The sequence below is a fragment of the Natrix helvetica genome, assembly GCF_964273705.1.
Source record: "Natrix helvetica genome assembly, chromosome: 5".
NCBI lineage: Eukaryota > Metazoa > Chordata > Lepidosauria > Squamata > Natricidae > Natrix > Natrix helvetica.
Window position 1 is genome coordinate 147167658 of NC_138551.1, and position 70499 is coordinate 147238156.

The 70499-nt window shown below is 46.7% G+C and overlaps 2 protein-coding genes across 5 annotated transcripts; both read right to left on the reverse strand.

Annotated features, from left to right (window-relative positions):
* Positions 1-3384: 3384 nt before the first annotated feature.
* Positions 3385-30425, reverse strand: SPSB1 (splA/ryanodine receptor domain and SOCS box containing 1). 3 transcript variants are annotated; one of them, XM_081955517.1, is made up of 3 exons: positions 30200-30425; positions 11981-12774; positions 3385-5374 (listed from the first exon to the last, which is right to left on the reverse strand). In XM_081955517.1, the coding sequence occupies exons 2-3, from the start codon at positions 12672-12674 to the stop codon at positions 5247-5249; spliced, it is 822 nt and encodes a 273-aa protein (XP_081811643.1). In that variant the 5' UTR covers positions 12675-12774; positions 30200-30425; the 3' UTR covers positions 3385-5246. The 3 variants fall into 3 exon arrangements, with proteins under 3 accessions (XP_081811643.1, XP_081811645.1, XP_081811644.1); XM_081955519.1 differs by lacking the exon at positions 30200-30425 and adding an exon at positions 29847-29960; XM_081955518.1 differs by lacking the exon at positions 30200-30425 and adding an exon at positions 28681-28832.
* A 4700-nt stretch (positions 30426-35125) lies between these two features.
* Positions 35126-53639, reverse strand: H6PD (hexose-6-phosphate dehydrogenase/glucose 1-dehydrogenase). Of its 2 annotated transcripts, XM_081955506.1 has the most exons (5): positions 53269-53639; positions 45598-46239; positions 42196-42313; positions 38728-38997; positions 35126-36585 (listed from the first exon to the last, which is right to left on the reverse strand). In XM_081955506.1, the coding sequence occupies exons 2-5, from the start codon at positions 46225-46227 to the stop codon at positions 35228-35230; spliced, it is 2376 nt and encodes a 791-aa protein (XP_081811632.1). In that variant the 5' UTR covers positions 46228-46239; positions 53269-53639; the 3' UTR covers positions 35126-35227. The 2 variants fall into 2 exon arrangements, with proteins under 2 accessions (XP_081811632.1, XP_081811631.1); XM_081955505.1 differs by lacking the exon at positions 53269-53639 and having other exon boundaries at positions 45598-46362.
* Positions 53640-70499: the final 16860 nt, after the last annotated feature.

Here is a 70499-nt window from a genome sequence, read left to right on the forward strand (position 1 = left end):
GTATGTTTAGTTGAATGAAAAGAAGGACTAGGGGAGACATGATAGCGGTCTTCCAATATTTAAGGGGCTGCCCCAAAGATGAGGGGGTCAACTTATGAGGGGGTCAACTAGGACTCTTGGAGTCCTAGTGGACAACCATTTAAATAGGAGCCAGCCGTGTACAGCAGCTGCCAAAAAAGCCAACCCAGTTCTAGGCTGCATCAACAGAGGGATAGAATCAAGATCACGTGAAGTGTTGATACCACTTTATAAGGCCTTGGTAAGGCCACACTTTGAATACTGCATTCAGTTTTGGTCTCCATGATGTAAAAAAGATGTGGAGACTCTAGAAAGAGTGCAGAGAAGAGCAACAAAGAGGATTGGGGAACTGGAGACTAAAACATATGAAGAACGGTTGCAGGAACTGGATATGTTTAGCTTAAGAGAAAGAAGGACTAAGGGAGACATGATAGCAGTCTTCCAATATCTCAGGGGTTGCCACAAAGAAGAGGGAGTCAAACTATTCTCCAAGGCACCTGAGGGTAGAACAAGAAGCAATGGGTGGAAACTAATCAAGGAGAGAAGCAACTTAGAACTGAGGAGAAACTTCCTGACAGTTAGAACAATTAATCAGTGGAACAGCTTGCCTCCAGAAGTTGTGAATGCCGCAACACTGGAAGTCTTTAAGATGATGTTGGATAGCCATTTGTCTGAAACGGTATAGGGTTTCCTGCCTAGGCAGGGGGTTGGACTAGAAGACCTCCAAGGTCCCTTCCAACTCTACTATTATATTGCATTATTTTCCAAAGCACCAGAAGGCAGAAGAATGAATGGATGGGAACGAACCAAGGAGACAAGCCACCTAGGAAGGAAGGAAAAAATTCCTGACAATGAGAATTTAAGGTTTTTGCAACTGCAGATCTCTGAATTATTTCTCCAGGAAATAATGTCCCTTTGCAGAAATGCCAAAGGTAAAGGCAAAAGTTCCCCTCGCACATATAGTGCTAGTCGTTCCTGACTCTAGGGGGCGGTGCTCAGCTCCGTTTCAAAGCCGAAGAGCCAGCGCTGTCCGAAGATGTCTCCGTGTAGTCATATGGCCGATACGACTCAACGCCAAAGGCGCACAGAACGCTGTTCCCTTCCCACCAAAGGTGGTTCCTATTTTTCTACTTGCGGTTTTTTTTAACGTAATTTCAAACCGCTAGGTTGGCAGAAGCTGGGACAAGTCACGGGAGCTCACTCCGTTACGCGGCGCTGGGGATTCGAACCGCCAAACCGCCGACCTTTCCAATGGACCAGCTCAGCGTCTTAGCCATCGCGTCCCCTGAGGATTGTCAGAAGCAGCAGATAAATAAAAAGGGGAGAAAATATTGTGGGACTTTAGTTCCTTGGGAGCTGCCGTTGCAATTTTGGGGGGCTGTGGCAACGTTGCAAGCTTGCATAAAAGCATCGCACACTTCCCTATACCCAGGCCAGTTAACACACAAGAGTTGTTGGCAAGCTTAGTGCCTCCCCACATCCCCAGTCCGGTGTGTGTGTGTGTGTGTGTGTGTGTGTGTTGCCATGGTTTTGTAATAAACAGCCCACACGGCAATTCTTCATTTTTGCTGGCTGCCCTGCATATTTGGGTGTCTGGAAGGGAAGACCAATAAAACATTCGCTCTTCTCCACACACACACACACACACACACAACCCGAAATTATTTTTCTCGACTTTGCCCCCAACGCAAAGCACATTCCATCCGCTGTTGGGAACGAAAAGGCCTATTATGGACCGCCAGGCGGCTTCTTTGTAAGCCCCCCCCCACCCTGCAAATTCGCCAAGAATCCCCCTCCCCCTTCTGATGGATACCAACTCTTGCAAATATCGAAGGAGGGGAAAGGGGGGGGGGGGAAGAAAAAAAAGACCCTCCAGGAATTTTATTTTATTTCATTTTAAAAGCCGTTGCATGGAAACCGAGCAAAATATTTCTTCGCAACCTGGGAGTTGGACGGGAAGGACAGAAGCGGGCGCCTCTCGTTTTTCTTGCAAAAAATATAATAATTCTATTTTTTTTAAAAATTCGTTTCTTATCCAGCTCACCCACTTCCTCATTTGGGGGAGCGGAAAACTGGGTTCGCTCGTTGCTCAACACGGATTGCAGAAGAAGCCGAGGTGAACAAGTTCGCTTTAGCCGCCAACGGTTTTCGTTTTGCAAGCCGCGATGAACAAGGTTTCTTTTGCCCGGAATCAGGCAAACCAGGTTAAGAGCTTGGCCAGGTGAAACCCTAGATTCCTTCGCTGGTTGCTCTGAACGTCCTGACTTTGCCCCACAAAGTACAGGTAATCCTCGACTTTACAACTGTGATGGCGCCCAAAATTTCTGCTGTTAAACGAGACCTTTGGTTCAAAGGTCCCGTTTTGCAACTTCCCCCCCCCTTTTTTGCAACTTTTTTTCCCCATTTTGCAACTTTCCCCCCTTTTTTTGAGCCAGTTGTAAAGTGAATCACGGCAGGCGTTAAGTTACTGACACGGTTGTTAAGTGAATCGCGCTTCCCCATTTGACTTTGCGGGTCAGGGGGTCGCAAAAGGGGATCCCAGGGACGTGGCAACTGTCGTAACTATGAATCAGGTGCCAAGAATTCTGATCACCTGAACACGGGGATACTGCAAGGGTCGTAAGTGTGAAAAACGGTCGTAGGTCGTAACTCTGAATGGTCGCTAAATGAACTGTGGTAAGTCGAGGACTACCCGGAGAAACAATCCAATCTCAGCGATGGAACTGTCATCTTTAAACAAACTTCCATCTTTCCTTTCTTTCCTTCCTTCTTTTTCTTTCCTTCCTTCTTTCCTCCCTCCCTCCCTCCTCCCTTCCTTCCTCCCTTTCTTCTTTTTCTTTTTTCTTTCTTTTCTTCCTCCTTCTTTCTTTCTTCCTTCTTTCTTCTCTTTCTTTTTTCTTTTTCTCTCTCTCTCCTTCCTTCCTTCCTGCTTTCTTTCCTTCTTTCCTCCCTCCCTCCCTCCTCCCTTCCTTCTTTTTTCTTCTTTTTCTTTTTTTCTTTCTTTTTTTCTTTCTTCTTCCTTCCTCCTTCTTTCTTTCTTCTCTTTCTTTTTTCTTTTTCTCTCTCTTTCCTTCCTTCCTTCCTGCTTTCTTTCCTTTCCTTCCTTCCTTCTTTCCTTTCCTTTCCTTCCTTCCTTCCTTCTTTCCCTTCCTTCTTTCTTTCTTTCCTTTCCTTCCTTCTTTCTTTCCTTTCTCTCTCTTTCTTTCTCCGAATGCGCAAATCATATTTTCATCATTTAGTCATTGGAAACAACCCCGTCCCTCCCTGTCTCCCAGCAAAATCCAGCTCCAGAGATTTTATTTTGAATGGAAAATGTGTCACTCAAGATTCATAAGCCGGTTGGCGAGATTGACAGCCACAGACGTGTACTATTAATAAATTTTTATTTTCGTTCTCTTTCGCTTTCATCGGGGACCTAATCATCTACAATCCACAAAAGGGAAGAGGGCGGGGGGGAGATAAACCAGTGAGAGGGTTTTTTTTTTAAAAAAGAAAACAATTGAACAAGCCAGTCACACCAACGACGTGAACCAAAATAAAGGAAGGAAGGGGAAATGAAATATTGAAGATAAAAAAAAAAAAAGATAGAAAGAAATCACCTACGTGCCTGAATTCTGGTGTGAGTGGGAAAAAAACGGGGACGAAAGACGATTAAAAATGCTTGGCTCTGCACACATTAAAATCCTTTGATGTGCAATTATTTTTAAAGTGTTCCACTTGAAAACAGTTTTTGGTTTTACTCTTCGCTTTAAAAAATAATAATAATAATAATAACAATAATAATAAAGTAAGAGACACGCACAAAGATCGCCTCCCAAAACTAACTAACTTTGGCACCAAGTTGTGTGCTTAAAACAAAAAACACAAAAAATAACCACCTAGTCTATTTGTCTCTTCTTCGTTTAAAAAAAAACTTAACTACAATTTCTCTACAGCAGCATGACTTAAAAACATCAACAACGAAAAAACAACCACAACAATCCGGCGCTTTTAACATTCAAAACAATGCAAAATGTATATACATATACACACGCACACCGTATCTATATATTAACATTTCCCCCTCCGAATACCAAGCACACATCAAACAAAAAGAACACACCTGTAGACCAAATTGGGTGGGTGGGACAAAAAAAACCAACAACAACACACAAATGCTTTCCCCACCTCCATTTAAGGTTAATAAAATATGTGCAAATCAAATCCCTTGGAAGGCAGTATCGAAAATAAATGTTTTCCCCCCCTGCTGGTTGGATCAAGGATATTTGCTAGTCTAGATTATCACACGGGGGGGGGGGGGGAGGAAGGGGCGCGGGGCGCTCTCCTGAAATGCCCCCACTCCCAAACTGTATTGTGGGTCAGCCACTGAATTTGAGCCTGACTATAAATGGCATTTTAATCCGGTCGCAAACAAGGAATCCATGTTGGGACTTGGCTAGCCGGCTTAACCACCTTCCCCACAATGGAAAGACCCTCCCCCATTGGAGTCTGAGGTTTCTGGCACCCCAAATTCCCAGCCAGCTCTGTAGGTGGAATCCCCACTTGTCCATCCCTCCATCCCTGGCAAGGACGAATGAAGTAAAATGGTTTTTAGCCGGGGGTAGAGGGGATGCTTAGGGCATCCCACCCTCCCAGCCCTCCACCCTTCCAAATGATCTTTACATCCCCCCCACCCAATTTTCATTTCAAGTATTTTCTCCAGCAAGAGATGGGAGGGTGAGCCATGCAGCAGTGAGGCCGGGCGATTTGATGGGGGCACCAAGGCACGGTGGTGAAGGCAGGGTAAAATACGGCCGAAGGCCCGATGTGGAAGGAGAGCTCCAGCAGTGGCTTGCGTCCCCCTCAAGGCCACCAGTCTGATTCTGTGTGCAGGCCTCCTCCCTTTCCCCGCATCCAAAAGTTGAGCCCGTTGTCCGACGCTTGCACCTGCGCCATTCTCCAAGATGGGCGAGCCGTGGAGCCGTCCCCGGCTCCACAAAAATCCACAGGACCGGCCTCCTTTCATGGTTGACGGACGAGCGGGAAATTCAAACGAGAATGCAGAAACGTTTGGCTGGAATGTTTTCTGGAAAAAAATCCCGCTAGGATGTGATTTGGAAAACGAGATTTTCTGCTTGCGGCGTGGCCCAGGGATGGAGCAGATGACGAGGCCCCCAAGATTTTGACTCAACGAATCCAACAGAAATTCGCTCCTGCAAGAGGTCTGTCCTTCCGGTGTTCAAGAGGTGTCATTGGTAAAGAAGGTAATTTTTGAGAGATTTTGGCAAAGGCAGCGTAGAAATCTCACCCAGCCGGTTCTTGCCCAAAGCGAGGCGCACCGAACGCCGGCACAGGTCCATCAGCGGTAAAGGTTCAGCTAAAAGGGAAACAGATCCAAAATTAGCACGTTTACAGACCTGGAACTAAGAACAGTCCAAATTCAACCAGCCGTTTAGCTGCACAGACACATCGAGCACTTTCAGCGAGCCCAGCTGTATGCCGGATGTTACTGAAAACGGACAACATTCGTACAAAATGGCTGTGCTCATTTAAGATTACAATTGACCGCAGAGGCAAAATTCTTCATTTAATTTGCTGGAATGGGACTGGCTTCGATCTAGGCTCGTGTTTCTCAATCTCAGCACCTTTAAGATGTCTGGACTTCAACTCCCAGAATTCCCTAGCCAGCACGCAGAATTCTGGGAGTTGAAGTCCTCACCTCTTGGAAAGGGAATTCTGGGAATTGAAGTCCACATCTTTTTAAAGGTGCTGCGATTGATAAATGCTGACATTCGTTAGCACAACATCAAATTGCCAATTGAGAAGAGTTCCTGTTGAGAAATGCATTTTTTCCCCTCTAAAATTATCCCAAATCCCTCCTCTGCTAGACCCAGAAAACCTCTAGGTTGCCAGGAGGAATCGATCACCTCCCCTCCTCCTTGGGAGTCTCCTCACAAATCTCCGCCTTTCAAAGCGGCAGGTGGATTTGATTTAAATCAAGCCCAAATCAAAATCTCCTGCTTTTCTTCTGTTCAGGGGCTGTCCCAATCTTCTGCACCTTAATGGCTGCTTCTCTTATTGCCGGAAAAAAGAGCTTCTCCTGGATCAATCAGGGACTTTGCGATGTCCCTGAGATCAGTAGGACGTGCCCTTCTCTATCACCATCTCTACGGGACGGTTTAGGTTCAAAAGGACCATCCAGCAGCTGAGATATTGACAGCAATCTTGGAGCTCCAAGACGTCAGCCCCTCCCTCCTCCAGTCCCAATATTGCAGAATATACAGATTAAACAGATTAACAGAGTTGGAAGGGACCTTATAGGTCATCTAGTCCAACCCCCCCCCCGCTCAAGCAGGAGACCCTACACCAGTGATGGCAAACCTTTTTTGGCTCGCGTGCCACAAGTGGGGGGAGCGCAGGGGGGTCGAGTGCGGGCGTGCCGCACCCATAATGCAACGCGCGACCCCCCCAGCGCGCATGCGCGCACAACGCGCAACCCCCCCCATTTTTACATGTTTTTTTGCCCTCCCCAGGCTCCAGGGGCTTTATAGGAGACTGGGGAGGGCGAAATGACCCTCCCCCGACCCCCTCGGACGGTCCCTGAAGCCTTCGGAGCGCTTAAAACCACGCTCCGAGCAAACCGGAAGTGACTTCCGGGTTGCTCGGAGGGTCGTTTTAAGCGCTCCCAAGGCATCAGGGAAGCCTCGGACGGTCCCTGAAGCCTTCGGAGCGCTTAAAACCACCCTCCGAGCAAACCGGAAGTGACTTCCGGGTTGCTCGGAGGGTCGTTTTAAGCGCTCCCAAGGCATCAGGGAAGCCTCGGACGGTCCCTGAAGCCTTCGGAGCGCTTAAAACCACCCTCCGAGCAAACCGGAAGTGACTTCCGGGTTGCTCGGAGGGTGGTTTTAAGTGCTCCGAAGGCATCAGGGAAGCCTCGGACGGTCCCTGAAGCCTTCGGAATGCTTAAAACCACCCTCCGAGCAACCCGGAAGTCCGGTTTGCTCGGAGGGTGGTTTTAAGCGTTCCGAAGGCTTCAGGGACGGTCCCTGAAGCCTCCGGGGGGGCGGGGGAGGCTCTTTTCGCCCTCCCCAGGCTCCTATAAAGCCTCTGGAGCCTGGGAAAGGCGAATAATAGCTTTTAAAAAGGTGAATTCAGCTGGCCAGCGCGCACATGCGTGCTGGCCAGCTGACAGGGCAGCGCCTCGCGTGCCCTGACAAATGGCTCCGCGTGCCACTTGTGGCTCGCGTGCCATAGGTTCGCCATCACAGCCCTACACCATTTCTGACAAATGGCAGTCCAGTCTCTTCTTGAAAGACTCAAGTGATGAAGCTCCCACAACTTCCGAAGGCAACTTCTGTTCCATGGGTTGATTGTTCTCTCTGTCAGATAGTTCCTCCTTATTTCCAGGTTGAATCTTTCCTTGGTCAGTTTCCATCAATTATTCCTTGTCTGGCCTTCAGGTGCTTTGGAAAAATAACTTGACCCCCCTCCTCTCTGTGGCAGCCCCTCAAATATTGGAAGACTGCTCTCCTGCCTCCCCTGGTCCTTCTCTTCACTAGACTAGCCAGGCCCAGTTCCTGCAACCGTCCATCGTATGTTTTAGCCTCCAGTCCACTCGTCATCCTGGTTGCTCTTCTCTGCACTTTTTCTAGAGTCTCAACATCTTTTTTTATAGTGTGGTGACCAAAACTGGATGCAGTACTCTAGGTGTGGCCTTACTAAGGCTTTATCGATATTAGTACTTCACTTGATCTTGCTTGTATCCCTCCGTTAATGCAACTTGGGATTGCATTGGCTTTTTTGGCTGCTGCTGCACACTCCTGGCTCATGTTTAGCTGGTTGTCCACTAAGACTCCAAGATCCCTCTCCCAGTCGCTGCTATTAAGCCTGGTTTCACCCAGTTTATATGTGTCCTTTTGGGTTTTCTTACTTAAGTGTAGGACTTTACTTTTCTCTACATTGAATTTCATGTTGTTAGATAGGGCCCAGGGTTCAGGCCTGTCCAGATCCTTCTAGAACTTGACCCTATCATCTAGCTTAGCATCTTCTGCAAATTTGGTAAGTTTCCCTTCTATTCCTTCATTTTAAAAGTCGTTTATGAAGACATACAGTCTCGTGCTACATAACTAAGCTCCATTTCATGCTGAATAAACAAAATTATGAATGTATCTTAAACAGGAAACGATCCTTAGATAGATTTTTACTCCAAAAGCATTTTATGAAAACGATTTTGATTTTTTTTTAAAAAAATCCAACTTAAATTTAAAAGCAAAAATCCGATTTAACTTTTTTTAAAAAAAAATAATAATCTGATTTTTCATTTTAAAAATCATTGATTTTTATCCACCCTGCAAAGTGAGCTAAGATGATAAGAGGTGGAAGGCAGCTCTATCTGGTAAGTAAAGTTTTGTCTATCAGATCGAGTTGGAGATTTAGCGGAGTCAGGAGGGAAAATTAGCAAGAGGCCAATTTCGACCTTCTCATGCCTGAGAAAAGTCTCATCCTGTTGACTAAAGTTTGCCTTACTCATCCCGCTTAAAAGCAGCACCTGCAAGAAAACGTCAGAAATATTGGCAATTAAGCCTTTTATTTCTGCAGTGACTTATTTCTCCCAGCTGCTGTTTCCTCCTCAGGCAGATTTTTTCCAAAGTTGGCTGCCAATGCCAAAAGCCTCAATCGTGTGCCACAGCTAAGCGGCACGGGAAAACATTGGGTAGGCATTTTTGTGTATGGCAGAATCGGGCACCCACAATGGCCTCCCCCCTACCCCGCCTTGTTCCCCCAGTGGACAACAAGCAGGGCTGAAAAAGTACCGTCAAATCTCCCGGATTCAGTAGTTCTGAATGAAGGATTTGGAAAAGCCCGTGGGAGAATATTTCCCTAACTTTTCTGCCTGAAATTCCATTTAGAAATCATCACTTACGATCACACTGTAGAGAATATTTTAACTTACTGCACCTGTGTATGGTTTGCCAATTGCACAGGGGCGGATAGGGCAGCACTCCAGAGGGTCGACGTCATTGCCCAGAGGATCATGGATTGCCCCTCTCCCCTCTTTAGAAGAGCTTTATAGCTCCCGCTGCCTTAAGAAAGTTCAAAATATCCTTAAAGACCCATCTCATTCTGGGCTCCCCTTTTTTTTTGAACTATAACCAGCTGGCAGCCGGTACAGGGCAATAAAAACAAGGGCAAATAGGCTGAAAAACGGCTTTTACCCCTGGGCAGTAACTATACTGAATTCTACTGTATAGTGCAATATGAATGCAATGCCGGGGGTTTCAATTCAATTGTATAGAATGTGAAGGAGTTGTGTTTTTGTTTTATGTATAAAGTACGCTGAAGATGGGATCTTGGAGTTCTAGTGGACAACCATTTAAATATGAGCCAGCCGTGTGCAGCAGCTGCCAAAAAAGCCAACACAGTTCTAGGCTGCATCAACAGAGGGATAGAATCAAGATCACGTGAAGGGTTAATACTACTTTATAAGGCCTTGGTAAGGCCACACTTGGAATACGGCATTCAGTTTTGGTCGCCACGATGTAGAAAAGATGTGGAGACTCTAGAAAGAGTGCAGAGAAGAGCAACAAAGAGGATTAGGGGACTGGAGACTAAAACATATGAAGAACGGTTGCAGGAACTGGGTATGTCTAGTTTAATGAAAAGAAGGACTAGGGGAGACATGATAGCAGTCTTCCAATATCTCAGGGGTTGCCCCAAAGAAGAGGGTCAAACTATTCTCCAAGGCAGCTGAGGGTAGAACAAGAAGCAATGGGTGGAAACTAATCAAGGAGAGAAGCAACTTAGAACTGAGGAGAAACTTCCTGACAGTTAGAACAATTAATCAGTGGAACAGAAGTTGCCTCCAGAAGTTGTGAATGCCCCAACACTGGAAGTCTTTAAGAAGATGTTGGATAGCCATCTGTCTGAAACGGTATAGGGTTTCCTGCCTAGGCAGGGGGTTGGACTAGAAGGCCTCCAAGGTCCCTTCCAACTCTACTATTGTATTGTATTGTATTGTATTGTATTGTATTGCATTGCATATTATTGTATTGTATTGTATTGTATTGTATTGTATTGTATTGCATTGCATTTAATTTCGTTGTGCAAGGTGCAATGACAATAAACGAGAGAGCTCAAAATCTGCTTAATGGCTAAAGCAAGGCAGCTGTGGGGTTTTGCTGCATTTTATCACCTTTTTTGCCTCGCTTAAGGGAATCCCTACTGTTGTTAAGCGAATCTGGCTACCTCTGTAGACTTCGCTTGAGGATGCAAATCTCAAGCTACAACCCACCCACCCCAAATTCTCCCTGTGCCCCCTTTCTGGGTGTTTCACCCCCTGGGAAGAGAGGAAATCCTTTCCCTACTATCCAGGATTTGGAGAAAACCCAAGGCTGTTCCATTTCCTCTGCCAAAAAAAATATCGCCATTTGCAAAGGATAATAAAACCCACCTGGGGGTTGGCTAAGCCAGCTGATCCAAATTGTGCCACCCACTAGGAATTAGAGGAGAGACAGACAAATGCAAAAAAAACAACAACCCACCCAGACAGATTCTGGAGAATTATGATTCAGCAACCTGTCTTAAAACCCTTTGTCATTAACCGGAATTTAACTGTCTGCTTCCAGATAAGCCAACACCGTCTGCCGTGTCTTCATTAAAACAACAACAACACAAAAGGTGCCAGGATTTTTTTTTAGAAAGCCCATTTCTTTGTGTCCCCTCTTCTCAGAGAAACTGGCTTCAATCCTCCTGTGAAAATGGGGAGCCCCGGTTTGCAAAGAAGCACAGACCGTTCGGGGTTTCCTCAGAAGTTACACCAGAAGCCCATTGCATCCAGTGTGTGTGAAAGGATGAGAGGTGGGCAGAGAACCAGTCAGATAAATAAATAAAAGATTGTTGGAAAGGGGAGTACAGAAAGTGTGGTGGCCTGTCAGTGGAGCTGGCAGCAGATTCGGACAGTGAGGAGGTTGGGGAGGAAGATGGGCCAGTCCTGGAGTCTGGGGAAGGCTCTGATGAGGGCTCTGTGTCGGAGGCAGAGAGGGGGCCAGGGCCATCTGACAGTTATCAGCTGCCTTTGGAGTCAGACATCAGTGAGGCAGAAGAACAGCTGGAGCCTGTTCCCAGTGTGCGCATGCGCAGAGTGGCCAGACAAAGGGAACAGCTAAGGAACAAGGGTCGACTTGGGAGTGAGGCCACAGGTGGACGATGAATGGCCCCTCCCAGAGGGAATAAAAGAGGAGCGAAAGGGGAGTGGAGCTTGCAGGAGACCATTAGTTCGCTTCATTGGTTGGTGACTCTCCGAGGCTCCTTGCCAAGTTCTGGCCTGGCAGCTCTCCAAGCCAGATAAGGTCTGTGACCGTATATCCTCCCTGGAAAGACTTTGCTGGATGTGAATGAGCAGAATTCACAGTCAATTAATAAAAGGGGTTTTTGTTGGGGCAAGGAGTTTGCTTCGGGGCTCTCGGGACGCCTAGATCAGCAAAGAAATTCCTCAACAGTTCATTTAGAGAGGGTTTGAAGTTGAAGTGACTTAGGACCGCTTTGCCACTTAACACTGTTGCAGCATTCCCACAGACACGTGATCAAAATTCAGAGGCGTGGCAACTGGCATGTACTTATGACGGGTGCGTCACGCACTCCCCTTCTACGACCTTTCTGACCAGCCAACGCAAGGGGGAAGCTTAGATTCCTCACTTAACCACCAGGGCGAGAATGGTCGTTGAAATGGAGCCAAGCTCACTTAACCATGGCCTCGCACAGCAACCGAAATTTTGCGCTCAGAGGTGGTCGTTACCTGTAGCAGGGGACAAGACCTCACGCAGAGAAGCAACAGGCAGCCTCCTTTGGGGTGGGAAAAGAGGTTAAAAGGGGTATGTGTGAGAAATAACGAATTGAATTACCCTCAACAACAAGAGGCCAACATTTGAAGGACATTCCTAAGAAGGTTGACCACAGAAGGCCGCGAAAAATAAAAGAGACTTACGGTCGAGGCCGTTCAAGTATCGCATCTGGATTTCACAGTGGCCCCATACGGCGCTCACCACGGGGTAGAGCTTTTTCCCTTTCAGCCCCCGGAAGGCCACTCCCATGTACTGTCCGTCCACGATGAAGCTGAGAGTACCGTCATCCATGTCCAGCACCACCAAGAACGAATCCGGCACGATGAAGGTCTCGTCAGTCTCCAGAAACGGCGGATAGGTCTTGCTGGCTTGGTTCTTCCCGTCGTGGTAGAGCCGGTTGCGCCCCAGGTCCCAGCCCCAGGACTCGAGGTTGTTCCCGATGAGGGTGGTGTAGCCCACTGAGTGCAAGGGGGCCTCGGCCGTGGCCACGCCCACCACGGCGTGGGTCCCCCGCTGCCTCATGGCCCAGGTGATCTGCCAGATGTGGAGCCCACGGGTGTAGCCCACTTTGCCCCGGATGGCGTCGGTACTCTGGGCCACCGGATGCCGGTGAAAAGTCAACTTGTTGTCCTCCTTCACGAAGACGTTGAGCGAGCGGTCGTCGTTGTTCCACGAATGGAGCAGCTGGACGTCATAGGAGACAGCCGGCATGTCCAGCAGGAGGTCCAGCCGAGCCGGCTTGTTGTAATCCAGACCTTGGAGTTCCGGCTTCAACGGCCGGCACACCGCATCCCGCATGTCCACCGTTTTGAAACCCCCTGTCACTTTTTGACCCATGGTTCAAGGCCCGCCGCTCGGCGATGGGCATCCGGGGGGTCAGCCTGCTGCTCCGAGACCTCGCGCAGATGTCGCTGCGGACGGCGGCGGTCAACAGCACCTAATTGGGTGGAAAGAAAAACAAGGGGCAGAGTTAAACCTTCAAATTGACGGCTTGGCGAGGAGAGCGTTTCGGGGCGTGGCGGTACCTCTGGGAAGAGCCGAGAAAGACAGGTGTTTTCCCCACTACCAGCAGCAGCAGCGATCCTGGGATGAAAAGGAGAAGACAACAGGCCTTAACAGAATGGAACATCTGGCTCCGTCATCCATCGGAAGCCTCCAGGTGTTCCAAGGTGAATGCCTTTCAGGCCAGGTTCCAAAGAACCAAGAGCTGCGTTCATCCCCGCTGGGAAGAAGAAGGGGGAAAACAGAGGTGGCTCTGGACTACGAGCCCCATCATCCCCTTCTTCCAGGAGGATGGAGAAGTATGGCTTTCAACTGGGGGTGGTGGTCGAAATACATCTGAATTGAAGGACCTACCCTCGCACGATTCCCACTTCCGCCCGGAGAGGATGGTTCGATCCATGGGGGAAATCCAGTAGGTTCTGACAGGTTCTGGAGAACCGGTAGCAGAAATTTTGAGTAGTTAAGAGAACCAGCAAATAACATCCCAGCTGATTGGGAGGGAACGGAGATTTTGCAGTATCCTTCCCCTGGAGTTGGGAGGGAATGGGGATTTTGCAGTATCTTTTCCCTGGAGTGGGAAGGGAATAGAGATTTCGCAGTATCCCTTCCCTGGAGTGGGGAGGGAATGGAGATTTCGCAGTATCCTTCCCCTGGAGTGGGGAGGGAATGGAGATTTCGCAGTATCCCTCCCCTGGAGTGGGGAGGGAATGGGGATTTTGCAGTATCTTTTCCCTGGAGTGGGAAGGGAATGGAGATTTCGCAGTATCCTTCCCCTGGAGTGGGGAGGGAATGGAGATTTCGCAGTATCCCTCCCCTGGAGTGGGGAGGGAATGGAGATTTTGCAGTATCCTTCCCTTGGAGTGGGGAGGGAATGGAGATTTCGCAGTATCCTTCCCCTGGAGTAGGGAGGGAATGGGGATTTTGCAGTATCCTTCCCCTGGAGTGGGGAGGGAATGGGGATTTTGCAGTATCCTTCCCCTGGAGTGGGGAGGGAATGGAGATTTTGCAATATCTTTCCCCTGGAGTTGGGAGAGAAACTGGGATTTTGCAGTATCCTTCCCCTGGAGTGAGGTGGGAATGGGGATTTTGCAGTATCTTTCCCCTGGAGTGGGCAGGGAATGGGGATTTTGCAGTATCTTTCCCCTGGAGTGGGGAGGGAATGGGGATTTTGCAGTATCGTTCCCCTGGAGTGGGGAGGGAATGGAGATTTTGCAGTATCCTTCCCCTGGAGTGGGGAGGGAATGGAGATTTTGCAGTATCCTTCCCCTGGAGTGGAGAGGGAAATGAGATTTTGCAGTATCCTTCTCCTGGAGTGGGGCGGGAATGGGGATTTTGCAGTATCCTTCCCCTGGAGTGGAGAGGGAAATGAGATTTTGCAGTATCCTTCCCCTGGAGTGGGGAGGGAAACGGGGATTTTGCAGTATCCTTCCCCTGGAGTGGGGAAGGAATGGAGATTTTGCAGTATCCTTCCCCTGGAGTGGGGAGGGAATGGAGATTTTGCAGTCTCCTTAACTGCCACGCCCACCAAGCCACACCACACCCACCAAACCGGTGGTAAAGAAATTGAATTTCACCACTGGTTTGATCTCCATGCCACGTTCTTCCATCTTGAGACGTTTCGGTTTCCTTGGTATAGACCACCCTGCCCCTGTCTCCAACCAAGATGCTCTCTGCACATGCTACAAGTACCTCCCACTGGGAAGGAAAAATATTTTTGGAGCTTCTTCCCGATGAGAAGCAAGCATTTATTTGTACCGTTTTATTGGTAATCCACACTTGGAATACGGCATCCAGTTTTGGTCACATCATAAAAAAGATGTGGAGACTCTAGAAAGAGTGCAGAGAAGAGCAACAAAGAGGATTAGGGGACTGGAGGCTAAAACATATGAAGAACGGTTGCAGAAACTGGGTATGTCTAGTTGAATGAAAAGAAGGACTAGGGGAGACATGATAGCATTGTTCCAATATCTCAAGGGCTGCCCCAAAGAAGAGGAAGTCAAACTATTCTCCAAAGCACCTGAGGGCAAAACAAGAAGCAATGGGTGGAAACTAATCAAGGAGAGAAGCAACCTAGAACTAAGGAGAAATTTCCTGATAGTTAGAACAATTAACCAGTGGAACAACTTGCCACCAGAAGTTGTGAATGCTCCACCACTGGAAGTTTTCAAGAAGAGATTGGACAACCATTTGTGTGGAATTCAATGGGGTTTCCTACTTGAGCAGGGGGTTGGACTAGAAGACCTCCAAGGTCCCTTCCAACTCTTGTTATTCTCTTATTTCAACTCAATCCCTCTCTTGCTTCCCAAATTGTGGTGAACTCACATTCTCTGGATTCAAACACAGGATCGGACAAGCAGCAAGGGGAAAAATATATATATATATATCTTCCAGCCCCTTTTTTTTCCAAAACGGAAGGAGTGCAAATTCGTTTTCTAAGAAACATGTTTTAAAGATGAACTGCCTCACTGAAGTCCTGCCAGCCGCAGACTGGTTAGTCATAGAAAGAAAAAATGAGGGTGTGAATCAGATTTTGTGTTCAGGCTTTTTTACACAACACGCACAGATGTGTGTATCTATAAAAACCTAAGGCTGGGAAAAATGCGCCGCAGGGATCAAACGGACAATCGGTAATTTAATCTCATGCAAGGGCATATTAAATATATATGTTTCGGGATGCACGCATTCACACACCTAGCAACGTTTAGTTTGCAACTGTTTTAAAAGGGCAGGATTGGATGCCAGATGCACCCTTAAAATAATCCTACAGGCAAATCCCAAATAGATCTCTAAACTTTTGGAAATGTAACCACCAACAGGGGATTTTCTATCATATGTGGTGGATCTGTCCGAAAGCCAAAGAATTCTGGACCAAAATTCAAAAATGGCTTCGAAGAAATAATAGAACAAAAAATTGACATGAGTTTAGAGCCTTCTCTGTGGCGGGCCCAGCCCTGTGGAATGACCTCCCTCCGGATATTAGGAATACCTCTGACCTCCGCTCCTTTCGTGTAAAGCTCAAGACCCACCTTTTTCAAGTTGCTGGCCTGGCTCAACTTTGATCCAACTATATCGCTCCTGACGGTTTTTTTTATTTGGGGTATTTTAATTGCATTCAATTTATTTAGGGGTTTTTAAACATTGTGTTTTTACTTGTTTTTATCTATCACTTCACCTCCTCCTTGTATATGTCGTGTATATGTCTTGGTATATGTTTTGTTATATGTATGTCGATATATTTATTTCCTATGTTTTGTTGTACGCCGCCCCGAGTCCTTCGGGAGAGGGTACGGCTAAGAAATAAATATTTATTATTATTATTATTTAAGTTAAGTTTTATTAGATTTATAGACCGCCCCCTCTCCCTGAAGGGACATGAACTCCGAGCAGTTTCTACTAGGAATAACAAAAAAAAAAAAAAAATTAGTAAGGATATCCAATATTTAATGCTTTGTATAATCACTGCTGCTAGAATTTCATATGCCCAACCTTGGAAACTAAAAACCATTCCATCAAATGCAGAAACCATTAAAAAAAAGGTGTTAGAATGCTTAGAAATGGACAAACTTAACGATGGAATAAAGAGAGAGAGAGAGAGAGGAAACAGAATACTACAAGATATGGAATAGGTGGTATAACTGGCTTGAAAAGAGATGTAAAATCAATGTATAAGGAAAACGTAGAAACACAATGAAAAGAGATGGCATAGACAGCGAGAGAGCTAGGAATATTGCATATAGATGTATGTATTGTAAAAATGAGAAAGCATGAAACAAAGAAGAATATGGTCTATATAGGTTCTAATAAATTCTACATTTAGGCAAGAAAAACGAAATGCACAGGTACAGTATAGGTGGTACCTTGCTCAGTAGTAGTAACTGTGAAAGGGATCTTGAAGTCCTAGTGGACAACCATTTAAATAGGAGCCAGCCGTGTGCAGCAGCTGCCAAAAAAGCCAACCCAGTTCTAGGCTGCATCAACAGAGGGATAGAATCAAGATCACGTGAAGGGTTAATACCACTTTATAATGCCTTGGTAAGGCCACACTTGGAATACTGCATTCAGTTTTGGTCTCCATGATGTAAAAAAGATGTGGAGACTCTAGAAAAGAGTGCAGAGAAGAGCAACAAAGAGGATTAGGGGACTGGAGACTAAAACATATGAAGAACAGTTGCAGGAACTGGGTATGTTTAGCTTAAGAGAAAGAAGGACTAGGGGAGACATGATAGCAGTCTTCCAATATCTCAGGGGTTGCCACAAAGAAAAGGGAGTCAAGCTATTCTCCAAGGCACCTGAGGGTAGAACAAGAAGCAATGGGTGGAAACTAATCAAGGAGAGAAGCAACTTAGAATTGAGGAGAAATTTCCTGACAGTTAGAACAATGAATCAGTGGAACAGCTTGTCTCCACAAGTTGTGAATGCTCCAACACTGGAAGTCTTTAAGAAGATGTTGGATAGCCATTTGTCTGAAGTGGTGTAGGGTTTCCTGCCTAAGCAGCGGGTTGGACTAGAAGACCTCCAAGGTCCCTTCCAACTCTATTCTATTTCTATTCTATTTCTATTCTATTTCTATTCTATTATTTATTCTATTCTATTCTATTCTCTATTCTAGTCTGTCTATCCTACATTCTATTTCTATTATTCTATTCTATTCTATTGTATTCTATTCTATTCTATTCTATTCTATTCTATTCAATTCTATTCTATTCTATTCTATTCTATTCTGTCTATCCTACATTCTATCCTATCCTATCCTATCCTATCCTATCCTATCCTAACCGTATGGAGTGAAAACGCATGAGCACCCTGATGTCAAAAACCCGAAAACTATGTTACACAAAAGTTTTCAAAGTCCCAAGAAAGAGGAAAAATCTTTTCTCCTCTAGCCGTAGAAAGACACAATTTGGGGGCAGCCCGATTCAAATTTCGAGGCTCTCCTTCCCTGCAGCCAAAAAGATTATGCCAAGGTTTTTTGCTGTCTTTTTTTTTTGAGTGAGAGAGAGAGAGAGAGAGAGAGAGAGAGAGAGAGAGAGAGAGAGAGAGAGAGAGAGAGAGAGAGAGAGAGAGAGAGAGAGAGAGACTGAGACTCTTTCTACATGCAGGGAAGGCGGTCTGAAGACAAGCAAGAATTGCTGCGGACCGAGAAAAATATGCCAGAGGAAGCGAAAACGCCACTGAGCCTTCCTCTATTTCGAACAGGCTGTTCTTTGGAAAAATAGAGGGGGGGGGGGGAGAGACCAAAACGGGTCAGGAAAAACTGCCCTGGATTTATTACGTTTGCAAGCTGCGTTTCCGCTAACAGGGATGCTGAGTTGTTGATTCGGAGGGAAAAGATATGCGATTGCCCCTTGATGCTGGCTTGTCCCATAAAACCTGGTTTCCTCGTAGGTAGCTCGAAGGAAGGAAGGAAGGAAGGAAGGAAGGAAGGAAGGAAGGAAGGAAGGAAGGAAGGACTGGTTTTCGGCTCCCGCTGAGATAATGCAATACAGTAACAGAGTTGGAAGGGACCTTGGAGGTCTTCTAGTCCAACCCCCTGCTTAGGCAGGAAACCCTACACCACTTCAGACAAGTGGTTATCCAATGTCTTCTTAGAAATGTCCAGTGTTGGAGCATTCACAACTTCTGGAGGGCAAGTTGTTCCACTGATTGTTTTCACTGTCAGGAAAGTTCTCTTCAGTTCTAAGTTGCTTCTCTTCTTGATTAGTTTCCACCCATTGCTTCTTGTTCTACCCTCAAGTGCTTTGGAGAATAGTTTGACTCCCTCTTCTTTGGGGCAGCCTCTGAGATATTGGAAGACTGCTATCATGTCTCCCCTGGTCCTTCTTTCTCTTAAGCTAGACATGCCCAGTTCCTGCAACTGTTCTTCATATGTTTTAGTCTCCAGTCCCCCAATCCTCTTCGTTGCTCTTCTCTGCACTCTTTCTAGAGTCTCCACATCTTTTCTACATCGTGGCGACCAAAACTGGATGCCGTATTCCAAGTGTGGCCTCACCAAGGCATTATAAAGTGGTATCAACACGTGTTAATATCCGAGCCTTGCACTTAATGCTCTTCTTGGCAAACCAAGAGGCTTTTTAAAACCAGAGCTGGATTCTCATTCTTGTGGCAGGGAGTTCCACTAGGCCCAACCAGGCAGGATGGTTTTCCGTGGCTGGGAAAAGCCAACCAAGAGAGGGTTAATGGCTGTTGAATCAGGGTGACTCATGAGCTGGCTGTTTTAATACCCCGTGCAAATCTTTGGGAAGAGAATTCAGGTCTGGTTCTCACACTCACATGTCCAAAGTTGCTTCCTCCCCAGCCGTAAAAACAGATCCAAATAATTATAACAGGCAGCAAAACAAACCCCAATTATCAATGTTTTTAGGATGAACTGGCAATTCATTTCCTTGAATGAGTAGGGTCTTAGGGAGGCAGCTCAAAAAACTGGGGGTGGGGTGGGGAGAATGCCCAACAGGTGAGCACGCCAAACCCACCGGAAGACTCAGATGCACTTTGAAAGAGGTAGCCCTCGACTTACGACCGCCACGGAGCCCACGATCTGTGTTGCTAAGCGGGACCGTTGTCCAAGCAAACATGGAAAGGGGTGACTGTTTTTAAGAACTGCAGTGATTCGCGTAACGAACATGGCAGGAGAAGTCGTAAGACGGAGCCAAACTCACATTTCTCACTACATGTTGGGCTCAAGTGCGTCGTAAGTCGAGAACTACCTGTATTTTTAATCGTAAGTTCAAAAGAGACGTCTGTCAGATGGACGGGCTGCTGCCCTTCCTTTGGCTAATTTATTTCCAAATATTGTCATTTTTCATTCTTTGCATCCACGTGCCTCCCCCTGCCTGACGTCCAGGCACCTCAGTTTCCCGACTGCACACATCATCACTGGCCAGGTGTTGTACTATAACTCCCAAGCCCCTACCAGCAGTAAAGAATGCTGGGAAACGTAAGCCAGGCTCTTCTAAAGTCACCAAGCCCTTCCCTTCTTTTCCAGATTTCAAATAAACCTGTGCTAATTTTAAACTTCCCCAAATGGATCCATTTGCAAAGGAAAAGAAATGCACCCCTCCCCTGCTTTTAATCCCAGGGTAACCAGCACCCCAAAACCAGCTTTTAAACATCGAGGGGAAATAATTGACTAAGAAATAGGCCAAGAAGTTCCCCAGTTACAAAAAGCAAAGAATAATTCTCGGCTAGCTAGGGAATTCTGGGAGCTGAAGTCCAGGCCTCTTCAAGTTACAAAATGCAGAAGCATGGCTTCAATCGGCTGGCTAGGGAATTCTGGGAGTTGAAGTCCAGGCCTCTTCAAGGTGCAAAATGGAGAAGCATGGCTTCAATCGGCTGGCTAGGGAATTCTGGGAGTTGAAGTCCAGGCCTCTTCAAGGTGCAAAATGGAGAAGCATGGCTTCAATCGGCTGGCTGGGGAATTCTGGGAGTTGAAGTCCAGGCCTCTTCAAGGTGCAAAATGGAGAAGCATGGCTTCAATCGGCTGGCTGGGGAATTCTGGGAGTTGAAGTCCAGGCCTCTTCAAGGTGCAAAATGGAGAAGCATGGCTTCAATCGGCTGGCTGGGGAATTCTGGGAGTTGAAGTCCAGGCCTCTTCAAGGTGCAAAATGGAGAAGCATGGCTTCAATCGGCTGGCTAGGGAATTCTGGGAGTTGAAGTCCAGGCCTCTTCAAGGTGCAAAATGGAGAAGCATGGCTTCAATCGGCTGGCTAGTGAATTCTGGGAGTTGAAGTCCAGGCCTCTTCAAGGTGCAAAATGGAGAAGCATGGCTTCAATCGGCTGGCTAGGGAATTCTGGGAGTTGAAGTCCAGGCCTCTTCAAGGTGCAAAATGGAGAAGCATGGCTTCAATCGGCTGGCTAGGGAATTCTGGGAGTAGAAGTCCAGGCCTCTTCAAGGTGCAAAATGGAGACGCATGGCTTCAATCGGCTGGCTAGGGAATTCTGAGAGTTGAAGTCCAGGCCTCTTCAAGGTGCAAAATGGAGACGCCTGGCTTCAATCGGCTGGCTAGGGAATTCTGGGAGTTGAAGTCCAGGCCTCTTCAAGGTGCAAAATGGAGACGCATGGCTTAAAACTGATTTAGGGAACGAGGGCCCTTTTATGACTTGTGGACTTCAACTCCCAGAATTCCTGCTGGGCTCAGGAATTCTGGGAGTTGAAGTCCGCAAGTTCTAAAAGGGCCAGCGTTCTCCATCACCTCTGGCTTAAAGTCTAAAGTTCTTCCCACCACCACCACCACCTCTCTTTTAAAACTAGAAACATCAGCGGTGGAGCAGGATAATGTCCTAATATTACCTCTCATTCCCCATTTTTTCATTATGCAACAATGCAGTTGGCCTCCTTTGATAATTAATGGGATAGAGTCCCGTATTAAGGCGTATTGACACACGGAGAGGATTGCCATCAATAATTATTATTTCTAATATCTGCTTCTCGTTTCTCAGCCTGACCACTGCGTTTCCCTGCCCACTCCCACACCTGGAGGCATGCGCCTTCTTGTGGCTGGGCTCGCTCACCGACATCCTGGGAGCTGTGGGAAGTTATGGTGTGCTACCCGTTTGCGAAGGCCACAATAACACCCAGCCATTTGCCTATCAACATTCTGCAGCCCGCTACATCAGTCCCTTAAACCATATTTCAAGGGTAGGTGTGGATGCGTGGGCAAACCTGATTTGGCAGGGGATGATGGGGCACGTGTTGCTTGCTTTTCTGGGTCCCAGGCTGATGGTTTTTGCTGAACAAGGTTGTAAACATTCTGTGCATGTGGCCAGACCTGGTTTAGCAGCTGCCTTGTTTAGTGCGTGTGCAAAGAAACACAAACACATATGTTTTTTCCAAAAATAAGACCCAGTCTTATATTTTTTGGGTGCCAAAATAAGCATTAGGGCTTAATTTGGGGGGTACGATTTATATTCGGAGAAACGTGGTAGGTAGGTAGGTAGATAGGGTGGGAGGAAGAGAGAGAGAGAGAGAGAATGATAGACAGACAATAGATGATAGGAAGACAGACAGTGAGAGGGGGGAAGGAAGATAATTAAAGATAGATAGAACGGAAGGGAGAGAGAGAGAGAGAAGACAGACAGGGTGAGAGGGGGAGGAAAAATAATTATACAGACAGTAGATGATGGATGATGATGATAGATTAGATAGATAGATAGATAGATAGATAGATAGATAGATAGATAGATAGATAGATAGATGATAGATAGGATGGAAGGAAGGAAGAGGGAGAGAATGATAGACAGACAGACAATAGATGATAGGAAGACAGACAGTGAGAGGGGGGAAGGAAGATAATTAAAGATAGATAGAACGGAAGGAAGGGAGAGAGAGAGAGAGAGAAGACAGTCAGGGTGAGAGGGGGGGAAAACAATTATACAGACAGTAGATGATGGAGGATGATGATAGATTAGATGGAAGGAAGAGGGAGAGAATGATAGACAGACAGACAATAGATGATAGGAAGACAGACAGTGAGGGGGTGAAGGAAGATAATTATAGATAGATAGAATGGAAGGAAGGGAGAGAGAGAGAGAGAGAGAGAAGACAGACAGGGTGAGAGGGGGGAAGGAAAATAACTATACAGACAGTAGATGATGGATGATGATGATAGATTAGATAGATAGATAGATAGATAGATAGATAGATAGATAGATAGATAGACAGACAGACAGACAGACAGACAGACAGACAGATAGATAGGATGGAAGGAACGAAGAGAATAATAGACAGACAACAGATGACAGGAAGACAGACAGTGAGAGGGGGGAAGGAAGATAATTATAGACAGACAGTAGATGATGGAAGATGATGTATGTAGATAGATAGATAGATAGATAGATAGATAGATAGATAGATAGATAGATAGATAGATAATGATAAGACAATAGATGACAGGAAGACAGACAGTGAGAGGGGGGAAGGAAGATAATTATAGACAGTAGATGATGGAAGATGATGTATGTATATAGATAGATAGATAGATAGATAGATAGATAGATAGATAGATAGATAGACAGACAGACAGACAGATAGATAGGATGGAAGGAACGAAGAGAATAATAGACAGACAACAGATGACAGGAAGACAGACAGTGAGAGGGGGGAAGGAAGATAATTATAGACAGACAGTAGATGATGGAAGATGATGTATGTAGATAGATAGATAGATAGATAGATAGATAGATAGATAGATAGATAGATAGATAGATAGATAGATAGATAGATAGATAGATAGATAGATAGATAATGATAAGACAATAGATGACAGGAAGACAGACAGTGAGAGGGGGGAAGATAATTATAGACAGTAGATGATGGAAGATGATGTATGTAGATAGATAGATAGATAGATAGATAGATAGATAGATAGATAGATAGATAGATAGACAATAGATGATAGGAAGACAGACAGTGAGAGGGGGGAAGGAAGATAATTATAGATAGATAGAATGGAAGGAAGGAATGGAGAGAGAGAGGACAGATGGATGATGATGATAGATAGGATGGAGGGAAGAGGGAAAGAATGATAGAGAATAGATGACAGGGAGACAGACAGTGAGAGGGGGAAAGGAAGATAATTATAGACAGACAGTAGATGATGGATGATGATAGATGGATGGATGAATGGATATACATATACATATATAGAGATATTGAGATTCTTTCAATACAGTAAAATGCATATAAGAGAAAAAGATGGTATGAAAAAAATAAACATACATGTATGTATTCTGCCCCCTTTCTGAAGAATAATTATTCCCCCTCCCCCATCTTCTTTGGTCTTTTTTAATCTCCAATCATTTCAATCTATTCTCTTCTTTCAACATAAACAATCCCCCCCTCCTTTTAAACTCAAAGCTGAACCTTGTGGTACCTTAACCACAAGAGTTCAGTTACATAATTTTTTAAAAAAAGTGTTTGCACATCAAAAGCAGCCTCAACCCGCTTAGTAGCATTTTAAATAAAGGCACAGGTTACTTCACACCTGCCAACAAGAGTTGGCAAAAAGAAAAGAAAAAAAAGAAGATAAAACTTTCTAGATTTGAACTTTCCTAGATATCAAGTATGTAGGGACGCGGTGGCTCAGTGGCTAAGGCGCTGAGCTTATCGATCAGATAGGTGGGCAGTTTGGCGGTTCAAATCCCTAGCGCCGCGTAACAGAGTGAGCTCCTGTGACTTTTTCCCAGCTTCTGCCAACCTAGCAGTTCTAAAGCACGTCAAAAATGCAAGTAGGAAAATAGGAACCACCTTTGGTGGGAAGGGAACAGCGTTCCGTGCGCCTTTGGCGTTAAGTCACACCGGTCACATGACCACGGAGACGTCTTCGGACAGCGCTGGCTCTTCGGCCTTGAAACGGAGATGTGCACCGCCCCCTAAAGTCGGGAACGGCTAGCACATATGCGCGAGGGGAACCTTTACCTTACGTATCAAATTAAGAAGAAGAAAAAAGGATGCAGGAGAAAATGTGGACTTAAATCAAATGCATCTCAGTCTTCCAACACTCCAAGCAATGATTTGGGGATGAAACGGAATAGAAGCATCATGGTTTAATTTCCACTTGCATCAAACAAGAGTTTGGGCTCTTGATCTGAGCAAGCCTACTCCCTGGGCACAGTTGCTTACTCCTAAGTGTTCAAATGTTAACCACCGAAAGCAAATGCCTACCTTGTCTGGCTACGTAGGTCAAAATGAAGTTTCTAGTCCTCATTATTTCTTTTATGGAATTCCCCCCCCCCTCCGAAATAAAAAATAAAAAATGACTGCTTCAGTTATTACTGCCTCTTAACTGTCAGAACACTTGGAGGTTGTGTGGATGGCATTAAGTGACTAATACATTATTTTATGCTTTCTGAGGCATTTCAAAAACAAATGGATGTAAATTCTTAAGTGCGAGCAATTCAAAATTCACATTTTTTATTTTATTTTTGCTCCTTTCTGGAAACAACCAATACCAATACTTGGCTCTACTTGTCTCATTTGTCCAGCACCTGAAAGCAGGACAAGAAGCAATGGAGGGAAACTAAGCAAGGAGAGAACCAACCTAGCAATAAGGAGACATTTCCTTGCAGGGGGAGAACAATTAACCAATGGAACTACTTGCCTCCAGAAATTGTGGGTGCTCCATTACCGGAAGCTTTTTAAGAAGAGATCGGACAACCATTTTATCCAGAATGGTATATGGTTTTTCCTGCTTGAGCAGGGGGGCTAGACTAGAGGACCTCCAAGGCGCCTTTAGATTCTATTACTCTGTAAACATTTTTATAATTTATTCCCTGCTTCTTACTGTCAATGTTCACTTCAAACCCAGGATGTCTTTATGTTTAAAAAGTGGGGGGGAGGCATCCCCACCCAGGCTGAATTTTGCTTGCAAAATGCAGGAAGATCACCCTCTCCATTGTTTATTTTGATTTTTCAATCAAGAGGCTAGTCCTTAGTGACTGCAAAAGGAAGATTTTTCACAAACAAACAAACCTGGAGCAGATTAGGGTGGAGCTCAATTTCTCTGCCTCATTCACGGAAAAAAAAGAGGAAGCGGAAAACTGTTAAGGAAAAAGCACCAGGGTTTTTCTATTCTCCAGATTCTTAACACCCAGGGTTGTTTATTTTTTTGAAAAAAAAAATCATAGCTCAACTTCATCTTTTAAACATTGCCAAAGAATACACCCTGCCAACGCACCTAGGAAATTTCTGCCTCCCATTAGATAACAACCTTATGTTAATCGCCTCTTTCTCAACCCAGTTAATTTCCAAGGGCCACCTTCCTACATTCCTGCTTATATTCCTGGCTTATTCGTCATCTAAAGGAATGGAATCCTGATTGATTTTTAAGGGACGAATCAGCCTGCTCTGCATGCAAAATTAATTTAATGGTAAAACCTCATTATTCAGGTTAAATTTGTCCTGTCATTTATTTGTGATAAATAAGTCCTAGGCTGCATCAACAGAGGGATAGAATCAAGATCACGTGAAGTGTTGATGCCACTTTATTAAGCCTTGGTGAGGCCACACTTGGAATACTGCATTCAGTTCTGGTCGCCACGATGTAAAAAAGATGTGGAGACTCTAGAAAGAGTGCAGAGAAGAGCAACAAAGATGATTAGGGGACTAGAGACTAAAACATATGAAAAACGGTTGCAGGAACTGGGTATGTTTAGCTTAAGAGAAAGAAGGACTAGGGGAGACATGATAGCAGTGTTCCAATATCTCAGGGGTTGCCACAAAGAAGAGGGAGTCAAACTATTCTCCAGGGCACCTGAGGGTAGAACAAGAAGCAATGGGTGGAAACTAATCAAGGAAAGAAGCAACTTAGAACTGAGGAGAAATTTCCTGACAGTTAGAACAATTAATCAGTGGAACAGCTTGCCTCCAGAAGTTGTGAATGCCCCAACACTGGAAGTCTTTAAGATGATGTTGGATAGCCATTTGCCTGAAACGGTATAGGGTTTCCTGCCTAGGCAGGGGGTTGGACTAGAAGGCCTCCAAGGTCCCTTCCAACTCTGCTATTGTATTGTATTGTAAGTGGGTTTTGGGTTGCAGTTTTGGGCACTCGGTCCCTAAAAGTTTTGCCATCACTAATCTAGGATCACCCCAGGAATGCAAGGTTACCTAACAAAAACTTCCAGCATCCTTTCTATGCTTTCTAGGCCTGCTGGGAAATGTAGTCCAGCAACATCTGGTTTAATGCTGGATTTATACTTTTTAGCATCACAGCTTGCTTCTAATTTCCCTACTGTGGCTGCAAAACTACCATTCCTAGGTTTGCTTCCTCGCATTCAGGCTTGGTTTACTGAGTTCACATGTTCCCATTTAAATCAGGTTGGATAGGGAAAGGGTTTGGCCTTCCCAGCCAAATGGAAATAATTTGATTTTTCAGCTTCCTTTGGGGGCAGGTGACCAACAGCTGTTTGGGGAAACGGGCAGGGTGGCAAATTATTCAGCAAAACTTCCAGCTGCCAGGCAGACCTTAAAACCTCAAACCGACTCAGCCAAGCAATGCCACCTCCCAAAGCAGAAAAAAAAAGGAAAACAAAACACCAAGCGCTCCACATACCATCCAAAAAAAATAATAATTGCATAACTGTGTTTTGATGTTATACAACAACAGCAAACAGTTGAGAAACTAAAGACGACAATAGAATTGGGAAAGAACGCGCCCAAATTTCAATTTTTAAAATGATTTTCTGCTGAAATTCCGCCCGGTTGAAACCTCAAGGAGCCTGGGTCATTAGTCCTCCCAAAATTAAACTATCCAATTCTTCCAAGGAAAGCTGCAAACATTGTTAAGAAAACATTATGTCGGTTGCCCAATTGCAGAGATATCAATTAAAAATAAGAAGACAGTTGACTAACTTAAATAAATCAGGACGCCTGACTTAAAAGTTGCACCCACTGGCGGGTTATTATGGCTAAGTTTCCTAACCTTGGCAACTCGAAGGTGTGTGGACTACAACTCCCAGAATTCCCCCCTGGGAATCCCTGAATCCCCTGGGGAATTCTGGGAGGTGTAGTTCACATACCTTTCAGTAGCCAAGATCCCAAAATTTGGCATTACTGAGTCTACCCAATGCAATTTAGGCCAAAAACATGCATTTTTCTGCTTTACTTTTCAAACTGTTTAATTACACCAATATTATTTGCAATTTTCTAGACCTGTTCCTTGCAAAAAAAAATCCGTCCATTGCATTTGCGCCTTTGGTTTTGCCAAAATGCAGGCCCTAAGTCTAGAAGACAACCCAGGAAAGTCCACACAACCCCTAAACTCCAGTTTTGTCCACTCCCAAACCAGCATGCCTCCGTCCACACGCGATTTGCCAATCTGGATTTGCAGGATATTTTCTCGGCCCATCCTCTCTCAACAAACTTTGCATTTTAATCCATGTTTTGGTTCTAAAAAGGAGAACATCCAAAACCTGAGTGGCCGCATTCCAGCTGCCCTGGTGCTCCAGGACTCCAACCCCCATCATTCCCTGGCATCCATTATCCTCAGCCTCCCTACCACTTAGTTCTGCAGCACACGGATCAAAATCCACCTTTTCTTTCCGCACTTCCAAAACAGGATGGAGCAGGGACTCCTAGCAGAGAGGCGACTGGGAACCTCTCCCCACCAATGTGGCCCTTGTTTGGCCCTCAGAGGATGTGGCCACAAGCCAATCGTGGCTTATTTAGCTGCCTTTGCAAACCATGGCTTAGCATGCAGCAGGAACTAACTTAATTCAGAGTTTCTTGCTGATAAACACTTGTGGTTCCTGATTTACTTAAAAAATAATGTCTTTGCTGTTGTGCTATGAAGAGGGCAGTTTTTCCACCTGTAGGAACTTGTAGTAGAGGAGGGTCCCACTGGCTGGGAATGATGGAAATTGTAGTACACAAGGGGATCCAGCAAAAAGTCAGACAGGTAAGTTTAATAACTCAAAGGAAAAAAAACACTTACGTCCATCCCACCCCATCCTAAAATATATATATAAGAAATTGGAAATATTAGGAAATAAATCAAATGCCAGCTTTAAAACAGAAGTCAGGTTCAAGTCATCGCAGCAAACCATTGTTTATTCTGAACATAGCTTATCAGAGAAGCAGACCTGGCTAGATTTTTTTTAAAACACACACACACACAAGGTTACTGAATTAACCACAATCAGTGCACCCATCACACCAAGCCACAGCTACTTTTCAAACCATCATTTGACAAAGAAGCCAAGACAGATCCACCCAGCTGTCAATCGTGGTTTGCTGAATAAACCATCACGAGCAGGCTCCCAAATGAGCAAGCAGCTCAACAGCTCCCCATTTCAAATAGTTGTTTGTAACTTTGCATTATTTAAAAAAACAAACAACGTACCGGCCTACCTTGCAGGGTTATTGCACCGGCCACAGCAAGTTGCTATAAACCCGTGATATGGGTATATGGGTGAGGCTGGTTTAAACTGCAGGCCTGCTACTTCCTATCTTAGTCACCGATATACTATGCAGCTCTGGAAAAGCTAATTATTAGCAGTTGTATCTTTAAAGGGGTATCACCTCTGTTTCAAATATTCTAGCCATTAGGCCTTTCAAGGCTGTTGTTTTTAAAAAGGGTTTTAATGGCTTCTGAAAAGGCAGCAGATCAGAGATTGCAGATTTTAGGGGGAAAATATCCCCCCCTTTTTTTCTTTTATTCGCAGGGGCTGCTGAAGCAAAAGTCCAGGGGAAAAAAAACCCAAAATAGGGTCCCAAACAAACAAAAGCAAACAAAAAGACAACGTTGTGCAAACAAGGACCATTGCTCCCTTAAGAGGGGAAACTCATTCAAAGGTACAACAGGCAGGTTTTCACCTCCCTCCTTCCCTAATATTGCAAATAAGCTTTTCGCTCAATGAATATCAAGAACTTTTGTTTTTTAAAGCCCCTAAAAAAGATGCTCCAAGCTCAAAAGAAAGGGGGAGTTTAGCTCTTTATCCACCCCGCCCCCCTCTTTAAAAAGCTTCCGAGGCCCAAGTGCAGAATTTTTATTTTATTTTTTGCAGAATTTTCAAACTCTTGCATCTCCCTACCAAAACCCTCCAGGGTGGATTCGCACACGCCCAAGTCACAGGGCAATGATGGCCCAAACTTGGCTTGCTCCCTCCCCCCCCCTTTGTTCCTCCTCCGGCTTTGGTGTGTGTGTGTTTCAACACAAGGGTTGTGTGAACCCTGGATGGGGGTTAATTTTGTAAGCCCATCTCTCTCACACACACACAGCCACCCAACAACAGGGCTTGATTCAAACCGGCTTTTGCAGGGGAAAGATACAATACAATACAGAGTTGGAAGGGACCTTGGAGGTCTTCTAGTCCAACCCCCTGCCTAGGCAGGAAACCCTATACCGTTTCAGACAAATGGCTATCCAACATCTTCTTAAAGACTTCCAGTGTTGGGGCATTCACAACTTCTGGAGGCAAGCTGTTCCAGATGCACGATCAAAGCTGGGAAGGGGAAAAAATGCAGGTTTGGGGGGGCGGGGAAACCGGGCAGAAGCCCCCTCCCCATAGGCCTACCTTGCAGGGCTCGCCAAAGAGGCATCGGGCCTTTCATCCAGCACCCCCAAATTGGGGGGCGTCCTTCGCTTTCAAAGCCAAGCCCAGCAGAAGCGAGCGCGCAAACTTAGTCGCGATCCAAAGCCGGCGATCCAAGGCTCCAATTGCTCCCTTCCCCCCCACCTGCAAAAGGAAGCGAAGTTCCCCCACTCCCTTAATCCGGATCAGAGGTCGCAAAGCGCAGCCACCGATCAGAAACGAGGCAGGGTCTCCTGCTTGGGCAGCGGGTTGGAATAGATGACCTCCAGGGTCCCTTCCAACTCTATATACGGTTTGATGGAACCCCCCCACCCCGGGGAGTTATTTTTGCGCACCTTCGCAGGGCTGTGACGCCGAGCATACCCTTCCTCTCTCTCCGGCCGGCCGGCTTGCAGACGGAACCCCGCTTTTTTGGGTCTTTTAACGCGCGTCTGGCGTTCGGGTGGACCCGGGTCGTGAGAATCCCGCAGCAGATTCGGCCCCGCGGCTCGCCCGCAGGCCGGAGTCCGCCGCGGGGGCGCCGAGCCGCTCTAATAGCAGCGCGTCGCATCACATGAGCCGCGAAGCCGCCCAGCTCCGGCTCTGCTCCTCCTTCTTAAGGGCGACCGGCAGGATAGGATCGCTAGGATAAGGATGACGAGAGAGAGTCCTAGTGGTCATCTAGACCGACCCCCGCTGCTCAAGCAGGAGACCCTGTACCGTTTCTGCCCAGGCTCTTCTTCAAAGCCTCCAGTGGGGTGGAGCCCTTGCAACTTCTGGAGGCAAGCTGTTCCATCAAACCATCAGAAAATTAGAGCTGGAGGGGACCTTAGAGGTCATCTAGTCCAACCCCTTACTCAAGCAGGTACCATTTCTGACAGATGGCAGTCCATTCTCTTCTTAAAAGCCTCCATTGATTGGAACGCCCACGATTTCTGGTGGCCGGCTATTCCACTGGTTAATTGTCCCAAATATTAGGAAATTTCTCCTTGATTCCAGGTTGCTTCTCTCCTTGATTAGTTTCCACCCATTGCTTCTTGTCCTGCCTTCAGGTGCCTTGGAGAATAGCTTGACCCCCTCCCTCTCTGTGACACCTCATCAAATATTGGAACCCGGCTATCATATCACCCCTAGTCCTTCTTTTCATTAAACTAGACACACCTTTGAAATATTTGTAGCTCTAGTTTTTAGATTTAGGCAGCAGTTTTTGCTCTACAAGCTTGTTTCAAAGTAGTTTCCCAACGTTTCATTACCAGACTAGGTAATATCATCAGGAGTATTGACTTGTCCTATGGAGTGGTGTGGTGAGGTGGAGCTCTTCTCGCCTCGGGAGGCTGTGAGTTCAATCCTAGGTAGAGGCAGATATTTCTCTCTCTGGCCAGCTTTCCTTTCATCTTCCAGGAAGGAAAAATTAAATTTAGACCAGTGTTCCTTTCATTTAAGTTGGGAAGTTTTGATAGTTTATAGAACTGTAAACTTAAGAACTGTAGCTCTTTAACACTCTCAAAAGCAGTTTTAAATGTTGAGCCCTAAAACAAAAACAAAAAAAAAAACTTTTTCTCCCCCCTGGCTGTGTTGGAAATATTAAAAGGCAGTGGTGAACTCACCTGGCTGCACCTTCCCAAGAAGTTAAATTTAAATGGGAAGCTTTAAGTTTCTAGTCCTGAGTGAACTGATTGAGGAAGGAAACGTGGCATTTTTTAAAAATAACACTTGATATAGGTAAAGGTAAAAATTCCCCTCGCACATAGGTGCTAGTCGTTCCCGACTCTAGGGGGTGGTGCTCATCTCCGTTTCGAAGCCGAAGAGCCAGCGCTGTCCGAAGACGTCTCCATGGTCGTGTGGCCAGCAGGACTCAACGCCGAAGGCGCATGGAATGCTGTTACCTCCCCATCAAAGGTGGTTCCTATTTTTCTACTTGCATTTTTGACGTGCTTTCGAACTGCTAGGTTGGCGGAAGCTGGGACAAGTCACGGGAGCTCACTCCGTTACGCGGTGCTGGGGATTCGAACCGCCCACCTTTCTGATCAACCAGCTCAGCGTCTTAGCCATTGAGCCATCCTACAGCACTCGATATCAATGCTATCAAACGCCTGAATCGTTTCCCCTGTGGCCTTAATAGCCTTTTCCTCGAAAAATAAAATATACTTGCCTTTCCACAGTGGACCTCAAGGCGTTTAGCAAACTTCTGGGCTGCTCTCTTTAGCAAAACCTCCGCGGTCCGAGGCAGTCTATCTGTCCATGTGAAAGCAACTAGCATCCAGGACAACTAGGATGGGCCTCAGCTTGGGGGAAGGCCAATGTACAGCGATGGCAAGGAAGTGGGAGATACATTTATGCACATTTTATGGATGGGGCATTAATACGGTGAGGGACCACCGATGGGCCAACTTTTTCCCCGCGTCAGAAATTGTCTCTTGCCTTCCCTTTTGCACAAATGCATTTGTTCTTATCTCCCAGCAGCTGTGTGTTCAGGACCGTTGTGTACCACTAAAGCTTGTTGTGGACTGCCGGCTGACACCGAGTACACAATGCATTGAACAAAAAGATCTCTGTAACGGATGCCACCGACGACAGCTGCCAATCTGACTCAAGGAAACGGCGTTTTGGTGACCTTCTTAGTCATCTTTTTGGGAAAGCAAGACTTCACATCTTCACCCCTGTTGCACAAGCCAAAGGCAGTGTGTGTGTGTGTGTGTGTGTGTGTGTGTGTGTGTGTGTTTCAGAACTACGCAACCGCCCACGCAACGCTTCCACCGGCTTTGCATACAACTGGAGACACAACAGCTGGCCCGCTCAAAAGTGAAACCCAACTCACACCCCGGCTTAGCTGTGGAACGGAAGCGACCCGTCATCGCAAGGGACCCCCCAAGCGAACCTCATTGGCTGCAGGCAGTCTATCCCGAACCCAGAGCAAAGCCAGCGAATGCAACAGGGCAAACGATTTATTACAATTTTCTTTTTACAATTTTCTTTTTTTAAAAAAACTAATGATTTCAGGCGTATAAAATACTGAACATCGACCCTTTAAGAAGACGATTTCGTTGAAAAATATCAGTAGTGTTGAAAACCGCAAGTGGAAAACCGGTTTAAATCACGAGGGGTTTTTTTTTCTTTCAAACAAGGCCACTTTAAGGGGTGTAGTGGACCTCAACTCCCAGAATTCCCCAGGCTGGCTTGGGAATTCTGGGAGTTGAAGTCCACACCCCTTAAAGTGACCATGCCTGAAAACACCCCTAGCAGGAAAATAGCTCTTTAAGGCACTTTCTTATTATTGCAATAATTCCATCAAATATCAATCATCTCTAGTTTAAATTCAGAAAAAGCAAATGGTTTATCCCATTGTTTTAACGCTAGTGTAGCCTTCTGTAAATTGCTATCCTCTGGGCTTGAAAGATTATAGTCCCTATCGCCCCCCACTGTCCATTGTTTGCAGTTTACGTTTTATTACAAAACATTCTACCCTGAAAAATCAAAATTCTGAGAATTAGGAAAGGGCACCACCTGGTGGTAAAGTTACATTTCTCTTACCCCCCCCCCCCCCGCACTTGCCCCAAGTCAGTTTTAGCAACTGTTCTGACACCAAATCAAAACCAGATTGCAAAATAAATCTCTGATCTGGAGGAGAATTATGCTGGTTTGTATTGGAGGGGCACCAGCAAAATTAGCAACATTTAGTTTGCTTAAAGATAAAGGTTCCCCTGGCACACATGTGCTAGTCGTTCCTGACTCTAGAGGGCGCTGCTCATCTCCGTTTCAAAGCCGAAGAGCCAGCGCTATCCGAAGACGTCTCCGTGGTCATGTGGCCGGCGTGACTCAACACCGAAGGCGCATGGAACGCTGTTCCCTTCCCACCAAAGGGGGTCCCTATTTTTCTACTTGCATTTTTTACGTGCTTTCGAACTGCTCGGTTGGCAGAAGCTGGGGCAAGTCACGGGAGCTCACCCCGTTACGTGGTGCTGGGGATTCGAACCACCGAACTGCTTAGAGGTACAATTTTTTGAACACAGCCCAATCTCCACGGGCGAAAACCACCCTGAGTTTTTTCCATACCCAAAAGGAGCAAAAAAAATCTCAGAACCTATATTGGTCCACAGCTAAACATCGATAAACCTGCTCAGTTTGCTTAATTTTATCCCCAAACTGAATTTCTGGAAGTAGCTGTCTTGCAGGCTGTATATGTATATTTTTTACCTGGATTTGAACGGCAGGCAACTCTGCTTGATAGGTTGTTTAAATAATTCCCGAAGGGGGAAACTGAGGCACACAGCAAAGTTGTTCCTTGACCGGGAAGGTAGAAAAAGAAGTGACAAATATTTCCCTCTACCTGATTGAAACGTTCCAGAGGCCAATCGTAGCCGGTGGAACTCCGCGCCACGAGGTGCGGTGAATGAATGCCCTCTCCGGCGGCTCAATTAAGAAGAATTAAATTAAATTAATACAGGAGGAGGAAGCGGCCCTCAAGCACTCCACGTTTGTTTCAATGAAGCTTACATTAGGCTCCCCACACCACGGCTCCTGACAAACAGAGAATGAGGCCACTTCCTGGGTGGGGAGAAAACGTGGCTAGCTGTAATTAAGACAATTTAACGAGAAGATGAACAGCTTAGCCTGCGGTGGTCCATTAAGTACCTTATTTTTCGGAGTATAAGACGCATCGGGAGTATAAGACACACCAAGGTTTTGAAGAGGCAAATTAAAAAAAAAAAGTTTTTGCACTCTGCAAATCTCCCCAAAAACGGGCCGTTCCCCCCCCCCCCCAAAAAGGCATGAATAGCCCTTAGGACAGGGGTGTCCAAACTTGGGAACTTTAAGACTTGTGGACTTCAACTCCCAGAATTCCCCAGCCAGCCATGCTGGCTGGGGAATTCTGGGAGTTGAAGTCCACAAGTCTTAAAGTTCCCAAGTTTGGACACCCCTGCCTTAGGAGGCTTGTAGAGTGCTCCTGCGGGGGTGAGGAAAAAAATGAACAAAAAAATGCCCGTTTTTTGCCCCCCAAAAAGGGCATGGATACCTTTAGGAAGTTTATAGAGTTCTCCTGGGAGCTTGGGGGGCAAAATTGAGCAAAAAACGGTCCATTATTTGCTCATTTCTGCCCTCCCCAGCCTCCAGGAGCTCTCTGGAAGCCGCCTAAAGGCTTTGCATGGCCATTTTGGTAAAAAATTGATGTATTCGGTGTATAAGACGCATCCAGATTTTCAGCCTCTTTTTTTAAGGGAAAAAGGTGCGTCTCATACGCCGAAAAATACGGTAATTTCTTAAAATGGCTTTTTTCTCTCTCAATTCATCCCCCAGATAATTTTCACGCCATACTTTGATTTGTGCTGAGAAACGCCAGGTTAACAGGAAGGAGGGGGGGGGCGCGACCCACAGTGTCAGAAAGCTCACCCCATTAAAGAGTCATAGTCGATGTACCAGGAAACCTGGCCTTTTTGGGGCTTCACGCCGGATATCGGCCACTTCTGCGGCTCGTCCCCTGCCCGGCTGACAATAGACACAGTCTCGTGTTTGCTTTTCCCCAGTACTAAGACGGACACCTGCCTGGCTTTGTTGATAAGCGGCAGAGTGACGGTCATGCGCTGGTGAGGTTTCGTGGGGCTCTCGGCGAAGATGACGTCCTGGTCCCCCTCCAGGCCGGCCGAGTGGGGGAAGAGAGAGGCCGTATGCCCGTCGGTGCCCATGCCCAGGATGACGAGATCGAAGCTGGAGTTGGTCACCAAGGCGCTGATTTCGTTGGCGTACAGCTGCGGCCCTCCGTCCTCTTCCACGCACAGCCTCCGGTTGAGGTGCACCGGCATTGGGTGGATGTTGAAATAAGGAATGCGGATATGTTGGAGTAAATGCTGGTGCAGGTGGCCGAAATTCGATTCCAGATCGGCGAGCGGGACGCAGCGCTCGTCCACCATCCATAAGTGAGTCTGCTTCCATGGGAAGCTGTAGCAATGTCTGCTGAGTTGCCGGAACAAGGCCAAGGGGCTCGATCCACCGGAAAGCGCCAAGTGGAATTCGCCACGCCTCCGGATGGCGTCGAGCGCTGTGGTTTCCACGTCAGACGCTAGGCGGCCAATGAGGTCGTCGGCCCAGGCGGTAACCAACCGGCTCTCTCGAAAGGTGGAAAGCAGAGTCTGGAATCTGTCGGCGGTGTGTTTGCCGTCGGCGTCGATCACCTCGAGGGTGTCTCTCGCTACGAAAGCCACTTCTTTGCCCACCATCTTGAAATCCAACAGGTGCCCGTTTTCTTGGCCTCCGGGATACAGGCGGGGCGATTCGTGGCTCAGCTGATCCAGCAACGGGGACCAAAACGCCCACGAAGCCAACAGATTCTCCGTGGTGATGAAGGATTCCTTTTTCCCGTGGTAGATCGCCGAAAGAAGGAAGGAATAAGCCTCCCGCTGGGCTGCGGGGACGTAGACATAATAATCGGAGAGACTTTGTCCCCAAAGGCGCAGCTGTGGGTGATCCTGGAATTCTTTCCAGTCGCCGCGGGGCATGGCTGGCTTAAAGAGGTTGCGGCTGACTAGGATTGCGGGTGAATTCAGCTCTCCGTGCCCAATGGAGAAGATGATCTGTTTCGGCTTGCAATGGCTGTGTTCGGCCTCCCAGGCGCTCTCGGTCTGGACGCAGTGCCCCTGGTTTTTGAAGAGGACGCGGACGTAGCTGGCCCGCTCGTCGAGGAGTTTGCCGGACGTCAGGACAAACGGGACCCCTTCCCAGCGTAGATTGTCCAAGTGAACCAGTACCCCTAAAATGATAGAGAATGGGTCGCTACTGATCCATAGACGCACATCTACACCGCAGAGGTAGGATTCAGAAGGTTCTGACCAGTTCTGGAGAACTGGCAGCGGAAATTTTGAGTAGTTCGGAGAACCGGTAAATACCACCTCTGGCTGGCCCCGCCCCCATCTATTCTCTGCCTCCCGAGTCCCAGCTGATCAGGAGGAAATGGGAATTTTGCAGTATGCTTCCCCTGGAGTGTGAAGGGAATGGAGATTTTACATTATCCTTCTCCTGGAGTGGGGAGGGAATGGGGATTTTGCAGTATCCTTCCCCTGGAGTGGGGAGGGAATGGAGATTTTACATTATCCTTCTCCTGGAGTGGGGAGGGAATGGGGATTTTGCAGTATCCTTCCTCTGGAGTGGGGAGGGAATGGAGAATTTGCAGTATCCTTCCCCTGGAGTGGGGAGGGAATGGGGACTTTACAGTATCCTTCTCCTGGAGTGGGGAAGGAATGGAGATTTTACATTATCCTTTTCCTGGAGTGGGGAGGGAATGGATATTTTGCAATATCCTTCCCCTGGAGTGGGGATTTTGCAGTATCAGTATTTTTCCCCTGGAGTGGGGAGGGAATGGGGACTTTACAGTATCCTTCCCCTGGAGTGGGGAAGGAATGGGGAATTACAGTATCCTTCCCCTGGAATGAGGAGGGAATGGAGAATTTGCAGTATCCTTCCCCTGGAGGGGGGAGGGAATGGAGAATTTGCAGTATCATTCCCCTGGAGTTGGAGAGGGAATGGGGGACTTTACTGTATCCTTTTCCTGGAGTGGGGAGGGAATGGATGTTTTGCAATATCCTTCCCCTGGAGTGGGGAGGGAGTGGGGATTTTGCAGTATCCTTCCCCTGCCACGCCCACCAAGCCACACCACACCCACTAAGCCACGCCCACAGAACCAGTAGTAATCTTTTTTGAATCCCGCCAAGGCAGGGTGGGAGTTATAGATTAGCCTCCAAGATTAAAAACGCAGCTGATGAATCGCACCATAATTTTTCCAGGCGGAAAAAACACCTCTTCTTCTCAACTGACCCCAAGCCCTCCAAACGGGTGCTAACTACAAGCCCCATCATCCCCAAGCAACAAATCCATTCGCTGCCTATCAAGGACTGTACTTAGGTCTCAACAGGGCCTGTCTGAATAGGGGGAAATCCCAGTCCCATCCCTATATTGTACTTCCTTCTAACTTTAATCTTTTTTGTCAAGATTCCCAAATGATACAGTTGCACCTGGATTTCCCCCCTAGCAAATCAACAACCATTGAACTGTTCTGAAGATTGCCTTTCCGCTTATTTTTTCCTCCTCTTCCTTCGGCAATCCAAAATCCTTCAAGAAAAGTGGGTAACTTTTCTTTTTTTGGGGGGGGTAACAATTGAACCTTGGGAAGGAGTCAAAATGTGTTCTTCCCGTGAGGAAGAGGTTGAGTTTATGAAAACTCAAAAGATGTTGGCATAAGTCTGTGATGGCAAACCTATGACACGCCTGTCGGAAGTGGCAGGTAGAGCCATCTCTCCGGGCACGGCAGCCATCGCCTGTTTGTCATCCGGCACAAATATGCGCGGCGGCCAGCTGGTCTTCAGGCGTGCCAGAAACGGGAACAGCAGCTCTTGGGTGCCAGGAAGCTGAGCTTCTGGATTCTGGCACATGGATGTGCACCAGACAGCTGGTCTTTGCGCACACATTTGCGCCAGAAACCGTAAGACCAGGTGAACGGCGTATATGTGCATACTAGAAACTGGAAGCTCAGATTCCCAGTGCATGCATGCGTGAAATGCTCTTCCGGTTTCCGGCGCTCTCCCATGCATGCTCTCCCGTTTCGGCACTTGGTGCTGAAAAGGTTCGCCCACACTGCCATAAGATAAGGCCTGGAGGGAGAGTCCAGTTCCAAATTCCCACTTGTCTCCAACCATCCTGCAGCCAGGATGCTCCGTGGGCAACTGGCGAACTGATCAGGAACTTCGCACCTACCTTATAAGGTTGTAGTGAGGCTCGAGGAAATTCTGGCCCTTGCTAACGTCTGCATAGTACATAAACTTGTTTTTCCATCCCCCCTGCTGGCATTCTAAAAATAAGAGGACGGACGGACGGACACTCCTTGGGTGTCAAGATTTACCTGCAAATGTTGGCGTCTGGGTGAAATAGTCCTGCCCCTTTTGAAGGTCCTCCCTCACGTGGGCGCCGTACGCCTCGTACTGGCCAATCACGGTGCTGGTTTTTTCCAAGCTTTGCAAGCAGGAGAAAGCCTCGAGCTTCTTCTGGAGGACTTCTTCCGAGTTGGTGAGGCTAGCTGGCAGCTCCATGGCGAGCGACATCAGGATTTCGGTCAGATGGTTCTGGTGGATGTCGCGGAGGACCCCGTACTGCTCGTAAAACTCCGTGCGATCTGGGGCGAAGAAGGAAACGCAGCAGCCATGAGCCCAAATTATGCCGCGATGAATCAATGAATCTATCGATTAACCTGCGTAATTAAACGCTTCCCGCGCTTCGGCGACTGTTGGCAAAATTATTCGACCCGCACAGCAGGCGCACAGCAGGCGCACAGCCCTTCCCCAGCTGTCTTCTCGGATGGTTTTTTGGCCTCTGCACCAGGGGTGGGATTCAGTCGGTTCGTACCAGTTTGGGTGAACCGGTAGTTCCGGTGATCAATTGGCTCCGCCCACCCACCCCTGCTCTATTCCGTCCTATAGTTCCTCTGTTTGAAGCCCAGCTGATCGGCGCAGCAGAGCGGATTGGCGCTTCTCAGCTGTTTTACTCACCAGGGCTGTGGGAAAAGGTACGATTTAGTGTCGACTTCAAATGCAATGTGCGCCCAGGGAACCGGTTGTTAACACCGGTTGAATCCAGAGGTGGGTTCCGGCTGCCGCTACTGCCGGTTTGCTCAGGGACGTGCAGCGCATGCTTCATGCATGCTGCGCGCACATGCGCAGTGCAACAAAAATTGCTCTGTGCATATGCAGGAGACAAAAACAAGATGGCGCCGCAGGGAGGACTATGGCGCCGCCTATGGAGCCAAGAGAACCGGTTCGGGGGCATGGCAGGCTTGGGTCACTGCTGCAACCCAGGCCTCCAAGTTAAACACACCGGTAGGAGCCCACCTCTGGTTGAATCCTACCATTGCTCTCCACCCTAGCGTGGGATCACATTGTGGCCTCCTGTTCAAAGGACTACAGTACCTGGGCCTATCCCTGCTTAGCCTTTGGGAACCCCAAAGGTCATCTAGCTCAGGAAAGACTGAGAAACGAGTCAGGGGAGTTCGTGGCAACTGGTGCTGCAGTGACCTTCAGAAAAGGAACAAAAAAAAAAAATCACTTTTGCTTAGACTGCCTCGTACTGCACCAGGAAGAGAAAAAGGTGCTTTTTGCTCAACCAATTTTCCAACTCAAAGAAAAAGGAAAAATAATTAAGGGACGTACCGCAAGCAAACGCACAGCCCATTTCCCTGTCCTTCAAGAAACAAGCCCTTGCACGAGCAAAACCAGTGTGCAACGCACCAAGAATTTCCTCCTCGTTCCTCAGCCAGGAAAAACAAAACAAAACACCACCCTGAAATTTGCCAAGCTTAAAATGATTATTTTAGGAAATGGACGATTGTTGCTTTTAATAACTTAATGTGTTGCTGGCAGCGTGCGCAGCTCGGATGCATTTCTGAGGCTGCAAAAAAAAAGGAAGCTCACACCAGGTGAGTGATGAACGTGGGAAGACAGCAGCGTTGTGCGTTTTACCCACAACAGTGACTTTACGAGGTTTCCCAAGCTATCTCTCTGTGGACAACTTTCCGTGTGCACAACGAAGGCACTTGATCATTCAGCCGCGGCTCTTCCTGTGCAATTAAGGTGAAGTCACTAGGCCTCATGGTTTTTAATAAAGGGCTGATTTCCACAATCACACAGGAAATCCTCTCACGGGACTCAGGCCCCTGGCATTCCAGTCGATCGTGGAAAGAAACCGGCATGCATAAAATCAAAAGGCAATCAAATAAAACCCGGGATTTGTTTTCACAGTTCTGTCGTCTGGGAGTTTGGGGACTGCTAAGAAAGCAGCTCTGGATTGACAGAATTTTTTTTTTAAAGGGTTTAATGGGTAGCCCAAATGGAGGTAGCCACTGCATTTTTCGGAGTATAAGATGCAATTTTCCCTCCTAAAAGAAGGTGCGTCTTATATTCACTGAATGTCGCTCCATCCACCCTTCGGCCTCTGCCTCCCAGCAATTCACCTCCTTGCAGCAAACAGCAAACAGCCTGCTTCTGTTTTGGCTTCAGCACAGCTTGATTAGCACAAGCAGCTGATTGTCGGTTGGATCGGCCTCGTAACCACCAGCTGTTTAGGCTGTAGGGATTGCCATTGCCTATTGCCGCTTCCGCACGCCCTGTTTTCGGCCCATTCTGATCCCCGCTGCCCAGAACGGCTGGAAAATGGGGAGCGCGAAGGCTGAAAACGGGGCGGGTGGAGGCTGAAAACAGGATGAGGAGGCCGAAAATGGCCCGCGGAGGCAGCAATAGGCTATGGCTAGGATGGGAACCTGTGGCACGCGGAGCCATTTGTCAAGGCATGTGAGGCGTTGCCCTGTCAGCTGGCCAGCACGCATGAGCGCGCTGGCCAACTGAGTTCCCTGAAGCCTCCGGAGCACAAAAAAACGGCCCTATGGGCAAACCGGAAGTACGGGAACGGACTTCCGGTTTGCTCATAGGGTCGGTTTAAGCCCTCCGGAGGCTTCAGGGACCTTCAGGAGGCTTCCCTGAAGCCTCCAGAGGACTAAAAATGACCCAACGAGCAAACCAGAAGTCCGGTTTGCTCATAGGGTCGTTTTTTGCCCTCCGGAGGCTTCAGGGAAGTCTCCTGAAGGTCTCTGAAGCCTCCGGGGGGGGGGCAGGGAAGGCTGTTTTCACCCTCCCCAGGCTCCTCTAAAGCCTTTGGGGGGTGAAAAAAGCATGCAAAAATGGGGGTTGCACCTCTCATGCGTGCATGTGCACTGGGGGGGGGGGTATTGCACATTGCATTATGGGTGCGGCACACCCACGCACAACCCCCCTGCGCTGCCCCCCCTTATGGCACACAAGCCAAAAAAGGTTCGCCATCACTGGGCTATGGCAATCCCTGCAGGCTGAAACAGCTGATGGTCGGGAGGCTGATCCAACTGACAATCAGCTGCTTGTGCTAATCAGGCTGTGCTGAAATTGAAACTGAAACCAGGAGGCAAATTGCTGGGAGGCAGAGGCAGTTTTCTTTTTCTTGTGCTAATCTGGCTAAACTGAAACAGGCTGTTTACTGTTTGCTGCAAGGAGGCAAATTGCTGGGAGGCAGAGGCAGATTTTTTTTCTTGCTTTCCTCCCCAAAAGGTAGGTGCATCATATACTTCGGCGCATCTTATACTCCCAAAAAAGCAAGGTAACTTAAACGGTAAAAAAAAAGAAATTAAGTTGAAAATGTAAAGGAACTTTGGTGTGGAACGGGCCAAAGCGTCTGGGGGAAAAAAAAATTGGAAATCAGGATTGCTTGTGGAGAATTCATTGACATTAATAATAAAATCATAAGTCTACCTCCCACTGATTCTTCCTCCCAACCCAAATTGACACTGACGTACTTTTGACATCCACAGTCTCTTTCAGAACAATTTCCACGCGTTCCACGTGATGTTGGTTCCAGAGTGGGTCCAGTTTTTCTCGGTTTTGCTTCCGGAAGGGTAAAATGTGAGCCACTGCCTTCAAGAGGGGGAGAAGAAGGGGAAAATTTGCAGGAAACCCTCATATTTTGGGGGGGAAATAACAGACCAGAGTCCCTTCTCTCTTCTACTACTTGCCAACAAACTGTGCCAAAGTTCAGAAAGACCCAGCTGCGATCAATTTAGCGATTCAATTAAATCGAAGATCTAATCCAATCCTCAATTAAATCGAAGATCTAATCGAATCCTCAATCAAATCAAAGATTTAATCAAATCAGACACTCAATTTGTGATTATAATAATAATAATAATAATTGTGGCCTTGATAATAAAAGTTGCATTTTGCATAATCCATAATGAAATCTGGGAAGCAAAGTTAGCAGTGGGGTTTCATAATTCCCCCGTTGTACCCTGTTTCCCTGAAAATAAGACCTCTCCCTGATAATAAGACCAATCGGGCTTTTGAGCGCATGCACTAAAATAATAAGACCAATCGGGCTTTTGAGCGCATGCACTCCCCTGAAAATAATCCCTCCCTGAAAATATTGCAACAAGTGACCATGCTCGCCGTCTCCAGCACCTCAAAAATAATAAGAACACCCTCTCCACCCCCAAATAAGGCCAAACGCTTATTTCGGTGGTAAAAAAAAAAAAAATACCCTGTCTTATTTTCGGGGAAACACGGTATCTAATTGGATCCTGATTAGTTATGACAGTATTGATGAATCTTTTCGACACTGAGTGCAGAAATTGGAGCCTGCTGTGGTGGTGGTGGGGAGGCGGGGGAGGACCGGAAATCAGAAGAGCATTTTCCCCAGTGCGCATGTGCACACCGGAAAGCTGAGCTTCTGGTTTCCGGCGTGCGCACGTGCGCCAGTTTCTTCCAGTTTCTGGCATGCCTGTGTGCACGAAGACCAAGCTGTCTGGTGCGCACGCGTGCGCCGGAAACCCGGAAGCTCAGCTTCCCGGCATACGCATGCTCTTCCGGTTTCCAGCACTCCTGCATGCGCGAAGACCAGCTGGCTGGTGTCCATGTCTGTGCCGGAATCCGGAAGAGCAACAGGCAACGGCTGGCGTGACCGTAGAGATGGCATTCTGCATGCCACTTCCGGCGCATGTGCCATAAATTCGGAGTTAGGAGCTCTGTTCAAATATTCGGGAAGCTAAGTTTCTCTATCAGAGGTAATCCTCCAATTGAGCCCTGTCACTGCATTTATTTTGGTTTGCTAGCTGTGCTGAAGATTTACTGCGCAGGTCACAGTTCTTATCTGACAATGATTTATTGCGCATGCACTTACACATCCCTCCTTAACTTTCTCTTCTGATCTTCTGTTCGCCTGCCGAAGGAAGCAGGCACATACCTTTGCCGAAGGAAGCAGGCACATAGCTTTGTCAAGATGTAATTAATTCAGTTTGTATTTTGCTTTCTTTTATATTAAAAATGTTTTTATTAGATCTTGCTTCGGGTTTATTTTTTGCTTACTCGGAAGTACACTGCCAGGGAAAGCCACGATCCATCATTATTAATTACAAAGGTTTAAATTATATTCCTTAACAAGCCCAACGTTTCTGGGGTTAAGTGAGATGTTCGTGAAATGAGTTTTGTCCCATTTTACGACTTTTATTGCCGCAGGGGTTAAGTGAACCCATGCAAGCTAGTCACACCGTGACTTTAAGTGAATTGGGCTTCCCCCGTTGACTTTGCTTGTCCGAAGGTTGCAAAAGGGGAATTGCGTGATCCCGGGAGACTGCGACCGTTGTAAATATGAGTCAATTGCCAAGTGCCCGAATCTTGGATCGCGTGACCATAGGGATGCGACAATGGTCATCAGTGTGAAAAATGCTCGTAGATATGAATTAGTTCGCAAGCATCTGAATTTTAATCACACAATCCTGGGGATGCTACAACCGTAACTGAAAAATAAGTCGCTTTTCTCAGTTCTGTTGTCTCTGTTAACAAAAATAAAACGTGTTTGGAGAAAAGAGAAAACTCTCTGAATTATTCAGAAAATGTCAGGCCTTTGTAACGTTTTTCCATATCTATACTCAATAAACCTCTCCTTTTCATCCTAAATGCACTCTGCACATACTCAGAGGCCCAGCTTTCTTCAGCAGTGGAAACCTCTGTTTGTGGCCCCTCCTGAAAGCCAAATTATCCAATTTCCAGGCAAGATCTTTGTCTCTAACACCCTACAGCAGGGGGCTCCAAACTTGGCCACTTTAAGCCTGGGGGACTTCAACTCCCAGAATTCCCCTCCCAGCAAAGCTGAAGTTGAGTCCTCCAGGCTTAAAGTGGCCAAGCTTGGAGACCCTCCCAACAAAGCTGGCTGGGGAATTCTGGGAGTTGAAGTCCTCTAGGCTTAAAGTTGCCAAGGTTGGAGCCCCCTGCCCTAAAGGAACATCCTTTCATCCCCGCCTGCTGAGTTTCCCTGCCTTGCAGAACAATGGACCCTCCTCAAATCAGCAGGGGCGGGGGGGGGGGGGAGAGAAAGGGGAAGGGGGAACATTGGAGGAAGAGAGGAGTGAAAATTGCACGCTTCACTGCCAACTTATCAAATTAAAAGCCTTGTGCGGGGAAATTTTGGAACTTGGCAGCCAAGCAGAGATGGGAGGCCGAGACGAGGAAAAAAAAGAAACCCGCTTACTCAACAAAACAGTAGCGACAACCTTGGGATTCCTGGCAGGGTGGTTCGGTTTCCCAATCTGTCTTTTTGCACACTCACTCCCCCGCACAACAACTGCAGTGGCTTAGCTCGCAAGCGTGGGGAGATAACCCCGAATGAAATAAAACCACTGTCATTTTTCTACTTTAAAGGTAAAGGTTCCCCTCGGACATATGTGCTAGTCGTTCCCGACTCTAGGGGGGGGGGGGAGGGGGCGGTGCTCATCTCCGTTTTAAAGCCGAAGAGCTGGCCCTGTCCGAAGACGTCTCTGTGGTCATGTGGCCGGCATGACTCAACGCCGAAGGCACACGGGACGCTGTTCGCTTCCCACCAAAGGTGGTGCCTATTTTTCTACTTGCGTTTTTTAACGTGCTTTCAAACTGCTAGGTTGGCAGAAGCTGGGACAAGTTAACGGGAGCTCACTCCATTACGCGGCGCTAGGGATTCGAACCGCCAACCTTTCTGATTGACAAGCGTCTAAGCCACTGAGCTGATGGGCGTTAACTCCCAACGACTCTAATGATCTCGGCCAGAGTCGCTCCTCTTAAAAAGTGACAACCCAGCTGTTGCTTGTGTTCCCTGCCAATCAAACCAGGACCTCACCTCTCTTCCACCCAGATGTTGGGGTGGATCCTTTAAACCCCATTCAGATTCTCCTCACCTGCTTCCCCAGGTAATGATCCACCCGGTAAATCTCCTCTTCGCGGAAGACCGTGGCGAGCTCCTCCGCCAGCCGTTGCGCAGACAACAAATCGTGGCCAAAAGGTTTCTCCAGCACCACGCGCAACCACGCGCCGGGGGGCGGCCTGCAGCTGCTGTTGATGTGCCGGGCAATTTCGGTGTAGGCGAACGGCGGCACGGACATATAAAAGATACGTCCGGTTTCCATCAGCTCCTCCTGAGCAAGGCTGGTTTGAATGCCCTGGTTGAGCCTGGCGTAGTCTTCCTCGCCTTTGAGTTGGTGGTACTCCGTTAATTTCAAGAACTGGTCCTTTAGCACCGCGCATCGGTTGGGGGGCACCTCCGCCGAGCAGGCCAGGTTTTTCAAGGGATCGTACATCAGCTTCCGCCCCATGTCAGGCTCCTTCTGTCCGGCCCCATAGAAAGTGAATGTGTGGCCATTCGTCACTTCGTCCACGTAAAGCTGGAACAAGCTTTGCCACAGGTATTTTTTGGCCAAATCTCCAGTGGCGCCCAGCAGGACGACAGAAATGTGGCCCCGAGATTCCCTGGTTTCAGTGGGGAAAATGCCCCACAGCAAAAGTACGACAACGGTCTCTTTAAAAAGCATCTTCAATGCAGGCTGGAAAGAAAGAGAGGAATGGAACATGAGGTCTTTTTCAAAAGTCAGGGGGAAAAAAACATAGAATTTGCGTCTTTGGCCCGTAAGGCTTCGGCCTGTTTCAATATTAACTTTGTACCCTGTGAGGCAACTCTACGATTTCACATCGCTGGCTCGGAGTGAAGATAGGTTTGAGCAAAAAGCATTCGTGGCAAGCGTGTTTTGTAGGCGAACGGGTTTCTTGGTGCAAAAAAGAATGCTCGCCGCACTCGCAAACTCTTTTAGGAAGGCACAAAGCAGGATTATCACTGCTTCGCTGCTTATATTCCCTTTTTTAAAAAAAAATAAAATAAAATTTGCATACAGGTAATCCTCAACTTACGACCACAACCGAGCCCAAGATTTCTGTCGCTAAACGGGGCTGCTCAGTGAGTTTTGCCCCATTTTTAAAACCTTGCCCCAATTGTTAAGTAAATCATCACCATTGTTAACTGAGTAACTTGGTTGTTAAGTGAATCTAGCTTGCCCATGGACTTGGTTGATTAGATGGTCGCAAAAGGGGATCACGTAACCCCGGGACACTGCGACCGTCATAAATACGAGTCGGTTGCCAAACATCTGCATTTTTATCATGTGACCATGGGGATGCTGCAAGGGTTGTAAGTAGGGGTTGTATTCACTTACTTCCCCTACCGGTTCGAATGAAACGGTTCAAACCGTCTGAATCCTACCTCTGATTGTCAATGTAGAAGTGTCCTAAGTCACTTTTTTCAGTGCCATTGTAACTTCGGTCACTAAATGACCTGCTGTAAGTGGAGGACTACGTACCTCTACAGTACAGGTAGACAATGGCATGGATGCGATGTAGGGAATAAAAGGCAGGATCGTATCTTACTAGCTGTTCTAACTGAGGCTTCCCGAGAGCATGAAGCAGACTCCTGGTCCCGACAAAAAACCCTTTTATTCATTGACTGAATTCTGCTCATTCACATCCACCAAAGTCTTTCAAGGGAGGATTTACAGTCACAGACCTTATCTGGCTTGGAGAGCTGCCAGACCGAGATCTGCAGAACTTGGCAAAGAGCCTCGGAGAGTCACGAACCAATTAAGTGAACTAATTGCCTCCTGCAAACTCCACTCCCCTTTCGCTCCTCTTTTATTTCCTCTGGGAGGGGACATTCATCGTCCACCTGTGGCCTCACTCCCAAGTCCACCCCTGTTCTTTAGCTGTTCCCTTCTCCTGGCAGCTCTGCGCATGCGCACACTGGGAACAGGCTCCAGCTGTTCTTCTGCCTCACTGATGTCTGACTCCGAAGGCAGCTGATAACTGGCATACGGCCCTGGCCCTTTCTCTGCCTCCGACACAGAGCCCTCCTCAGAGCCTTCCCCAGACTCCAGGACTGGCCCATCTTCCTCCCCAACGTCCTCACTGTCCGAATCTGCTACCAGCTCTGCTGGTGGGCCACAACACTAGCTAAGGTGCAAACTTAATTTGTTGCATATCCGGGATCTTGCCAACACCTCTACTGAGGCTCAATCAAAGCCTCTCCTTCCTGTAGCTGTATATTATATATATTTTGAATTGGCGTAAGGGGCAGGTTTATCAGCCTTACAGAGAAACTGGCAATTAATACTTCCCTGTTTGACAACTTGGTTTTCCAGTGAAGATAAAATACTTTCGACACTCCAACGGTTAGTAAAACAAACAAAAGACCCATAGATTAGAAAAAATAAATCAGTATTTCCTGGTGCAGAAGCCGCCGTCCCGGAAGGCCAAGAAAAGAAATAGATTAAATAGCTGTTAGAGAGTCCAGTCGCACCCACACATTTAACTCAGTAAAAAAAACTCACTAGCTACCTTGGAAAAGAGGCTCTCTTTCCCCGAAAATAAGCCCTTCCCGGATAATAAGCCCAATCGGGCTTTTGAGCACATGCCCTAAAATAAGCCCTCCCTGAAAATATTGCAACACAGCAGCAGCCAATGAGGTGACCATGCTCGCCGCCTCCTGCACCTCAAAAATAATAAGATCTCCCCCAAAATAAGCCCGAGCCCTTATTTCGGGGGTCAAAAGAAAATAAGACCCTGTCTTATTTTTGGGGAAACATGGTAGTTCAATTAGGGGTCCCCAATTCCCGGTTGGGGGATTGGTACCAGTCCATAGCCCATCGGGAACAGGGCTGCACAAGCATCTGTGCGAGCCCACTGAAACCTGTTTTGCGCAAAACCAACACACAAAACCATCCGCTCTGCCAGTGCTCGGAGCCAGCAAGATTGGGGGATGGCCGAGTTAGAGCGCTAAATTGAAGCTTGAGGGTGGTTGGCTTCAGCTGTGATGCAAATCTAATCCGTTGGGTTCTTTTCGCCGGCTGGCCTGGAAAATGGGTTTATTTTGAACGTAATTTTTTTTTTTTAAAAAAAAAAGTTTTGTGAAACCGGCCCATCTTTGCAACTCAGATGCTCTGCGTTTTGTTTTGTTTTCCCCATTTCAGTTGCGGAATGTGCAGAAAAGTGACTCTTACACACACACACACACACACACACGCTTCAGCACGAAAGGCAGTTTTTAAATACCATGTTGGTGCCCAACTTTTTTGCTGGCTCAGTCTAAAAGTATATAGAAATGGAATATATGTCTGTATACATGGAGTATATATGGAACATATGTATTGTATTGTATTGTATTGTATTGTATTGTATTGTATTGTATTATAGAATAGAATAAAGATTAGATTACATTACATTAGAACAGAACAGAATACAGATGAATAGAATAGAACAGAACAGAAGAATAGAACAGAACAGAATAGAATTCTTTATTGGCCAAGTGTGAGTGGAAACACAAGGAATTTGTCTTTGGTGCAAAGGTTCTTAGTGTATATAGAATAGGAATAGGAATAGGAATGGAATAGGAGAAGAGAAAGTAGAATAGAAATAGAATGGAATGGAGTGGAGTGGAGTGGAGTGGAGTGGAGTGGAGTGGAGTGGAGTGGAGTAGAGTAGAGTAGAGTAGAGTAGAGTAGAGTAGAGTAGAGTAGAGTAGAGTAGAGTAGAGTAGAATTCTTTATTGGCCAAGTGTGATTGGACACACAAGGAATTTGTCTTTGGTGCATAAACTCTCAGTGTACATAGAATAGGAATAGGAATAGAATAGAATAGAACAGAACAGAATTCTTTATTGGCCAAGTGTGATTGGACACACAAGGAATTTGTCTTTGGTGGTGCAGATGCTCTCAGTGTACATAAGGGGAATAAAATGCATTCATTAAGAATAAAAAGATACAACACTTAGTGATAATCACAGGGTACAAATAAGCAATCAGGAAACAATCAATATCAATATAAATCGTGAGGATACAAGCCACAAAGTTACAGTCCTGCAGTCATAAGTGGGAGGAGATGGGGGATAGGAACGATGATAAGATGAATAGTAATAGTAATGCAGATATAGTAAATAGTTTGACAGTGTTGTGGGAATCAGTTGTTATGTAGAGTGATGGCATTTGGGAAAAAACTGTCCTTGTGTCTAGTTGTTGTGGTGTGCAGTGCCTAATACTGTCACTTTGAGGGTAGGAATTGTATTCATTTTATATTATATTATATTAATTATATTAATTATATTAATTATATTACATTACATTACATTACTATATTATTATATTATATTATATTATATTATATTATATTATATTATATTATATTATATTATATTATATTATATTATATTATATTATATTATATTATATTATATTATATTATTATATTATTATATATTATATTATATTATATTATATTATATTATATTATATTATATTATATTATATTATATTATATTATTATACTATACTATACTATACCATACCATACCATATTGTTATACTATACTATACTATACTACATTACATTACATTATATAGTATATTATTCCGTGAAGCAACTTGCCTCCAGAGGTTGTAAATGCCCCAAAACTGGAAGTCTTTAAGACGATGTTTGATAGCCATTTGTCTGAAGCGGTGTAGGGTTGGACTAGAAGACCTCCAAGGTCTCTTCCAGCTCTGCTATTGAGATGAGATGAGATGTAGGTATGTACCAGTACGTAAGTATGTATGTATGTATGTACACACACAAACATAATGGAATAAAAAATTATTTTCCAAGATCCCTTCCAACTCTATTCTGACGGTTTGAAAAATAGTATATATAATTTTAGACTCAACCAGCAAAAGGTTGGGGACCAACATTGCCATTAAGACACGGCATTTAAAAACTGCCTTTTTTTTGCTTGCTGAAGGTTGGGAGCAACAGTTGCAAAACGGTTGCCACAAAATAAATAAATAAATACAGCTTGTTTTGGCACAAGACTCAGCTTCACCACGTTTCACAACGCCACAATATTGGAGAAGGGGGTTGGCACAGACCAGGCCGACTGCAGAATACGCCTTCAACAAAAACCCCAGTTTGCAAGAGCTGGTTTGCCCTGCAGTATCTTCGACTGGGACCTGGAGGGTGATTTTGGAAGTCTGGGGAAAAATCCGGTGGCATTTTTTTTTTTGGCTCAGACTGGAAATTTGGGCACCTTTCCCGTTTCCAGCTGAGCAGAACAACCAGTTTATTCGGTCTTGCTCAAGGCCCCCAAACCCTCATCGTGGCAAGCGCCACTTTTCTGCTGATGTTCAAATAATCCAACAGGATGTGCCAGAGGATGTCTGGTTTAATTGCTGACATATTAAATGCAATACACAAGGTGTGTTTACCCATCAAGCTTTCTGAAAGAAACCGGAATGCACACAAAAAAACACCACTTATTATTATTAATCATCGCACAGTCAGCCAGATGTTCAGTCTGGGTTTGCCATTGTTGTCTACTTCTCGAGTCCTTAACCAAGGACCTGGGATAGGCAAATCTGCAGATTTGACGGCGTTAGATATTGTCGCAGGATGGAAGCAATCCCAATTAAAGCAGCCTTCTGCAACTGACATCAAATCTGTCAATGCCTATGGCCGTGGTGGCGAGCCTATGGCATGCGTGCCACAAGTGGCACACTGAGCCATATCTGCCGGCACACGAGTCAACAACTCCAGCGCGCATGTGCATGCTGGCCAGCTGATTTTCGGCCTTCCGGAGGGTCAGGGGAGGCCGTTTTCACCCTCCCCAGGCTCCAGGAAAGCCTCCCCCGAGCCTCCGGAAGAAATACCAGGCTCAGCTTGGAGGGGAGCAGTGTGGCATGTATGTGTGGGGAGAGTTGTGCACGCATGCGCACTATGGGTGCTGGCGCATGCTCATATACCCAACAACAAAATGGTTAGTTATCACTGTCCTACAATGTTCAAGTGGTGCTCCAGTTGTTTTGGCACTGCACCCAAGGCACCTGTTACTATTGGTAGTACCCTTGCTTGCCTTTGCCACTCTCGTTCTATTTCTATGTGAAGGTCTTTATATTTTGTTATCTTCTCCAGTTCTTTCTCTTCTATTCTGCTGTATTATTAGTATTTCTTTTATTCATTTAATATGAAACTCAGTCAACTGAACATTCAAAAATGCATCACAAATACCATTGACTGGTACTGGTGGTTAGTACGGGTTGCTGCCAGCGTCCTAGGTATCAACCAAGTTGTTTCGTCTTCTTCTTCTTCTTCTTCTTCTTCTTCTTCCTCCTCCTCCTCCTCCTCCTCTTCGTCAACTGATCATTTAAAGATGTGTCACAAATACCATTGACTGGTGCTAATGGTTGATACGGTTTGCTGCCAGCGTCCTAGGGATCAACCAAGGACCTTCTTAAAATATAAGATGTTCTGAGCAGCGCAGTTTTTTGCAGTTCCGCTGGGGTTATTGCAGGAAGCGGCAGTTTCTTGATGTGCTTCATCCTTAATCGCGTGGTTTCGATGGCCAGGTTGCGATATATCGTGATATTATTATTGTTGTTATTACTAATACTACTACTTTTATTCATTAAGCATGAAACTCAGTCAAGTGAACATTTAAAGAGGTGTCACAAATTTCATTGGTGCTATCATTATTATTATTACTATTATTATACAATTGTATCACAGCGGCCAGTTGCTTCGCCAGATTTGGCATTGATTACTAGTCGAGCCCCACTCAGGGGCCTAGGACGTCGTAACATATTTTCGTAATATACGTGCGGATCCAAGCAGTGCAGCTTTTTGCATTTGACTGATGGTGATTTTGTCAAGTTTTTATATATATATAAAGAAAGCTATTATTTTTAATGTTGCCTTTGTTATTTGTGTTGCGTTTGTGCTGATAAATAAATAAAGGGAGATTAGTATAGATCTATTTCAACCTATTTAGGTCTCATCAGCTAGCCATACCTTTGTTCGATTCCCAGTAAGGGTATGGCTAGCTGATGAGATCTAAATAGGTTGAAATAGATCTATACTAGTCTCCCTTTATTTATTTATCAGCACAAACACAACATACATATATACATATACATACATACATACATACAATATTATATTTATATTATTATTTATATTTATATTAATATTATTATTATTGACAAATTTAGTGTCGAGGTGGGGGTGGGTGGGTTGTATCTACAAAGCCAGGAAAAAGGGGGGGGGCAGATCATGGATTGTCCAGACTTCCCCCCCACTCCAGGGGGGGGAAATCATGGGTTGGAAATCCAGAAGAAAAGGGGGGCACCCAACCACAGAGACCCCCCCTCTAAAATCCATACCACCACCCCATCCAACTGCCCTACCCCCCCTTCCCCCCCCTCTTCTCCTTGGCAGAGGCGCTTACAAGCCGATCTGCTGGCTGGCAAGGCGGAAGCGGGCTTGCCACTGGCTTTTTGGACCGGATCCCGACGAAGCTCAGCCGCGCAAGGTGGTTGCGTCCCTTTCTCTCCCCCCCCCCCCAACTTCCAGCAGGCGCCTTGTTTTTTGCAAAAGCGCGCAAGGGACAAATGCACGCTCGGGTTTCATTTTTGCAACCGGGAAACGTGAAAAATGCCCCCACTCCCCTCTTGGGGAGCTCATCTCTCCTTCTCCCCCCCGTCGGCCCACGCAGGAAAAGACCCACTCACCTCCCTCCCACGGGCGGCGTTGGAGAAGCCCAAAGCGGATCCGGGAAACGGGGAGACGGCGCCAACGCGGAGATTTCCTCCTCGCCTTCTCTCGGCCGGACAGCTCCGCCTCTTCTTCCCAACGGCAAGTCGGAGAGAGAGGGGGGAAAACCTTATGGTTCGCGTCGAGCCGGAGCGGCCGAATGGGAAGCGGGCGGGGGCAGCGAGTCTTCCTTGTTGCTATTTTATTCTTCTTTTACTCCGTGCATTATTATTTTTTCCCCCAGTTTTTTCAACAAAGTCTAAACTTGGGCACAACAGGAGAGCATCCTCGTAACGAGCGCGTTTAGGTAGCGTTTACGATACCCGCTTCCCAACCAGACGCACATATGGAGTTCCAAGTCCCATCATCCACCAGCACATGGGGTAAGGGGTTATGGGAATTCAATCCCGGGAGATCTGAAGGGATTATGGGATTTGAGGGAGCGCCTTCTAAATTTGTGGGAGCGCCTTCCAGTGGGAGGGAGAAAGGCCCTTAACTGTTTCCATAAAGTAAATTTTATTTATTAAATCCCAATATTATACATGTCCTTTATACTTGCCTCCTGACACTATTTCTCCAAGAAGCATTTAATAGCTCGGAGGAACTGGCATAACTAGCTGCGTTCACATTTGCTACTTGTGCAACTCTTCCTCGTTGTGGTCTAGTGCATTGTTAAGTACAGCTCTGTGGGGGGGTCAAACCATCATTTGGGTCCAGACTCCTGCTGCAAACCAAAGCTAGCCCTACAGGGAATAAGTGGACCATGTAAAGGTAGGATTTCCAGGCCTACCTTTACGTTGTGTGACAAATGGAGCATTCAGATTAACTCCTCCTTTATTTAGGGGGGAAAAAATGGTTTCCTTGCAGGACAAGCTGCAAACCAAGATTGATTTAACCGCCTTTAACTGGACAAGCCACAATACATTGGCTTCCCTAGAAAGTTATGCCTTAAACTTCAACGGATAATCAGAACTGCAGAAAAAATAATGGCTACCAACCTTCCTTCCATTGAGGGCCTGAATACTGCACAAGTCAAAAAGAGGGTTGTATAAATATCTACAGACCCCTCACATCCTGGACGTAAATTGTTTCAACTCCTACCCTCAAAACAACGCTATAGGGCACTGCACAGAAGAACACAAGGACAGTTTTTCCCCCCCGAATTCCATCACTCTGCTTAACAACTAATCCCCACAGCACTGTCAAATTATTTACTAAGTCTGCATTACCGTTATTCTTCCCTTCCTTCCTAGTATCTATCTCTCCTCACTTAACGACTATAACCATGTTGCTTGTGTCTTTAAAATTTATATTGTTTTTGTTTGTTTCCTAGTACGATTTGATAGATTATTAGTAACCTTGACTATCGCTAAGTGTTGTATATTTTTATTCTTGATGAATGTATTTTATTCTCCTTATGCACACTGAGAGCATATGCACCAAAGACAAATTCCTTGTGTGTCCAATCACACTTGGCCAGTAAAGAATTCTGTTCTGTTCTGTTCTGTTCTGTTCTGTTCTATTCTATTCTATTCTATTCCATTCCATTCTTATTCCTATTCCTATTCTATGTAGACTGAGAGCATGTGCACCAAAGACAAATTCCTTGTTTGTCCAATCACATTTAGCCAGTAAAGAATTCTATTCTATTCTATTCTATTCTATTCTATTCTATTCTATTCTATTCTATTCCTATTCTATGTAGACTGAGAGCATGTGCACCAAAGTCAAATTCCTTGTGTATCTTTTCTATTCTTATTCCTATTCCTATTCTATGTACACTGAGAGCATATGCACCAAAGACAAATTCCTTGTGTGTCCAATCACACTTGGCCAGTAAAGAATTCTATTCTATTCTATTCTATTCCATTCCATTCCATTCCATTCCATTCCATTCTCTATTCTACTTTCTCTTCTCTTCTCTTCTCTTCTCTTCTCTTCTCTTCTCTTCTCTTCTCTTCTCTTCTCTTCTCTTCATTCTCTCCTCTGCTCTTCTCTGCTCTGCTCTGCTCTTCTCCTATTCCATTCCTATTTCTATTCTATATAAACTAAGAACCTATGCACCAAAGACAAATTCCTTGTGTGTCCAATCACACTTGGCCAATAAAGAATTCTATTCTATTCTATTCTATTCCATTCCATTCCATTCCATTCCATTCTCTATGCTATTGCTATTGCTATTGCTATTGCTATTCCTGTCCTATTCTATTCTACTCTACTCTACTCTACTCCTTCTATTCTATTCTATTCTATTCTATTCTATTCTATTCTATTCTATTCTATTCTATTCTATTCTATTCTATTCTAAAAACCACAACAGCCAGCTTTGTGCAGGGCATTAAACCCTCAATCCATCATGGTTTGTGGCCAACAGACAACCTTGCATCGCTAGCACTGCATTTCTCTATCTACCCATTTGACCTCCAAAGCTTCTTCAGCAATGAGCCAGTGGGTCTGCATGCCTTCCCCCTCCCCACACACAACCCAGCCTGCAGGAGACTGCAGTAAACTGCGCAGCCAACTAACATGCCCAGAACTGAATTCTCTGCAGCTCAGAAATGCTGCAGTTCCAGCAGGACGGTTAAAAAAAAAAAAAAGCAATAGTAACAATGAATTAAATATGGCAAGTCTGCCTGTCCTTTCCGCCTCCTTCAACTTCTAGATGGAGGGTTAAGGCACCACAAACACACACTGGTTGTGCGGGAGCTGGAAATCACAACAGAGCTTTCGCACCATCAGAGAAGAACAGCTGCCTATCCCAGGTCCATGGATAGGTGGGTAACAATGCTGGGTCCAGTCTGAAGATTTGGTTGACTGCTGATTAACCATCTAATCTAGTGAAAAGAAGAACGGCTGCAGGAACTGGGTATGTCTAGTTTAAGGAAAAGAAGGACTAGGGGAGACATGATAGCAGTCTTCCGATATCTCAGGGGCTGCCCCAAAGAAGAGGGAGTCAAGCTTATCCTCCAAAGCACCTGAGGGCAGAGGACAAGAAGCAATGGGTGGAAACTAATCAAGGAGAGAAGTAACCTAGAACTAAGGAGAAATTTGCTGATAGAACGATTAATCAGTGGAAGTTGCCTCCAGAAGTTGTGAATGCTCCAACACTGGAAGTCTTTAAGAAAATGCTGGATAGCCATTTGTCTGGTGTAGGGTCTCCTGCCTAGGCAGGGGGTTGGACTAGAAGACCTCCAAGGTCCCTTCCAGCTCTGTTATTGTTATCCATCATTTGTCTGAAGTTGTATAAGGTCTCCTACTTGTGCTGGGGGTTGGACTAGAAGACCTCCAAGGTCCCTTCCAGCTCTATTGTTATCCATCATTTGTCTGAAGTGGTGTAGGGTCTCCTGCTGGAGCTGGGGGGTTGGACTAGAAGACCTCCAAGGTCCCTTCCAGCTGTGTTATTGATATCCATCATTTGTCTGAAGTGGTGTAGGGTCTCCTGCTGGAGCTGGGGGTTGGACTAGAAGACCTCCAATGTCCCTTCCAGTTCTGTTATTGTTACCCATCATTTGTCTGAAGTTGTATAGGGTCTTCTACTTGAGCTGGGGGTTGGACTAGAAGACCTCCAAGGTCCCTTCCAACTCTGTTATTGATATCCATCATTTGTCTGAAGTGGTGTAGGGTCTTCTACTTGAGCTAGGGGGTTGGACTAGAAGACCTCCAAGGTCACTTCCAGCTCTATTATTCTGTTATTGTTATCCATCATTTGTCTGAAGTGATGTAGGATCTCCTGCTTGAGCTGGGGGTTGGACTAGAAGACCTCCAATGTCCCTTCCGGCTCGATTATTCTGTTATTTTTAACCATCATTTGTCGAGCAAGGGTTGGACTAGAAGACCTCCAAGGACCCTTCCATCTCTTGCTATTCTGCTATTTCTGTCATTCTCTCTCGTCTTATTGTCTGCGCTCGCCATCATAGCAAGAATCAGGGTCGCCAATCAATTGGGAGGTGGATTATTTGGGCTTTCCAAGTTTCCTATGGGGTCATGGTTGGATATGTTATGTATTAAAATTATTTGATCGTGAGAGATTTTTAATAAAGATTTCCAGGGGACCTTCTCTCATTCTTCATCCGATTCCGCCTTGAGAACTTTAATTCCGCGAGGACTTCGGGCACAACTCCTGCGTAGTGCAACAGGGAGGCAACACAACACTTTGTGAGGTGTGTGCTTGCCAGCCTCGGTTTGCCCCCGGCCCCAAAGTTGCAACATAACAGCACCGTTCCACCAGCTTGAATTTCGGCACACCCGTCTTCAGGGCCCAGCGGGTCAACAGTAAATACACTTTGAAAGATTGGCCCTTCAGTGCTTCTCAGTTGCCCACAAGAGAAGAATAACAGAGTTGAAAGGGACCTCGGAGGTCTTCTAGTCCACCTCCCTGCTCATGCAGGAAACCCTATACCTATGATGGCGAACCTATGGCACTCTCACCCTCAAGCGTACCCCCCCTTGGGCTCCATTTCTGGTCCCAGGAGGCTTCAGGGAGGCCTGCTAGGCCAGAAATGGGGCACACGGTGTGTGTGTGTTTAGCGTACCCCCTTGGGCTCCAGTTTTGGTCCCAGGAGGCTTCAGGGAGGCCTGCTAGGCCAAAAATGGGGCACACAGAGTGTGCGTGTGTGCAGTGTGCCCCCTTGGGCTCCATCTTTCATCCCAGGAGGCTTCAGGGAGGCCTGCTGGGCTATAAATGGGGCACACGGGGTGTGGGTGTGTGCAGCGTACCCCCTTGGGCTCCATTTTTGGTCCCAGGAGGCTTCAGAGAGGCCTGCTAGGCCAAAAATGGGGCACACGGGGTGTGGGTGTATGTTTAGCGTACCCCCTTTGGTCCCAGGAGGCTTCAGAGAGACCTGCTAGGCCAAAAATGGGGCACACGGGGTGTGGGTGTGTGTTTAGCGTACCCCCTTTGGTCCCAGGAGGCTTCAGAGAGGCCTGCTAGGCCAGAAATGGGGCACACGGTGTGTGTGTGTGTGTGTGTGTGTGTTTAGCGTACCCCCTTGGGCTCCATTTTTGGTCCCAGGAGGCTTCAGGGAGGCTTGCTAGGCCCCAAACGAGGCATGGGGGAGGCCATGCCACATGCGCAGGGAGGCTCACGCCACATGCATGGTGAGGCTCACGCTGCATGCCCAGGAGGGGGGGGAAGCAAGGGGGATCATGCGCAGATACACAGGGGGCGGCGCGCATTGCATTACAGCCATAGGCGCGCACAATTTCGGCACACGGGAAAAAGGTTAGTCTAGAGAAAAGAAGAATTAGGGGAGAGATGATAGTCTTCCAGTATTTGAGGGGCTGCCCCAAAGAAGAGGGGGTCAAGCTATTCTCCAAGGCACCTTGAAGGCAGGACACAAGAAGCAATGGATGGAAACTAATCAAGGAGAGAAGCAACCAGGAATCGAGGAGAAACTTCCTAGCTGGCTGTTTTTAAGAAGATTCTAGACAGTCACTTATCTAAAATGGCTTAAGTCCTCCTGCTCGAGCAGGGGGCTGGACTAGAAGACCTCCAAGGTCCCTTCCAGCTCCTTTTACCCTATTCCAATCAAGGAGAGAAGCCACCTCGAACTCAGGAGAAGCTTCCTAACAGGGAGGATAGTTAGCTAGTGGAACAGAAGTTGCCTTCATTACTGGAGGTTTTTAAGAAGAGACTGAATAATCTTTTGTCTGCAATGCGATAGGGCTCTCCTGCTTGAGAAGGGGGCTGGACTAGAAGACCTCCCGGGTCCCTTCCAGCTCTATTCTCTGTGCAATCTCTTTTAAAATAAGGGAAGGAAGAAGCGCTGCCCTGCATGGGGAACGTAAGAGGCGCAGAGTCTGTGCCCCGAAGAGTTCCCACGTTTAACCTTGTTGGACAGGCAGGTGGAAATCCCACATTGTGGATTCTTTGCAGCTCTCTGCCACCGCAGGATACTTGGCCTTCACCGGAAGCAATTATCCCCTCCCCTCCCTCTCCAAAAATAGAGATTTTTTAATCTATTTAATGCCTCTCTCCCTCCTCCTCCTCCTCCTCCTCTTTTCTTTTTTCATTCTCCTCCAATCTTTCTTCACTCGGCTATCAATCACTGTAAGGAATCCTGAAGTCCAGCCTCCTAAGGAACTTCTCAAGCATCGGTTAGAGAAGACCGTGGTGTCCCAAAGAGGAAGCAGGTAATTGGGGAGGTGGGACAGGGATGGGTGGGTGGGAGAAGGCTGCGGGCATCCTTGTTTCATGCCAGAAAAAAAAATATATAACTTGTCCAGTCTGGTCCGGTCAGTTAGAAACGGCCCCGCATTTCTATCTCCTGTTTTAGATTATTCCTTCTCTCGTTTTCAGCCGTCTGACTTGTCTTTCACACACCCACCAACTCATCCTTCGCTTCCCCCCCCCTCTCCCCTTTTTGTTTTTGAATGCCAACTTTTTGCTTTCGGGGGACTGACCTTGAGGGGCGGGCTTTGCGGGCAGGAGACTCCCCTCCCCACTTTTCTTCGCGTGCCTCGATTTTCTGGGTCAGGGAGGGAAATGGTGCATGCACGCCTGGCCGGTTTTGGAGGAATCACCCACACGCACACGCCTCCCACAGCATCGGGGAGAAAGGGGGTAGTAGTTGTGGCTCCGCTTTGCTGATTCTCTACACACACACACACACACACACACACACACACACACACCGATTTTTGATGCAGTCTCGCTGCAGAGGGAAAAGAGAAGCTGCAGAGCACTTCCACACACACTCCCACACACATACCACCTCTCTCCCCCCCCCCAACACACACACACCAATGCTGCAGAAGCAGGATGCGTGACCAAGGTTAGGCTTGCAGGAAAGAGAGAGAGGGAGAGAGGAAGAGACAGAGAAAGAAAGAAAGAGAGAGGAAGAGAAAGAAAGAGAGAGAAAGAGGACGATATATATATATAGAGAGAGAGAGAGGGGAAAGAGAGATCTGAGAGAAAGAGGGGAAAGAGGAAGAGAGAGAAAAAGAGAAAAAGAGGGATAGGGGAAGAGAGAGAAAGAGAGAGATGCGAGAGTAAGAGATATGAGAGAGTGAGAAAGAAAAAGGGAGAGGGAGAGGGAGAAGAAGAGACAGAAAGAAAGAGAGAGAGGAAAGAGAGATCTGAGAGAAAGAGGGGGGAAGAGAGGAAGAGACAGAGAGATAGAGGGAAAGAAAGCGAAAAAGAGAGGGAGAGAGGAAGAGACAGACAGAGAGAAAGAGAAGAAGAGACAGAAAGAAAGAAAGAAAGAGATACGAGAAAGAGATATGAGAGAGAGAGAGAAAAAAGGGAGAGAAGAAGAGACAAAGAAAGAAAAGAGATATGAGAGAGAAAGAGAGGGGAGGAAGAGAGAGAGAGAGAGAGAAAGAGAGAAAAAAAGAGAGGGAGAGAGGAAGAGAGAAAGAAAGAAAGAGAGAGAATCTTTCTATTTTCTATATTTGATCCTTCCTGTCTTTTGCCCTGCATTGCTCGGCTGAAAGATGGGGAAAAAGCCAAGGTCCTCCAGTAAACCACTTATTCTTTCTTTGCCTTTTTTCCCTTCTTCCTTTTCCCTTCTTTATTTTATTCATTTCGCTCTTCCTTGCTCTTTTCAAGTTGGGAGAGGAAAAAAAAAGCAACAGTTGGAAAGTCAGGTGTGTGAAGATCTTTGTGTGTGTGTGTGTGTGTGTCTCAGGACTCGGGGGGGGGGGGGGAGTGGCATCTAGGGGTGGGGTTTTCTAGGACTTTTAATGGGGGAAGGGCTGGGGGATTATGGGAGATGTAGTCTGCAGGTTAGCCCAGCAGGAGGAAGAGTGTGGTGCAACAGAAATGTGGGGGAAGGGGGATATCAAGGGCCTTCTGAGCATTTGGCCTGGGCTGGTCGCTTGAATGGCTTTAAAAAGGGGATAGGAGGCCTAAGTATCCAAGTGAAGTCTTCACAGAGCCTCCTTATCCCAGGGCACTCTACCAGGAAGGCCTGATGTTCAGGATTAACAAGAAAAGTCGATCTTCCTGCTTGGGAGGGGGATTGGGGGGGGGGGCGTTAACGCTGCAAATAATTTTTTTTTCCTTTGGCGACCCCATTCCGTGACTTGCTCTGAAAAAAAAATCAATTTCGTTCCGTGCATTTTTTTTCCTCCCCTTCTCCCTCCCCGTTCTCATCATCTTACCCATTTTATAGAGGGGGGAAAAAAAATCTGGGCCTTTTTCTATTCCTCTGCTTTTCTCAAAACCCCGTTTCTTTTGCGCAGGATTGACAGGGAACATTTAAAAAAAAAATCCCTCTTATAACTTGAAACGTTATAACTTGAAACGCTTTCTCTTCCTCCCTCCGTTCCTGGACTCCTGCACGACGGTCCTTCTTCCCCTGTTGAAAGAAATGTCCTCAAACCATGATTTTTTTTTTCAGCAAGCCACCATTTGGCTCCAGGCGACTCCGGTGTCACCCCCTAATTTTGGCGTGACCCCTAATTTCCCCTCCATAAGGATGGCGGGTTTCATTCACCCTTTTTTGCCTTAAGGCTGGCAAGAAATCCGTAGGACCGAATACCAACGTCGCAAGGCCCTGCCTCGTTTTAACCCAGGTTTGGGGCTGAATAAGCCCCAATTGGGGGGGAGGAGGGGGTTTGCCCTCTCCAGGCCAGCTTGCACAAACTGTGATACGTGGCACAGTTTGTCCCTCACAAACCCTACTCAAGTGTCTTCCATTTCCGTTCCCGAAGGTCAAATAATTCTTCTCTCTCTTGTAAGTTTCTGCATTGCCCTCTGCAAAGAGCAATCGGAAACCAACCACCACCACAACAGAATTACAATGTGCCCGAAATTCGGAGATTGGTACTGCTGGGATCTTTGCTTGGTCAAAAAGCAGACATTACCTTTTATGTTTTAAAGTGCATTAAAGCAGCAGAAAGGGAATGGAAGACAATTCCCAGGGGTTTGTAGAAAAGGAGAGCGGGGCGAATCCTTAAAAGACCCTCCACCACTCCCTCCACCACCGCCACTACTCTGGCTGCCTTCGCCCAGGAGTGCTTTGGACACAAAGTGGGCTTTTCTGCACCCTGGACGTTAAGTGTGCGTTTTTATTTCACGTGGACGGACTTGCTGACCGTCTCAATTTTTGCAACTCTTCTTGCAATTTTTGCAACTCGCTGCACCGACCCACTTTTCAAGGGGAGGGTTTTGTGTGTGTGTGTGTGTGTGTGTTGGGGGGGAGTTACTGCAGTCTGCCCCCCCTCCACACACACACCGCCCCCACCCCAAGGCATCGGCTCCTATGTTTGTAGATCCATTTTTCCCTCCCCCTGGAATCCTTTGTGATCCAGCCCCTGGGTTTCTCGGCCGCCGCATTTATTCTAAGGGGTCGATTTCTTCCCCCAACCCCTTTTTCATAACTCAGCAAGCAGGCTGCGCATCCATGCTTGCAACAAACCGGGTTTTATTATTTTTAAAAAATTAAGCATTTTCCCACCGTGCACAGGGACATTAATTAGGTGGAGGGATGATTCGGGATAGGAAACTGAGTTTTTAAATTAAATCAACGGTGAGGGTTTTTTTTTTTTACCTGATCTTTGCAGATTTCTCTCTATCGTTCCCTACCTCTCTTCCTCCCTCTTTCTCTCTCCCTCCCTCCCTCTTTCTCTCTCCCTCCCTCTCCCTCCCTCCCTCCCTCCCTCCCTCTCTATCACCCTGTCCCTCTCTATCTCCCTGTCCCTCCCTCTCTATCTCCCTGTCCCTCCCTCCCTCCCTCTCTATCTCCCTGTCCCTCCTTCCCTCCCTCCCTCTCTATTACCCTGTCCCTCCCTCCCTCTCTATCACCCTGTACCTCTCTATCTCCCTGTCCCTCCCTCCCTCTCTATCACCCTGTACCTATCTATCTCCCTGTCCCTCCCTCCCTCTCTATCTCACTGTCCCTCCCTCCTTCCCTCCCTCCCTCTCTATTACCCTGTCCCTCCCTCCCTCTCTATCTCACTGTCCCTTCCTCCTTCCCTCCTTCCCTCTCTATTACCCTATCCCTCCCTCTCTCCTTCCTTCCCTTTCTCTCCCTCGCTCCCTCCCTCTCTATCACCCTGTCCCTCCCTCTGTCCCTCTCTCTCCCTCTCTCCCTCCTGTCCCTCTCTCTCCCTCCCTCCCTCTATCTCTCCCTCCCTTGCTATATCCCTGTCCCTCCCTCCTTCCCTCCCTCCCTCCCCCTCCCTTCTCTCTCTCCCTCCCTCCTTCCCCCACTTTCTCTCCCTCCTCCCTTCTCTCCCTCACCCTCTTTCTCCCCCTCCTCCTCTTTCTCCCTTCCTCCTTCTGTGATCCATCTCTCTCTGTCTCTCTCCCTATCCCTCCTTTCTCTCCCTCCCTCGCTCCCTCCCTCTCTATCACCCTGTCCCTCCCTCTCTCCCTCCTGTCCCTGTCCCTTCCTCCCTCTATCTCTCCCTCCCTCGCTATATCCCTATCCCTCCTTTCTCTCCCTCCCTCGCTCCCTCCCTCTCTATCACCCTGTCCCTCCCTCTCTCCCTCCTGTCCCTGTCCCTTCCTCCCTCTATCTCTCCCTCCCTCGCTATATCCCTATCCCTCCTTTCTCTCCCTCCCTCGCTCCCTCCCTCTCTATCACCCTGTCCCTCCCTCTCTCCCTCCTGTCCCTGTCCCTTCCTCCCTCTATCTCTCCCTCCCTCGCTATATCCCTGTCCCTCCCTCCTTCCCTCCCTCCCTCTCTCCGCCTCCCTCTCCCTCCCTTCTCTCTCTCCCTCCCTCCTTCCCCCACTTTCTCTCTCCCTCCTCCCTTCTCTCCCTCACCCTCTTTCTCCCCCCTCCTCCTCTTTCTCCCTCCCTTCCTCCTTCCGTGATCCATCTCTCTGTCTCTCTCCCTATCCCTCCCTCCCTCCCTCTCTATCACCCTCTCCCTCCCTCCCTCCTCTCCCTCCCTCCTCTCCCTCCCTCTCTATCTCCCTGTCCTTCCCTCCCTCCCCCTGTCCCTCCCCCCCTTTCTCCCTCCCTCTCTCCACCTCTCTCTCTCCCTTCTCTCTCTCCCTCCCTCCTTCCCTCACTTTCTCTCTCCCTCCTCCCCTCTCTCCCTCCCCCTCTTTCTCCCTCCCTCCTTCCATGATCCGTCTCTCTCTGTCTCTCTCCCTATCCCTCCTTCCCTCCCTCTCTCTCCCTCCCTTCCTCCCTCTCTCTCCTTTTTACATGCATATTCTCGAACTGAAAAGATCAATAGACAGTAATCTGGCTCTCGCAACAATGCACATGGCTAAATTGTGGTTTGCTGAATAAACCACAGCTCGCTAGCTTTGCTTGTAAACAGTGCTCGGATTTACACTGCCTTCCATATAACCGGCTGTGGTTTCTTGCGGTATTTCTCAAGCTTAGCGACGTTAAAGAGAGGTGGACTTCAACTCCCAGAATTCCAGGCTGGCTGGGGACTTCTGGGAGTTGAAGTCCAACTGTCTTAAAGCTGCCCAGTTTGAGAAAGATTTATTTATTTCCTTTGGGGCCCACAGTCTTTTAATTCTCTCGCAGTCTTATGATGGTACACGCTCTACGGAAGCAGAATTCCGAAATTGTTCTGCAAAATAGCATTCCAGCGATAGCAGCATTCTGGTATTTAAGGGGCTGCCCCAAAGAAGCGGGGGGGGGGGGGTGTCAACTTATTTTCCAAAGCACCAGACAAGAAACAATGGATGGAAACTAAACGAGGAGAGAAGCAACCTGGAATTAAGGAGAAACTTCCTAACAGGGAGGACAATTAACGCAGTGGAACAGAAGTTGCCTTCAGAAATCGTGGTTACTCCATCAATGGATGTTTTTAAGAAGAGACTGGACAATCCCATGTCTGCAATGCTATAGGCTCTCCTGCTAGGGAAGGGGGCTGGACTAGAAGACCTCCAAGGTTCCTTTCAGCTCTATTCTGATTGATTGCATTTTCACCACCTCTGTTATGCTTCTCCTCCTCTGCCCTAAACATCCAGGTAGAATACAGTTAGTTATTGACTTAAAATCGTCTGTGTAGTGATGGTTCGAATGGCACGGGGAAAAAATGGTCCTTTCACTTATAACGGGTGGCATCCTCACGATCAAAATTTAGATGCTTTGGCAACCCGGCCTGTATTTATGAAGGTTTTCTGAAGAGCAGGAAGCAAACTCCTTGTCCCGAGAAAAAACCCTTTTATTAATTGACTGTGAATTCTGCTGATTCACATCCAGCAAAGTCTTTCGAGGGAGGATTTACGGTCACAGACCTTATCTGGCTTGGAGAGCTGCCAGGTCGATATCTGCAGAACTTGGCAAGGAGTCTCGGAGAGTCAGGAACCAATGAAGCGAGCTAATGGTCTCCTGCAAACTCCACTCCCCTTTTGCTCCTCTTTTATGTCCTCTGGGAGGGGCCATTCACCGTCCACCTGTGGCCTTCCTCCCAAGTCGACCCCTCTTCTTTAGCTGTTCCCTTCATCTGGCCACTCTGCCCATGCGCACACTGGGAACAGGCTCCAGCTGTTCTTCTGCCTCACTGATGTCTAACTCAAGAACAGGGCTTGACTTGGAGTAAGGCCACAGGTGGACGGTGAATGGCCCCTCCCGGAGGAAATAAAAGAGGAGCAAATTTAAAATAGAACAGAAGAGAATGAATAGAATAGAAAATAAAATAATGAGAATAGAATAGAATAACAGAGTTGGAAGGGACCTTGGAGGTCTTCTAGTCCAACCCCCTGCTCAGGCAGGAAACCCTACACCACTTCAGACAAATGGTGGTCCAATCTCTTCTTAAAAATCTCCAGTAACAGAGCACCAACAACTTCTGCCTTGTCTTTTTCATAAGCATGACAAGATTTAGCAGCGCCAGGGTTTTAAGGGACAAAACCATGCAGGGCCGCCTGGGGTGTGAATCACGTCCTCTGCAGCTCAGGTGCTGCCTTTGCAGCTGCCAAAACACCTGGATTTCTTCCCCTGCTTCTCTCCAGCCAGGAGAAGGAAGGATTTAAAAAAAAAAAAAAAGGACACCACCGCAGCTTGCCGAGTGCATCTCTTTCCCAAAATTTGTTGATTTCTTCCCGCAGTGATGGGACCGAGGCTGGGAATAAACACAGTTCCGTTCTTCTTTTGGATCCGGTTAGAGGGCTGGGTTTGTGTCTCCTACTTAACCAGGGTGGCTTGACATTTTAAATTTTGAGAAAAAAGCACCCCGAAAGCTGGCTTGCTATTCTTGAAGCGAGGCGAGTTTGAGATAACCTTGTTCATGGATTTGGGGCAATTCTCGGTCTGCAAAAGACTACGTTTCTCTCTCTTCTTTTTCTTTTCTCCTCCTCTGGAAGTTTTGGGATGTCAGTTCCCATGCTCCCCAGCCCCGAGCCATGCTGGGAGGATGAGGAATTGGCACCTGGGAGAATTATTTCTGAATTCTCCTTTTTTTTTTAAAAAAAAAAACACTTTATTTTGTTTATGCAAACTTTACATCTTTGCAACACGTTACACTTCGTTTGTGTCGTATCTGTTGCGATTCTTTTATCTGTACATATAAGTCTTGTATAGCTATAACTTTATATATATATATGTGTGCATTTATATTTCATACCTCTTTTTTCTTCATTCTGTATATAACATTCCATATATTTTATGGAATATATACAACCTTTATTACATTTGAATCATTTTGCATTCATTTCCTATTATTTATTTGCTACAGTCTATTTCGTATTCCTATCTTTTAATCATTTTCCGGTTTTGTAGTTGTTTTTTTAATTTGTTGATCATTCTTCCTTTCTTTTTTGCTTTCCTTCTTTCCTGCCCCTTTCCTCTCTAGCCAATTATACCATAAATCCCATATGAAGTAATATTCTTCTTTTAATGCCAGCTTAAAACCCAGATCCTGCAGGATCCAGCAATCAGGCTACGAGTTGGAAGGGGCCTTGGAGGTCTTCTAGTCCAACCCCCTGCTCAAGCAGGAGACCTGCCCCCACTTCGGACATGTGGCTGTCCAGTCTCTTCTTTAAAAAGCTCCTGTGTTGGAGGCAACCCACGACTTCTAGTGGCAAGCTGTTCCACGGGTTAATTGTTCTAACTGTCAAGTTGACCTCCCCTCACAGGGCTAACCTTTTCGGGATAACGGAATATTCAGAATAACTTAAAATTGCTGTCAGGTTTCAAAAAAAAAATGCCCTAATCGATTCATGAGCCTGGGGCCAAACTTCAAAAGAAAATTAGTCATTTGTTAGGAACTTTAATTTTTGGCAAGATCTTTTTGCAGTCAGATGTGAGCCTCGTTTGAATTATAGCTGAACTTTACCCCTGTTCCTCCCCTCACCTCAGTCTGTGTCATAAATCACATTCACCCAATGAGGTGTACCTCTCCCAAGCCTGCTGCAGTAATCTGAGCCGAAAGTATGCGTGGAACGCACCTTCTCTCACTATGACAACTTTAGGACTTGACAATTGCACTTGATAAATGCAAGAAAAGGGAAGGCAGAATAACAGAAGAGTTGGAAGGGACCTTGGAGGTCTTCTAGTCCAACCCCCCCCCCCCCGCTCAAGCAGGAGACCCTATACCGTTTCAGACAAAGCCTCTTTTTAAAATCCTCTAGTGCAACTTCTGGAGGGAAGTCACTCCACTAATTAATTGTTCTAACTGTCAGGAAATTTCTAAGCCAGGACTTAGAGAGTTGTTTAGCTCAATCGGTCTCCAGCAGCCAACCTCCGATGCCAGAAACGTCCGACGGGTCTCCTGGCCCAAATTTTGCCAAGCTTGCCAGGCCCCCATGTCAAAAGGGAGCCTGTTTGTCCTCTCTGGCCATTGTTTTGCTGCATTGATGCCCTTCTAAGAGCTGGCAGGACCCCTTATCCAGGACGTGGTTGCCCGAGAGGCAAAGTACAGCAAACTCCCGCATAAATGCAAGGATTTCGGATCTAGCCAAGCCAGTGAGGGATGTCCATGCGTAGATCGGGAAGCCTGCAGAGATGTTATTGCCTCGTGGTCTGTGCAGAGCAGAGAGACGCAACGACACATTTGAGTCTCTCCTTAAGGCATAACCGCAATAGCTTTTAGATCTATATACCGCTTCACGGTACCTTACCGCCTTCTCTAAGCGGTTTGCAGAGTCAGCCTCTTGCCCCCCCCCCAACAATCCAAGTCCTCATTTGACCCACCTCGGAAGGACAGAAAGCTGAGTCAACCTTGAGCTGGTCAGGATCGAACTGCTGGCGGTCGGCAGAATTAGCCTGCAATACTGCATTCTCACCACTGGGAAGGAAGGAAAGGAGGAAGGAAAAATAACAATAGCTCTTAGACTTATATACCGCTTCACAACAATTGACAGAGTCAGCATATTATCCCCAACAATCTGGGCCCCGATTTTACCGACTTTGGAAGGGAGGTGCGTTCTTGGTCTGGAGGAACAAACACCGATTGCCAACATAGATCCCTGACCGCTGACACACACACACACCCAAAATCAGGGGACTGGATTTGTAAGATAGACTGCCCCGGTTCTGAGAGGCTCCCTTTCGCGCTCCGATCCGCTGTGGCTAGGCCTTGCTTTTCCAAATTGCGGACCTTGAAAGCAGGCGACGACATTTTACGTTTGAATCTGAATTCTTATTCTTTCGTTGGGCAGAGTTCCTGGGCGCCGTCGTACCAGAGCTGTCAATTACATTGGTTCCAAACTTTACGACCAGAGAAATGATGGAGCTGTAATTAGGGCATAAGGAAGGCCGACATCACACCTTACTTTAAAGAAACTGAGGCTGGTTTTGAAGTCAGACGCTGGCAGGGAAATCAAGGTGTGGAATTAAGTTCATTTATTCATTTGATTATTGATTATTATTGGAGTGGTGTGGTGGCTAGGGGCGGAGCTCTCACCTCATAATCTGGAGGCTGTGAGTTCAATCCTAGGTAGAGGCAGATATTTCTCTTTCTCTGGGCACAATGAGAATATTTATGCCGAACAAAACTCCGCATTGGCAACAGGGAAAGGCATCCGGCCATTAAAGCACTTGCTAGTTCCATTCAGTTTCCTGGACTCCACCCCGCTAAGGAATTATGGGGTCGTTAAATGAAGATGACTTATTTGATTATTGATTGTGATTTACTCCACGCTAGGAATTATGGGGTCGTTAAATGAAGATGATTTATTTGATTATTGATTGTGATTTACTCCTATCATAATTGGGGAGTGGAGAATTTTGCTACTTATCAAAGGAATTCTGGAGCCCTAAAAAGATTTCTCTGCTTGGAGTGATTTGAGTATCAAGATTTGAGATCAAACAGCCATCCTCAATTGATATTACTCAATCGGCCAGCTCCATTGTGCTGACACTTAATAAATGTCTCATTTAGCGACTGAAGTTTTGGGCTCAATTGTCATACGTCGAGGACTACCCGTATGTAGAGTGAGATTAAACTTCCATCAAATGATATCAAAATACTGCCCCCTCTTATCTGTCAATGGAATTTATCCTCAACTCTTTTTGTGATGGATTTCCCCCCCATTTATTTATTCATTTTCTTTTGAGTCAAAGTTTCTCCAAGCTTGCCTTCTGGGGACTACAAAGACAATCATCCCCACCAACGTAAAAAAGTTTAGGAATTGCAGGATAGCAAAGCCAGAGGACGTGAGAGTGAAAAATTGAAATCTTTCTATGAACTTGTGACCCCGTTGAAGGAAGGCCTATGGTTGTCACGATCCATCTACGCGGCCAGAGAGATGGGAGTTGTAGTCCGGCAGCATTCAGAACATTTTTAGTTGTCTTAAGTATTTTCTTGAATGCTTAGCTTAATTCAAAGCTACAAAATCAATTCTCTTTTTTCTTCTGACCGTTTCCGATTTCTGCTGCTATTTATAGAATCTCAATTTGGTCAATTTTATACATTCCCCGATCACATTTTTTTCTGATATTCGTACTTTCAACTGATTGGGGAAAAAACGTAAGAATCTTAGATTTTGTTCTGTGTGTCTTGTGGTAATTGCACCAGCCCAGATAATAGGAGGTTTTCTTCCTTTTTTTAAACAGACTTTTATTCATTTTTCCTCTTGCTCCTTTCTTCCCCATCTTTGCAAACACACCCGTTTAATTCAGTCAAAAAACCCTAAGTGTGAGATTGCTATTAATCTTACCAAGCGTTTTACAAGCCAGAAGCATTAATTGTGTGCACAAAGATATTAATCCATCTTATCCAGCATTATTCCCTTCTTCCCATTTTGCAAAACGCCTTTCTTTCTCTTTTCCTCTATCTATCCAACTCATCTAATCCCGATATTTCACTGATATTGACTAAGCGCATCTAATTTAAAGCAGCAAGATTTG

What these genes read in the sequence shown, in the direction of transcription:
- H6PD (XM_081955505.1), bottom strand. Translation starts at nt 46,266, where the DNA reads ATGTTCCATTCCTCTCTTTCTTTCCAGCCTGCATTGAAGATGCTTTTT. An exon ending in ATCATTACCTGGGGAAGCAG is followed by an intron (nt 42,314 to 45,597) that starts GTGAGGAGAATC and finishes CCCCTCTTGAAG; the next exon opens with GCAGTGGCTCACATTTTACC. An exon ending in AGAGACTGTGGATGTCAAAA is followed by an intron (nt 38,998 to 42,195) that starts GTACGTCAGTGT and finishes TCTTCGCCCCAG; the next exon opens with ATCGCACGGAGTTTTACGAG.
- SPSB1 (XM_081955517.1), bottom strand. Translation starts at nt 12,674, where the DNA reads ATGGGTCAAAAAGTGACAGGGGGTTTCAAAACGGTGGACATGCGGGAT. An exon ending in ATACTTGAACGGCCTCGACC is followed by an intron (nt 5,375 to 11,980) that starts GTAAGTCTCTTT and finishes TTTCCCTTTTAG; the next exon opens with CTGAACCTTTACCGCTGATG.